Raw genomic sequence first — 72,089 nt, forward strand, 5'->3', positions numbered from 1 at the left:
TGGAGTGTGCATCACCTAGCAACCGCTGGGGAAAAAGAGCTGGTCACAGCAACTGATTTAAATTGTCTTTACATGCAAACTGCAAGCAACTCAATTAAAATCCATTAAACTATCAGGTCACAATCATTTTGTAACTTCACATCTGTAGCCTACATCAAATGACATCTCACAAGGAATTTATAAAAGGGTTCCTCACATGTGCCTTAGTATTCCTTTATGTTGTTTAACTTAAAGATTTGGACCTTCATATGTGATGCACCATCAATAACTCTCTCTGAGACGTGAAGTCGAGATATCGGCTTTTATTGACTGGAAGAAAGAACAAGAAGTAGTTGACCACCATACTACATCCTGGAGAATGAGGGCTGGGCTCAGGCCTCAATCGCCTTTATACCGGGGTCTGTGGGAGGAGCCACAGGAGCAGTCAGCAGGGGGCGTGTCCAGGCAGGTATATGTAGTTCACCACAATATGTATCACCTGAGGGAAATTTGAGGTAGAATTTCCTCCTATAAGAAGCAAATGAAGGAAAATATCACATGCAAATGCAGTTTTGTCAAAATTTTCATCATAAATATCAATGCAAGGAAATACATTTTTTTGCAATCAAAATTTAAATGTTACCAATATTATTTAGATCTATTAAAGTGCCTTACTGAGCATAATGCAGTTAATTTGCAGGAAAACATCACCCAACCTACCTACCTTACCCTGCCCTACCGTCCCTGTATGAATGTACAACTACTGGGAAATTATAATTAATGTCATTAATACAAAATGTTCAAATAATATCTTCCTTTTTTAGTCTAACAAAGGTGTTAACCTATTTATTATAAATGGACTAAAGACCACTGTGCAATATAGGACAATGGAAGCCTGTTGGAGACTTTGAAATAGTCTCATCAAAGATGTCACTTGTGGCCAAGGAACTTGAGAAGAAAATGATCACATGCTGCACCCTTTGAATACAGCAGTTACACAGAATCAAAAACATCCCACTTCAATTTGGTTCCTATTCCCAGATGATCAGGGATTAAGCAATGCACTGTGCATTTAACACTGGTTCACAATAGCCAATCTATATGCTTTGCAAAAACTGAAATAAGTAAAGGGGATTTGTGCAAAATGAAATAGGCAATTGTTGCTCAAATTTTGGCAATTTTTGTCAGGAAATACAACTTCAGCTACAGGCAGATGGAATGGATTTTCATGGTCTTATCACCATCTTTTTGCTTGTCTAAAAGGAGTTGTGCTACAAAAACACTTTAGCACTATTGAGAAGTGTAGATATAAAAGTGAATTCCTTTATTGATCGATCAATAAAATCAGCCTCCCCACCCACCATGAAGGACATCTTCAAAATGTGATACCTGAAGAGGAGGCATCCAACATTAAGGACCCTCTGCATCTAGGACGTGCCCTCTTCTCATTACTACTATCAGGGAGGATGTACAGGAGCCCAAGGATACACACTGAATATTTTAGGAACACCTTCTTCCCCTCGACTATCAGATTTATGAATGGACAATGAATCCACGAACACTTCCTGACTTTTTTAAATATATTTTTGCATGACTTATTTATTAATATATTTCTTATTTTAACCTATAGTTTAGTATTTTTATGTGGTGCACTGTGCTGCTGCCATCAAACAATTATTTTCATGACATGTGTTTGTGATCATAAATCTAATTCTGCTTCTGTTTCTATACTCATGGTGGAATGAATAAGCATAAAAGCATCTATTGGTTCACTGGTCAGAATTTATAAGAATTTTGTTTCAGGTTGATAAAAGGGTTAAATACCTATCTATTAGCTCACTGTAAGCTGATGCCATACATCCTGAAATGACTTTGTAGCCAATGGTAACTTTCCATGCCATCATTCTCTCTCTCTCTCTCTCATCCCAATCCCACTGGCATATATAGGGGTGCATGCACACAGTCTTTTACCCAAACCATAGGTTTACTTTAAAGGGGCAAAGATTTAAAAGGGACCAGAGGGGGAACTTCTTCCTGGAGAGGGTGGTGCACAGGAGGCAGGTACAATAATAATATTTAAAAGATACTTGGACGAATAAGTGGATAGGAAAGGTTTAGAGCAGGGGTTCCCAACCTGGGGTCCATGGACCCCTTAATTAATAAAAAAGATTGGAAACCCCTAGTTTAGAGGGGGTATGAGGCAAGTGCAGACAAATGGTACAGGTGGACAAGCAAGGTTGACTTCTCCGAGGAGCTTCGCTTTTTCATGGGGGAGAGGCATGTGAGCTCCTGAGATCCCAAGAGATGCTGTTGGAAGTTCAATCACCTGGCACTTAGCTCCTGGTAGGGTCACTGATGGCGGTAAGGTCAAGGGAGCTGGTCCAGACAAAAAGCAATCCAACCAAGACCTCAGCGGTGGAGATAGCAGGAGATGGTGACACATCACAACAACAGTGAAGGCAGAAGAAGGTTGCAGCTAGAAAGAGTCCCCAGTCAACTTGCACTTCATGCTGCTGGCAGTGGTGTATCTAAGGTATGGCAGGTATGGCACATGCCCTGGGTGCCACTTGAAGGGGGGCGCCACTGAGCAGTTTCTATTAAAGTCAGACAAGCCATCCTCGGATGGATAGTGAAAAAAGAATTTTCTTCAGATGTATGATCTGTCTTTGATTATCACGGGTGAGAAGCACTAAGATGGCCTTATTTCAGAGCATTGTGTAAGAAGACCATGAAACGTTTCTTCGCGAAAAAGAAGGGAAGTGGAGCTGAAAGACGGAAGAGAGGAAAGTTGGAGGCGGAGGAAGTCAAGAAGTCGAGCAAGTTCTTCATGCCCTTCTTTGAAAAGCCCGGAACAAGTAGTTCGACATGTTCTATGGAGTTGCCTGCACCTGCTACAAGTTTGTTAGAATCCGAAGGTGGATCAGGTGTAAATGTATCACAAGCCAAGGAGGAAGTCAAGTCAGATAAATCCGAGTATGACGAGATTAAGAATGAGGCTGCCACAGGGAACGGGGACATGACAGGAGGGGAAGACTACTGTGGTGGTGGTGATGTTGAGTTTATTGATGAGATTTTACCTGACGAGATTGAACCTGATGACACTGAACCTGGTGGACTGGATGGTGTCAAAGAGCCTCAAACTGTTGTACCACAAGTGATTGAACTGCATGATATTGGACTTCTGAAGTTTGACAAGGTTACTAGAAAAGCAATTCTGCCTGACGTGTTGAGAACAGAAATAATAAAGCTGGGTTCGGAGTATTTCCAGAACAGTGAGGGGCCTTTCCTACCAACAAAAAACCGCTCAATGAACAAAACTTGGTTCAAGAGGAAATTGGGAAATGGTCGTGGTGTGGAAGTGACTCGCTCATGGCTGGTCTATTCCCCTTTTAAAAAGTCTGCATTTTGTATCTGTTGTCTTCTCTATTCCTGGTCAGACCATCAAACCTCATTGAAGCAGGAAAGTGGATTCAACCAGTGGCAAGCACCTGAAAGGATTAGCGTTCATGAAAATGCCATGAATAATCAGGAATGCTTCACACAGTGGAAAGAAATGGAAAGAAATTTAGCTGGAAATAGAGGAGTTATTAACATGGTATTTCAGTCACAGATTGAGAAGGAAAAGCAGAAGTGGTGTGATATCTTGACGACAATCCTTCAAAGCATAAAATTCCTTGCGACTCAGAACCTGGTTTTGCAAGGACACTGGGAGTCACTTCAGCTAGACAATGACTCCAATGTGAGAAATTTCCTTGGCTTACTGAAACTACTGGCCATCTTTGACCCTCTCATAAAAGAACACCTTACTCATTTGGAAAGTCATCCTGGATCCACATCTTATCTTTCACCGGGTATCCAGAATGAATTCATCCACATGATGGCATCCACTGTTCACCAGAGTTTACTGAGAAGCATTCATAAAGCCAAGTACTATGGTCTCATGTTCGACTTGACTCCTGATCAGGCACACCGTGAGCAGATGTCAGAAGTAGTGAGGTATGTGGAAGTTGATTTTGAGAGGGAGGCAGTCCGTGTTAAAGAGTCCTTCCTTGGTTTTATCCAGATAAGCCAGAAGGATGCTGAGAGCTTGGTTGAAGACACCGTGAAAAAGCTAGAGAAGGACGAAATGGAGCTACAAGATTGTCGGTCACAGTGCTATGACTACGCTGCAGTGATGGCTAGACACAGAAGTGGTGATCATCAAAGAATAAGTGAGAAAAACAACCTGGCAGTGTTTGTGAATTGCGACAATCACTCACTGAACTTGGTGGGCGTACATGCAGCCAAGCAGGATACAATGATGGTCACGTTTTTTGGAACCGTCGAAGCTCTCTATGTGTTTTTCTCTCGTCCAACACAGCGCTGGGAAAAACTCAATAACACCGTGCCTTTGGTTGTTAAGTCGGAGTCTGAAACCAGGTGGAGTACAAGGACAGAAACAGTGAAGCCCATCAGCAAGTACCTTGAGGAGATACTTCAAGTTCTCCAGGACATATACACAATGAAAACGAGACCAGTGAAACAAGAAGTGACACAAGGCAGCTGTACAACTGTATGTTGAGTTACGATTTTCTGATCTTGCTAGGATTTTGGAACAAAATACTCATTCACATTGACTGTATTCAAAAGAGGCTGCAGGATCCTAGCATGAACTTCCATGATGCTGCCCTGGATTTGAAAGCCCTCCAAGATCATTTTTATGATGAAAGAGAAGTGTTGGTCAGTGAGTCACTTGAAGAAGGAGTCGGTCTCTGGCGAGAATGGAATATTGAAGTTGAAAGATGTCAGAGACAAAAGAAAAGAATGGCTGATGAGAACTCAAGAGATGCTGGGTTAACAGCTAAGGAGGAAATGGAAAGAGTCATGAAGGGAACACTCGACTGTCTTCACAGAGAAATAAAAGAAAGGTTTGCTCGTTTGCACGACACTGACATCAAGTCTGGGTTCCTTGTTGATGTCGAGGGACTGTGTTGTGGCGTTGATAGTAATGACCTAAAGAAGAAGTGCAAAAAATTGGGCGAATTGTACAGCTCTGATGTTGATGGACAGCAGCTATATGAAGAAATATTGGATTGTAGAACATTGCTATCAAGGCGGGTCAACATGAAAATATCAGGACCTGAAGAGCTTCTTGAATTTATTGTTCAGTATGGAGAAGAGAGCGTCTTCCCCAATCTTCACATTGCTATTCAGATGATGCTAACCATCGCAGTTTCCATCGCCAGCGGTGAGAGATCATGCAGCAAGTTAAAACTAGTATTTCCATATTTGAGAGCCTCCATGGGTCAAGGCAGACTCTGTGATCTTGCTTTGCTGAGTGTAGAAAGAGAAGAAACTGAACAAAACTGACTTTGATCATAACTGACTTTGACCAATTTGCATCAGTGAAAGCAAGGAAGGTGCAGTTATAATTTTCATGTAGTGCCATAATTTGTTAATTAAAAGATTAACGAGCTTTACTTGTATTTTTGAGCTGATATTATGGTAAAGTTATCTAAAAGATGGGTGTCAGATGTTTGGACAGGGGAGCAATTTCAGTGCTGCCATAGGTGCTATTTTCCGTAGATACGCCCTTGGCTGCTGGACCCTGACCCGACTTGTCAAGGACCATGTGATTGCTGCTTGTGCATCAGCCTCCCCACGTTAGACAAAGTCACATACAGGCATACTCTATTAAAGGAATCTAGGATTAATCCCGTGGGGATCAGCAAGTGGCGAATGGGACAAGATTGTTAATTCTGGATGCCTCTCAGGATATATGGATCCAGATTAGCCTGATGACCCACCAATAGAGAATCCCTCAGGAGAACATCATTCTCGACACGAATAGTTGCTCTACTACCACTATGACTTTAATCCACTACCAGCTAGTTGTTGATGGAGGGCAATTCAGCAATGGTATTGCCAACAAGAATCAATGTGAGTTGATCAGATAAGTCCTCCTCTACAAACAATCTCTTACACCTGTCTGACTTCCTTTGCAAATCAAAATATTAACTGGTCTTTTTGTATCTAGGAAGTCAAGAGGTTGTGGAAGGATTTCCTAGCCATTACTAAAGTAAACAGTGCATGAAGCCCATAAGATAAAGCAAGTCAAAAATGAATTCAAACTGGTCTATATACTTTTTATAAGGTAAACAAATATTAAGATATTGAAAGATAAACCATTTTATAAAGTTTGTTTGTCAGTCTTTGTGTGTTGCTTTTCATTGATTCTGTTGTATTGCTTTGTTCTACTGTGAATGCCTGCAAGAAAATGAATCTCAGGGTGACATTTATGTACTTTGATAATAAATTTACTTTGAACCTTTGACATCGGTGCCCATAGAGCAGCATATTTTATTAAAGTCACTTCAATCTGGTATTGTTGTTGCCTAAGTATTGCAAAGTTCAAAGTAGATTCGGAAAATTGACCCCAGTTTATTGGTTGTGCACATGCTGTGATCCTAGACTGTCATTCACTCACCTATCTCTTCAAATTTCCAACTTCTCAGCAATCCCAGCATTACTTGTAGAACAAAACATTGCTTAGTAGGGAAATATCCGACTGGGTGAGTCACAAAGCTCAGATAAAGAGGTATTAGCAGCTGCACCGAATAAAGAGCAGCCTGTGTTTAGGAGAAGCAGTATCACTCTTTTCTTATTTCTAGTGGCTTGAAATCTAAATTTCACTGTGTGCATTCACAAGATGAGATTGCTGTCTGAGATGGATCATCAGCAGTTGTCACACAATTTTGTGGGAAATACTCTGCAAGAGAAGTGTTAGATAGTCGAGTCATCTCAGCCGTAGATGAATAGTTGTCTGAACTTGGGCTGCACATAATTTGTAGTCTTTCTAAAAACTTACAGCTAAACTATCAATAATATTAATATTAATTTTAAATCTAATCTACAGGAGCCTTTCCTGCTGAATTCAATATCTTGGGGTAAGTCAATTAAGTGGACCTTGTAGCATTGATTGTTGTAAGTCGCTGAACACTGTGAACAAGATCCCAGCAATGAGAAGAAGCTTTGATCAGAGTAAAGTATCACCCAGCAATTTGTACATGTAATGATAAGGAAAAATGGAATGGCGGAGCAGACTCAATATGCCAAATGGCCTAATTCTGCTCCTGCGTCTTACGGTCTTATGATCTAAGCAGATTAATAATGACTAAACTGCTAACAATTGCCATTATAACCCATGAAAAGATACTCACAAATTTCTACAACTGTACTGTGGAGAGCATTTTAACTGGCTGCATCACTGTCTGGGGGTGGATGGGGGTGGGGGAGCTACTGCACAAGACTGAAATAAGCTACAGTGAGTTGTAAACTTAGTTAGCTGCATCATGGGCACTAGCCAGGACACCTTCAAGGAGTGGTGCCTCAAAAAGGCAGCGTCCATCAGCGACTCTTCCCCCACCCCAACCCCATCATTCTCATTGCTAACATCAGGAAGGAGGTACAGAAGCCTGAAGAATGTACTTAATGATTCAGGAACAGCTTCTTTCCCTGTGCCATCCAATTTCTAAATGGACATTGAACCCATGAACACTACCTCACTACTTCCTTTATTTTTATATTTGCATTACTTATTTTATATATATATATATATATTGCTGCTGCAAAGATGACAAATTTCATGACAGATGCTGGTCCTTAAAGAGGTAGTGGTAGAGATTGTGGAGGCATTAGTAATGATCTTTCAAGGATCATTGGATTCTGCCTTGGTTCTGGAGGACCGGAAAATTACAAGTGACCCCACTCTTTAAGAAAGGAGGGAGGCAGCAGAAAGGAAATTGTAGACCAGTTAGCCTGACCTCAGTGGTTGGGAAGATGTTGGAGTCAGTTGTTAAGGATGAGGTGATGGAGTACTTGGTGACACAGGACAAGATAGTACAAAGTCAGCATGGATTCCTTCAGGGAAAATCCTGCCTGATGAACCTGTTGGAATTATTTGAGGAGGTTACACGTAGGATAGATAAAGGGGATGCAGTGGATGTTGTATATTTGGACTTTCAGAAGGCCTTTGACAAGGTGCCACACATGAGGATGCTTACCAAGTTAAGAGCCCATGGTATTACAGGAAAGTTACTAACATGGTTAGAGCATTGGCTGATTGGCAAGAGGCAGCGAATGGGAATAAAAGGATTCTTTTCTGTTAGTTACCAGTAGACTAGTGGTATTCCATAGGTGTCAATGTTGGGACCACTTCTTTTTATGCTTTAAATCAATGATTTGGATGATGAAATAGGTGGCTTTGTTGCTAAGTTTGCAGATGATACAAAGATTGGTGGAAGTGCAAGTAGCGTTAAGGAAAAAGGAAGGATGCAGAAGGACTTAGACAGATTAGGAGAATGGGCAAGAAAGTGGCAAATGAAAAATGCATGGACATGCACTTTGATAGAAGAAATAAATGTGCAGACTATTTTCTAAATGAGGAGAACATCTAAAAACCTGAGATGCAAAGGGACTTGGGAGTCCTTGTATAGAACACCCTAAAGGTAAACTTGCAAGTTGAGTCGGTGGTGAGGAAGGCAAATGCAATGTTAGCATTCATTTCAAGAGGTCGCATTTCAGGATAAGAGCAAGGATGTGATGCTGAAGCTTTATAAGGCACTGGTGCAGCTTCACCTTGAGTATTGTGAACAGTTTTCAGCTCCTGATCTAACAAAAGATGTGCAGGCATTGGAAAGTGTTCAGAGAAATTTCGCAAGGTTGAATCTGTGAATGAAAGGGTTATCATATGAAGAATGTTTGATGGCTCTGGGTCTGTACTTGCTGGAATTTAGAAGGATGAGGGAGGATCTCATTGAAACTTTTTGAATGTTGAAAGGCCTAGACAGAGTAGATATGGAAAGGATGTTTCTCATGATGGGGGAGTATAGGACAAGAGGGTAAAACCTCAGGATAAAGGGGTGTCCATTAAAACAGAGATGCAGAGAAATTTCTTCAGCCAGAGGGTGGTGTATTTGTGGAATTTGATACCACAGGCAGCTGTGGAGGCCAGATCGTTGGGTGTATTTAAGATGGAGATTAATATGTTCTTGATTGGACATGGCAACAAAGGTTATGAGGAGAAGGCCGGGGAGTAGGGCTGAGGAGGAGAGAGAAAATGACTGATCGGCAGAACAGACCCGATGGGCCAAATGGCCTAATTCTGCTCCTATGTCTTAGGATCTTATGTTCTTATATTAAACCTGATTCTGATTCTAATTTTGATTTCTGAAAGGTTTTCTAGGATTTTTTGTGAAGCTTCTAAGCTTTCCATTTTCTAATTCTTCAAAAATCTTTCAATATTATCGGATGCCTCAAAGCTATCTGGAAGCACCTGAATGATGCTTAAAAGCTATGTGACTTTGTCTGTAAAAGATTTAAGGTCGGGCAGTGAAGTAGGGTGGGAATGCAGGTACATTCTAATCACCATTATGGCTCTGGAGCACCTAGAGCATCATTTCTCAACAACAAGGAGAGAATGAGAGATGCTTATGAATGATGCATTATTTACAAGTTACATTGATATTGCTTTCTCAAAGTTCTTATTAATTAATATTTGGACATTATACATACAGTAACTCATGATAATAGTTTTCACGATGTCAGAAAACTCTGCATGTAACTCACCCTAGATCTGTCATCTGGGATATCCTGGGATAAACTCCTGTATGACTTGTTTCCTTAATGGCTTGAGCCTTCTATTGTAGAATGGCTGTAAGTCTTCCTTTGGACAGATACATGCTGGTCCCTGCAGACACCCTGCTTGAGCAATTTCTGGGGCTATAATATCCTCAACTATAAGTTACATTATTAAACTCATGCTTTCATTGCCTACATTTGAAGCTTCAGGTGGTAGGCTAGTTAGAGTATCAGCTGGTCCAGGAAACATTTGGAACCAATCAGTTCCTAATCTTACTGACCAATTCTTGTCTACTGTCACTGAACATCTGCCAAGTGTACTGTATTACAATTGCTGGTAACTCTCAAATCTTTTCATTATCATAGTTATGGGCAATGTTGTCTACAGCACAGATGCAGTCCCCTCTGTTCACCATGTCCATGTCACCTGCTGTACCTATCTGCACTAATCTCACTTACCTGCACTAGGTCCATCATTTTTTGTCTTGAGGATACAAGTATTTATCAAGATGCTTTAATGCCATGAAAATAGCTGCCTCCAACACCTCCTCATACTCCAACCACTGACAGTATGAAAATATCTCCTTCAGATCCCCTCTAAACCTTTTACCTCTCATCTTAAACCTATGTTTTCTTGTCTTTGACACTCACTAGATGAAAACGATTTTTACTGTTTATCCTATCTGCCCCCCAACTCATAATTCTTGAGCTCTTTCAGGTTACCCTTCACCCTCTTCTACTCCAAGGAAAACAAACTCAGTGTATCCTATGGCAACACGAGTGAACCTGCAGATGCTGGAAATAAACAAAAACACAAAATGCTGGCAGAACTCAGCAGGCCAGACAGCATCTCCTGATGAAGGGTTTCAGCCCGAAACGTCGTCACTACCTCCTCCCATAGATGCTGTCTGGCCTGCTGAGTTCTGCCAGCATTTTGTGTTTCAGTGTATCCTATCCCTCCTTATTACTGTAATACTCCAGTTCAGTCAACATCCTGGTCAATCTTCTCTGCACTTCCTCCAGCATAATCATCTTCTATTAGACCACAAGTAATAGAAGCATTCGGCCCACCAAGTCTGTTCCCCATTCCATCATGGCTGATTTATGATCCCTCTCATCCCCAGTCCCCTGCATTCTCCTCATAATCTTTGACACCCTTACTAATAAATTTCCACTTTAACTATACCCAATGACTTGGCCTCGACAACTGTCTGTGGCAATGAATTCCACAGATCCACTGCCCTCTGGCTAAAGGATTCCCCCTCAGCTCTTGTCTGAAGGTTACTCTACACCAGACGTTCCCAAACTCTTTTATGCCATGGACCAAGCAAGGGGTGAATGGACCCCAGGTTGGGAAGCCCCTGCTCTACCTTTTATCTGTCACAGTGTTAAAGTTGGGTAAATGAATTTTTCATTATAGCTATTGATAACCATAATGAAAAATATTAAGAGAGAGACATTGTCAATTAAGCCTGTGACCTTAAACTCCTGTTGCTTCTCACTCTGTTCACTTTTATAACAGATGCAATACTAATTAAATTCTGCACCATCATTGATTGTAATGTTCTTGTCCTGGGACTTTATTAGAATTGATTTGTATTTAGATATTTTAGGTCAATGCTCTGTGTCCTTTCTTCTAAGTGCACTAAATTTGTTCTCATTAAAGGAATAATTCCATGGAGAATGACTATGCAAAGGCCCCACTAGCCACCATGTGAAAATGCTTCTATTTCTGGATTAGAGCCTTGTGTTGTCCTTTGACATTGGTACACCATTACATTAGCTGTTAGCAAAGAATGGAAGTCTTTGTTATTCTTAGATGCCATCTCTATTTAAAATTATAATCCTACATTCTTTGTAATAGTTTATACTGGACTTTTCATCATTAGACACACCATGAACCTATTTCTCAGTGAAAAATCAAGAAGCATCCCAAGGTTACAGTGCCTTAACAGCACAATGATATCTTCTTTTGCCCATTACATGCGGGCATTTAAAGCAACAATGGAGGTCCTCCATCTCTGGCGATATTCATAGCGACCTTTATTATGTCAGTAGCTTCCTCTTGGTTTACTGTCAGTCATGCAAGTCCCAAGTGAAGACTCAGTAACACTCAGATGTAGAAGGATTCTTCATTGCTATTAACGTAACAGTTTTGTTTGACCAGTCAGGGTTGTTAGCCCTGAGCTGAACCCCTGAACCTGGAGGACTGGTGGACCACTCTTAGTCTGGCCTCTACCCTTTGACCTGTTTAGCACGGGTGACCCTACCAAAGTCAAAGCTTAAAGCCCTGACTCTGGCCAGCATAGCTCTCTGGGTCATTGAGGTATGTAAGCCTCCAAATCACGACAAGGTACGTGGTCGTCTTGGTGTATAGTGATACCACTCACTGTTTTTTTTTCTCAACTTCTGATTTGGTTTTTCAAATATACGCTTTTCCTTCATTTGAAACAGCCACGGTTTAAGTGCAGTTTCCGATGCCTGTACTAGCTCATCAAATAGAATATCTGGGGCTCTTTGTGAAGCTACTGCTAGTGAATATATGATATACTTTGAGTTGAGTTCTGGGTGTAAAACCATTTTCTTTCATTTTCTCACTGCAGCATAAAGTGCCTGTTCACTCTCGAACTGATCTCCCACCTCAAGAGTTGAATTAAACCCCTCCATCCTCTCAATGCAATAGACGAGTATCTCACAAGCCTTTTTGTACCCTCAGGTTGCATATGAACTGCCATTTATTATAACATTACCAAAACAGTGCGTTCAGACCATCTTGTTGCATTTGACGTGCTGTTGTTTGATTTCACCATTGCTTTAAAAATGACTGCTGCTTTTTGTAGTTCTGCTCCCTCTCACTAAACTGGCTTTCCAGTGTCCAGACAAATCCCAAGAGTCATTCACTGGATTGAGATGGCTCCAACCCACAGGGCTGTATCTCCTGTATCACCGATATGCGTTTTTTTCTTTCGATCCCCATCATGCCTTCAAACAAGGAATATCCTTGTATAACAGTAATAAAAATAAAAGTATATTGGCCTTCCCTGCCAATGGATTTACTTCAGGCTCAGGTATGATCCTCATCAGCAACTGTTGAAGCTGACCTCCTAAGATATCTGGACATGTTGGTGTGTGCTCACTAGTGGAGGTTGGTATTCTCACAACAATGAAGAAACTACCTGGAAGTGACTATCTGGAGAAGAAGAATTCCAGAGTAGTATTCTTTAATAATAAATGTACCTTTGAACCTTTGAAATAGAATCAGAATCAGGTCTGGGAAGGTCATATATTTCATTGATATAGATGATGAACAACAACAGAGGTATACAATATTATGAGAGGTATAGATAGAGTAAATGCAAGCAGGATTTTGTTCACTGAGGTTGGATGGGACTACAACCAGAGGTTGTGGGTTAAGGGTGAAAGGAGAAAAGTTTAAGGGGAATGAGTGGAAACTCCACTCAGAGGGTCATGAGAGTGTGGAATGAGCTGGCAGCACAAATGGTACATGTGAGCTTGATTTCAAGTTTGGATAGGTACATGGATAGTAGGGTTGTGGATGGCTATGATCCTGGTGCAGTTCAATGTGAGTGGGCAGTTTTAATGTTTTCGGCATGGACTAGATGGGCCGAAGTGTCTGTTTCTGTGCTGCATTTATCTATCACTTTATGACTCCAATATCACTGACATATGCCATGAAATTTGTTGGTTTTGGGCAGTATATAAAAATATTTTATAATATTATATTTAAAAAATAAATATTGCAAAAGGAGAGCAGATAGTGAGGTAGTTTTCATGGGCTAGTTGATATTCTGTTCAGAAATCCGATGGTGAAGGGGAAGAAGCTGCTGCTAAAGCTTTCAGGCTCCTGTACGTCCTCTTTGATGATAGTAATAAGAAGAGAGCATGTCCTGGGTGATGAGGGTCCTTAATGATGAAAGACACGGTTTTGAGGCATCACCTTTTGAAGATGTGCTCAATGCTGGGAGCTGGCTCAGTTTGCAATCACCTGCAGCTTTTTCCTATCCTGAGCCTTACCAGACAGTAATGGAACCGGTTAGAATGCCCTCTATGGTACTTAGGTGAGCACTGGAACTGCAGAAGCATAGAAGGCCTGGTTAATGGGATAAGAATAGATGGTTATATGATGGACAGCATACACATGATGTGTTGAAGGGCCTTTGTCAGGGCTTTGCAAATCTGTGCCTCAACTAGAGTGTCAGTAAAACATTCGGAGCCTCCAAACAACTATATACATTCTATCCTGATATAATAGCATGAAGGGGAAAACAAGTAATATTTATATATACAAATGATTGTGTCATTACATTCTATGCTCCCATAAATTACTTCCATATTGTACATAAACACACCAGATTGACATTTCCGGCTAATTCTGGGGATGTAATTTAATCTGTCTGTCAATCCTTCTTCGCTGTGAATTTGGTGACTATTGGCCACACGTCATAATGTTCCTTTTATTTGTTTGTGTCTTTGTTCGTTTGTGTGTAGTTTTTCATTAATTCTATTGTATTTCTTTGTTCTACTGTGAATACATGCACAATGTGTGCGGGCAATGTTGGAATCCAAGTGTGGTTGGAAGGCAGACTCTGAGGTAGAGACAGTGGCCAAAGTTAATTCATAAGAATTCCTACAGAACATCGGTGGCTCAGCCAAGCAACACCATGAGATGTACCATTCTCAAAACTAGGTCCCCGTGATGAGTGCTAAGCAGGCATCCACTTAAAAAATACCAGTAATGCTGAATTTCCGAGCCTATCGAATAAACTTAACAAGCTTAAACAAAAAACACCAGGAGACTGCATTACAAAGAGCAAGTCACTTGAGAAAAACACAAGAAATTTGTAGTGATTAATAGCTCCCATTAAACAACAATTAACCAATTCAGGTGTTCATAAAACCTTGGAGTCCAATGCTCTCCAGCTCTCTGCACAGGCTCGAAAAGCTCATTACATGAAATTATAAATTATAGAGAAATATATGTACTTCGATAATAAACTTGCTTTGAACTTTGTACTTACATTGTCAGTCCTTTAAAGGTCAGAGAACATGGCTGCTGTAAATCCTTTCATTATTTTCCACAAGCACCTATTTCAATAATCAGAAAATAAGTGATGGATGACATCTGGAATCTTCGCCAATAAAAGTCCTGGAAAGCAAGCAGGGCCAGCTGCTACAGCTCCAGTGACCTTGCTTCCCCAGATATCCATCCAGGAGTTACCATAACCCCATCAGATTCCCAGAACAATTTGGCTGCCATTTTGTTTTTTATACAGGTAGTCAATTCGGAGCTTCCCAGCAGTACTTGTAGACTTTGCATTAAGGATAAGTGCATTGGCTGCACTTGATGGCAGAAGGTCCCTGAAATGAAACATCTCTCTCCACAGATGCCACCCAACCAGCAGGGTAATTGCAGCATCTGCAATTATTTGATTTTCATTATTCATTTAGAGGTCTGTAGACACAAGTGCTAAATGTTTTCTGATCTCATTCTCAGGGTGCAACTTCACCTTTTGGCAGATTTGGGAGGGCTGATCCTTGCCTTGAGCTCCGGGGGAATATTTGCCAGAGAAAGACCATTAGATCCTGAAAAGAAATTACTTTCATTTACTGCATTTAACTGTCTAAACCATAACAATTTATTCCAGCCTTCAAAAGCAGTAAAGCATGCCAACAGATGTTTAAAATTTTAAGTGCCGACGAAATCTAATTTACAAAAGAGGCACATAAATAACAGGCAGACGTGACAGCCATTTATTTGCACTTGACACTCTTCTAACTAACTTCTTGAATGGGCATAATAATTACATTGTTCCTCTGAAACTGAGGTAATATTTGAATTGGAATCAATGGAAAATAAAATCAAAAGAGGCATAAAATGGTCAATGGATGGGAGACGCAGTCACGGCGTTTCCCACCAGATGAACAATGCTCTGTGTATTTTTTCTCTTTTGCACTATTCTTCTCTAATGATAACAGTGTCATTCCATTACTCTTTAGTGTTTCCTTAAGGTGCCATTTACCAAACCAGTTGGTGCAAAATGCATTCTAACGGAGACTTAAACTCAGCATTACTGTCACTGTGATATAATGTTTATTACATGTTTTCTTTTAGGCATGTAAAATTCGCTTCCCTCTGAATTCAGACTTAGTCATTCACAGATGATTGGGTACGATTGACCATGGCTCAATAGCTTCATATTCCACACATTATCAACATCATTTTAATAAGAAAAATTAGTTTCTACTTCCCCTGCGTTTCTACATACACTGTATTTTCATTTTTAAAAAGCCTGAGTTGTTTAAGTTTAATATAATTTGGGCTGCATTAAAATTTGGGGGTTTCAGTTTTAATATAGAGATTGAGGCATTATTGTTTGTTAGCTATCACATAGTCTGTCAGGATATTATCATTATCCTAAAGATGGCAGAAAGCACTTTCAGTAGAGTCAAAAGACACCCAACAATATTTCTTCCTACTTCAGAAATGGAAGGATATGTAAAAATTGAAAACGACCTTAGAATGCTGTTCATTATGTTTAGTCTTCTTCAGGTGTTTGGAACATAGAACATAAGCAGTACAGCACAGGCCCAGGCCTTTTGGCCCGAAATGTTGTGCTGAACCAATTAAATTAGAAATCAAATGGCCAGCTACTCCCTTCTGCCTACACAATGTCCATATCTTTCCATTTTCCTTACATTCAAGTGCCTATCTATACATCTCTTAAAAGTCTGTAATATGATTGCCTCCACCATGTTCCTTTTGGCAGAAACAATTGCAGTCTGGTTATAATTCATTACCTTTGATATTGCATAATGTAGGAAATTTTGAGTGATCTATTCATAAGAATCAAACCTGTTCCTCAGTCACTCATTTTCCATTTTGATATTAGCCACAGATGTAAAAGGGCATGTGATGGCAATAAAGACACAGAAATCTGTAGGTCACCTATCAATTTTTGTGAGAGTTATTAGAGTAACAGTAATATGTAATGGGAATCAATACTAATTATTTTTATTGATGGATACTGGCCTTGTGCTGATATGGATATCTGATATTTTTGACCTTATTTTAACATTAATGAGGAATAGATGTGCATAGATGCCGTGAAGGTTTTGAGAACAAGTTGCCAACTGTGTCAACGGAATAAACAATGTCGAATGTAGTAATACTAACTTTTTGTTTGAAGAAGCAATGTTGGTAAAGGATTCATCTTCATTAATTGGTAACAAGTCAATTCTCTAAAACAAGGGAGGAGAAATAAATATTTCCAGATATGGAATGAACAAGTTGTGATGAAACCTAATTTTACCAATAGAATCCTATTGGCATTGGGAGCCTCTAGAAAGGAACAACATCTTAAAATTTCTGTACCAGGGAAATATAAAGCTTATAGTGCAAAGGATTCAAAAAGGGCTGAAATCTTTTAAATCCTGAATGAAACAGAACAAGTATTGAAATATCTTTCAGAATTTACGTGCTTGTTAATTGGCAAAACTGCACTTATATCAAAATACTCTTTCAACTTGAAAAGGACCTCAGAGGATAAAAAAGGAGTATTAGGCCATACAATTTTTAGTTCATTCGTTTATTAGGATGTACGTGTTGTTGGCAAGGGGAGCATTTTTTGCATGTCCTGTTTATCTTAGTGCAGTTGAAAAGGTCAGCACAACGTCATGAGCTGAAGAGTCTACACTGTGCTGTAATGTTCTGTGAGGGTGGCTGTGAGCTGCTTACTCGAACCCTTAGACTACTTCTCGCGAAACTACTCAATGCTTCAAAAAGTTCTAAGTACATTTATTATCAAAGTATGTATAGTTTATACAGCCGTAAGATTCATCTTCCTACAGGCAGCCACAAATCAAAGAAACCCAAAAGAACCCGTTAAAGTAGACCTTACAGCACACAATGCGCAGAGAAAAAAAAACACAAACCATAAAAGTGAGCACATACCATTCAGAACTGATATTCTCAAAAGTGACTCCAGACATGAAGCCAGGCAACATTGCAGCCAATTCCGGAGCAGGCCACAGCCTCAGTTCAGTATAGACATGAGCCTTGCAGAGCAGAGAGCCGAACAGGCCCACTCTGACCTTTTTCATTCTGGCCCGGCGCATAAGTCATCCAAACTTTGGGTTGTTCCTTGCTCTCGGACCCAGGCCCTGCTGCTTTGATACGCTCTTGGGCACGGGCCACACCACCTCTATGATGCTTTGGAGAGAGAGGATTTGAAATGAGCAATATATTTTTAGTAAATGTTGATTCAGGATGGAGTGTGACTTGAAGTAGTCGTGTTCCGATGCTACTGCTGCCCCTGTCTGTCGTGGTACTGGAGGATGTTGGTTAGGGAGGTGCTGCTGGAATGGTTTAAATATGTAGTTGCAGTGCATAGTTGGTAAGCAGAGCAACCACGGTATGCCAGTGGTAGAGTGAATTAATACTTTAGAGTATTAGGTAAGGTTCCAGTCGATCAGGTTGCTTTTCCCACCACGGTTCTTGAGCTTCTTGAGTGTTGTCAGAGCTGCACTCGTCCAGGGAAGCAGAGAATATTCCATCAGACTCCTGATCTGTGTCTTACTGATAGCTGAAATGTGTCAGGATGTAGGCCAGTCAGAATCAGGTTTATGATCACTGACATATGCCTTAACATTTGCTATTCGCAGCAGCGGTACAGAGCAATACGTAAAATATACCATAAATTACAAAAAGAAATATATATAAAAAGTAAATAAGTAGTGCAAAAAGAGAAGAAAAATAGTGAGGCAGTGACCATTTGGAAATCTGATGGTGAAGGGGAAGAAGTTATACCAAAAATGTTTGTTTATTTATTTGATTGAGATACAACGTGGAACAGGCCCCTCTGGCCCTTCGAGCCATGCCGCTCAGCAATCCCCCGATTTAATCCTAGCCCAATCATGGGGCGATTTACAATGACCAATTAACCTGCTAACTGGTACGCCTTTGGACTGTGGGTGGAAACCGGAGCACCCGGAGGAAACACATGCGGTCAAGAGGAGAACATACAAACTCCTTACAGGTAGTGGAGGAACATTGAATGTATACCGTTAGGCTCTGTACCTCCTTCCTGATGATAGTAATGAGAAGACGACGTGTCCTGGGTGGTGGGGGTCCTTAATGATAGGTTCCACCTTTTTGAGTTGTCGCCAACTCAAGAGTAGTCAACCTCTAACTTTTGTTCTTCTGTCCACTGTAGTTGTGTTGAGCAGCTAGTCTCTGGTGACCCCTAGGATGAATGATGGCAGGAGAGTCAATGCAGAAATTGTCAGTCAGTGTCCAGTGTACTTCATCCAACTCTCCCTTGCTGGAGGTAGCTTATTTACCACTGCGAATAGTGGTGAAGCATGTATTTAAATACCTAAAGAAACTATTTGGCAAGTAAAAAAAGCAGAGATAATGAAAGCTAACATCATGCATTGTTGATGGCAGGAACAAACACAGGAAATAACTGCTATCTTAAAGTGAAGTTGCTTGAGAGTTGCTCACAGGACTGGTGTTGACCAAATGATACTAAGCAATTTGTTTCTCATCATGAGCATTCGAAGAATTTCAAAGGCTGATGCAACAAAGATGATATTGTTCAGAACTACTGATGTTTAGCACATTAATCATAAAAGACATTATTTGTTTGCTATGTTACACTACAAGCCCATGCACATGTAATTGTAGCCAATTTTGTTATATTATGTGTAATAATGATTTGGAAGCTTCTGTAAATGGCTCAGGTTATTTATGTATTCATAATGTACCTTCTGTTGAAGGAGAATCAAATGGATCAACAGAACACATAACAAGCACTGCAAGCCTCTGCCGTGCTATATCTCCAGCTTGTAGCAAGCCTTAGTTATAGTCACAATGGAAGAATAAAGTTGAAGAGAGAAAAGACAATGAGTCACAGAGCATTCAGTGAGAGCGGTGGTAATTGGTGAAGGAATAGATCATAATGAATGAAGAGCTGTTCTTGCATACAGCACGAAATGGATTTTAAATCAAGACCACTACAATGCCAGCACCTTATTAGTGTTCTCATATTTAATATAGCTATTAAGTATGTCACCAAGGTCTCTAGCAAATTTGTACGGGTGTATGGCGGACAGCATTCTGAGTGGGTGCATCGTTGTCGGGTATGGAGGTGTCAATGCTCAGGGTGGTAAAATGGTGCAGAGAGTTATAACTGAGCCAGCTTCATCATGGGCACCAAAGTGACTCAGGAAGGTGGCATTTTTCACCATCCAGAACATGCCCTCTTCTCATTGCTACCATCAGGGAGGAGGTACAGAAGCCTGAAGACACAGACTCAATGTTTCATGAAGATTCTCTTCCCCTCTGCCATCAGATTTCTGAGTGATACCTCTCTATTTTGTTCTCTCTTTGCACTATTTAGTTACTTTTAATATTTCTTATTGTAACTTTTTTATGTATTGCACTGTACAACTACCACACAACAACAAATTTCACAGCATATGTCAGTGATAATAAATCTGATGCTGATTCTGAGTCTTCTTGAGGATTAAGTACCATATTGTTGTGGTTGTTTGTTAAACCTAATAATTCGGTTTGAAATCTATCTTGAACTTGGAAGATTCCATGGAGTAGTTGTTTGATATGTAATGTCAATCCAGCACCGACCTGATTTTCCCAATCAACCTGCATATTAAAACCCTCCATGACTATCATAACACTATCACTAAATGCCTTTTCTATCTCCTATTGTAATTTGGCAACTAGGGTGTACCTCCTGGCTACTGTACAGAGGCCTGTATATACCCCCTATCAAGGTATTTTTACCCTTGTAGTTTTTTTAAAGCTCTACCCTCAGCAACTCTGCATCTCCTGATCCTATGTCAAATCTTTCTAAGGATTTGATTTCATTTTTTACAAATTGAGCCATCCCACCCCCTCTGCCTTCCTGCCTGTCCTTTCAATACAATGATACAATGTGTAATCCTTGGATGCTAAGCTCCAGCTAGCTATAATCTTCTTTCAGCCATGACTCAGTGATGCCCACAACGTCCTACCTGCCAATCTCTAACTGTGCTACAAAATTATCTACCTTATTCTGTATACTGCATACATTTAACAAATGTTGGATAGCTGTTCCTGAACCTGGTGGTGTGGGAGAAAAGGCTCTTGAGCCTTTAGCAGCGAGAAGAGAGCATGGCCTGGATGGTGGAGGTCCTTGATGATGGATGCTGCTTTCCTATGACAGTGCTCCTTGAAAGTATGCTCAATGGTGAGGCTGGCTGATGACACAAGACTAATTAGGTGGCCTGTACTGTCCTATAGGGAACAAACTGTGCACAATAATGAAATCACAAAGGGTGGGTTTTGTGTTATTTAAATATCATGAACATAGCCCTTTTTATTACAAAAGTGGGGTGGAGGACTTCAAAGCACTTCATCACAGTGCATGCTACTGTATGATAATAATTGGCACAGGTTACGATGTTCTTCTTGGGAACTTGTATAAATGAAGCCTGCTTGAAGCAGATGGGTACCTCAGACTGCTGAAGAGAGAGTTTAAAGACATCAATGAACACTACAGGCAGTTGATTAGCACAGGTCTTCAGTAGTCGGCCAGGTTTCAATTGTGATCATAGAATTATGCAGGCATAACTAGACACAACAAGGCCTAGTTTAGGAATAGTTTCCTTGTGGAATAGTTTAGGACTTTATTCCCTAGAGTGTAGGACAATGAGAGGAGATTTGATAGTGGTATACAAAATGAAGAGGGATATAGATTGGGTAAGTGCAAGGAGGCTTTTCCATTTGAGGTTGTGTAAGACAAGACCTAGTAGTTATGGGTTGAGGGTGAATGTGTAATGTTTTAAGGAGCACATCTTTACTCAGAGGGTGATGAAGGTGTGGAATGAGCAGTCAACGGAAGTGATGGATGTGGGCTTGATTTCAATGTTTATGACAAATTTGGCTAGGTACATGGATGAGAGGGGTAAGGAGGGTTATGGTGTGAGCACAGGGTTTTGGGACCAAGCATATTAATAGCTCAGCACAGACTCCATGTGGCTGTTTCTGTGTTGTAGCGCTCTGTGACTCTGTGACTACCTACTGTAGAATGCTGCCCCATTCCTTGACTGTGTTGATATATTAGATCTTTCTTATTGTGCCTTCCATGACTTTGAGTAATATATTCTCTTTCTAAACACAAGAGGTTCTACAGATGCAGGAAACATTGAACAACAAACACAAAATGCTGCCTAACCGTCTGAGTTCCTCCAGCACTTTGTGTACATTCTCTTTCTAATTTGTCAGATATCTGCCTGCACAAACTTAGCATTAGATTTATGTTCTGTTAGGTCTCAAAATTAAATGAGGGACATTTCTTTTTACTCTGTTAGCTCCTTTTCAAAGGGGATTAAATGCCCTGGTTATGAATTAACATGGACAAATATTTTTTTTTCACATTTTCATCTACCATTACATAATTTTAGGAACGACAGAGTTATTTTCCCTTTAGAAGAGCACAAGGCAGCATTGGTTTACAATGCAAAGTGTTTCACTGCATTACCTATTATCACAACAAAGAAGTTCATCCACCTCTTTATTGTTTTGGGGTTTGAAGTACTGTGTAACCATAGTAACAGGTGGCCACTCTCCTGTTTTGAAAATTCAGCTTGTAGCATTTTAACACACAATAATCTGAATACACGGCGTGCTTTATTTGTATTGCATGTTAGTGGAGGAGCACAATAAGCAGATTAACGTCTCCAAGTATTAGACTCCTGGTCATTTAATCTTCACAATTCGCCTGAGGTGGGAAATAGGTAACAGGCATGTTGATTTTCACAATGTTTTATTTCTAATGTTGGAATATTTTGAGATTAAATCAATGCCACAAATCACAATTATGATCAAACTGCCACCTTCAGGACAGTATTTCCACAAATCAAAACAAATGCCAGTATTGAATTGGGAGCTCGAGCATTTCCTGTTGTATTCTTAATCCACTAGGGGCAGCCATCTACAGAACACCTGTTATTGTTATAACCTTTATAGTTAGAACTCCTTAACTTGGAACAAGAGGCTGAGTGGCCAATTCTTTATTCTAATTTGTATTTTTGCAAGAACTCTTTAAATTTATGCCAAGTATATTCTACAGGTACACAAGGCTTTGTCTGCATGCTTAGTCCGTTTCATGGCATGTAGATGCAACCCTTAATACTGACAAAGCAGGAGGACCAGAGGCTACATGATTGTTGCATATCTAAGAATTGTTCCTGCATATTGAAACTTACTGAATATTGAAAGGCCTATATAGAATGGTATTTCGAGAAGACGTTTTCGATAGTGTAGGACGAAGGGGCACAGCCTCAGAATAGAAGGATGTTGCTTTAGAACAGAGATTAGGAGGAATTCCTTTAGCCAGAGCGTGGTGAATCTGTGAAATTCATTGCCACAGATTTCTTTGGATGCCACATCTGAAACAGAATTTGATCGGTTCTTGATTAGTAAAAGCGTCAAAAGTTATGAGGAGAAGGTAAGAGAGTGGGGTTGAGAGGGATAATAAATCAGCCATGATGGAATGACAGAGCAGACTCGATGGGCCAAATAGCCTAATTCTGCTCCTATGTCTTATGGTCTTATGGTGACAAATAGTCACTTGATAAAAGTTGAACAAACTTGTTTCCCAGTTTATGTCAGTTACATTGCAAAAGGCTCTTCAGCATCTCCTGTGGTAGGGGTATTGGATCTACTGTTTACTCTTCACACGGCATAAACTGTAGCAGAATTGCTGTTATTGTTCTTCCCTCAGCAAGTGACCAACCACTAGAATTATTGCTCTGAAAAGAATATCCCTTGAAATTCTATTAAACCCTTCAGCTGGGTTCTTTGGCACTATAGTACTTTTCACATATTCAGAACATCCTGCTCATCATCCATAAATACAGTTAAAGACAGACCAGGAAAATGGGTTAGAGTTCTACACATACGTACACAAAGTTAAAATTATTATGTTAAATAGCTATGCTAAGACTGACTGCTGCAGCAAATTCACGGGTTGCTCCTGAGAGAGAGTAGATCTGGTTCCATTGCCCTCCTCCTATTTCTCTTACTCAATGCCTGCCAACCTATTTTCATATCCTTCTAATCTTTTGTGCTCTCATTTTTGTCAACTGCTGTTGTCCACTGATGTTGTAGTTAGCAGCAAGTTGTGAACTCAGTCAGCTCCATCATGGGCACTCGCCTCGCCAGCATCCAGGACATCAAGTAGTGACGCTTCCAAAACCCAGTGTCCCTCATTGAGGACCTCCATTACCCAAGAGATGCCCTCTTCTCATTGCTACCATCAGGGAAGAGATATACTAGCCTGAAGGCACACACTCAGTGATTCAAGAATAGCTTCCTTCCCTCCATCACCAAATTTCTGAATGGACATTGACCCATGAACACTACCTCACTACTTTTTTTTTGTCCTTTTTGGACTAATTGTTTAATTTAATCTAAGGCATAAATATTGATTTCCCTTTCCAGTAAACAAATTCCACCCCCCTTCCTCTATTCCCCACTCTGACCTTTTACGTCTTCCTACCTGACTGTTACTTCCCCCGGGTCCTCTCCTCCTTCCCTTTCTCCTATGGTCCACTCTCCTCGCCTATCAGATTCCTTCTTCTCCAGCCCTTGACCTTTCCCACCCACCTGGCTTCTCCTATCGCCTTCCAGTTTGCATCCTTCCCCTCCCTCACCTTCTTATTCTGCCACCTTTCCCCTTCCCTCTCAGTCCTGAAGAAGGGTCTCGGCTCAAAATGTCAACTGTCCATTCGTTTCCATTGATGCTGCCTGACCGGCTGAGTTCCTCCAGCATTTTGTGTGTGTTTTTTAAATTTAACTTTTTAAATATATATATAAAATATACTTCATACTGTAATTTAAAGTTTTTTATTATTGTGTATTGCACTGTACTGTGTCACATAACAACAAATTTCATGACATATTCCAGTGATATTTAACCTATTTCTGAATCAAGGAAGAGTTAATCAGCCTCTGTGTAGAATGGGGGATGCATTTTTGCACTTCAAATATGAATTAAAGAAACCTACTCAAGGATGCAAATTTAATATAGTTTTCAAATGCACTGGAAACCATTAAAATGTGTCATACTCATAAGTGTTTCCAAAGTGTTATCAAATGAAGATTTTTTTAAAATAAAAGCAATTTCCATCAGCTTTCATTTTGTAATTCAGTGAGCCTAATTTTACTGTGTTATTGGATGTTGGAGTCTGTTGGACATTTCAATTAGATGACACAAATCAGTAATTTATGGCAAAAATCTATGATGGGACTTTGCTGTTCCTCATTCAGTAGTAAAAATATCATTATAACTAATTCCTGTCTGTACTCATGAAAAAGCTGCCGTAACATGCTGTCATTGTTTTGATATCTTATATACCAGAATCCATTCTCTGTGCTATTTTTTCATGTCACTTAGGCAAACATTTCATTTCTCCGGATCCATTTGAACAGCTTTGAACTCAATATTTATAATCATTTCCGAAGGTGAAATGATTTCCATTATGGCCTCTGAAAGATTAGACTCCTAAAGTAGTTCTGGGTATTATCCCATTTCATGACCTTTCGGTATATGACCTCTGAATAGGGTTAGAAAACAGCTAATCAGTGATTTTCACCATCAAGTTTTATCTTTTTAATGGAAGTTTGACAAGCCAGCAGATTGCTGTTGATAAGTGATCAGCCCATATCTGAATGCTCTGTTTTGAAGAGATGAGACTTAAATAAACCTGCTCTTTATGTACACTCAGTGGCCACTTTTAAGGTACACATAAACACCGCTTGTTAATGCAAATACCCAATCAGCTAATCATATGGCAGCAACTCAATGCAACCCAAGCAGACGTGGTCAAATTGATGCTTAGACCAAACATTAGAATGGGGACCTCAGTGACTGTGAACATGGAATGATTACTGGCGCCAGATGGAGTGATTTGATTATCTCAGAAATGGCTGATCTTTTGAGCTTTTCATGCACTACAGTTTACAGAATGTGGCGCGAGAAACAAAAAATAAACATCCAGTGAGTGGCAATTCTGTGGGTGAAAATGCCTTGTTAATGAGAGAGGTCAGAGAGGATAATGGCCAGACTGGCTCAAGCTGACAGGAAGGTGACAGTAAATCAAAGTAACCACACATTACACCAGTGGTGTGCAGAAGAGAATCTCTGAACTCACAACACGTTGAACCTCGAAGTAAGATGAGCTGCAACCGCAGAAAACCCCAAACATGTACTCAGTGGTCACTTCATTAGATGCAGGAGGTACATAATAAAGAGGCTACTGAGTGTGTACTTTACTGTTTATGAGGCTTATTAAAATTGAAGTATTTGCGGTGAAGTTTCTATAGGGTAACATTGTGATACAGCATTAAAACAGGCCAATCTGTCCAATAAGACTACAGCTACATTAATCCTGAATTGATCCCATTTTGCTCTTCCCATAATCCCAACAACCCCTACAGCGTTCTACCACACAGCTGTGTGCTAATTAATCTATCAATTGACATGTCTTAGGGATGTGGGGTCATAGGGAGAAAATAGAACATAGAACATAGCAAACCTACAGCACAATACTGGCCCTTCGGCCCACAAAGCTGTGCCGAACATGTCCCTACCTTAGAACTACCTAGGCTTTACCCATAGCCCTCTATTTTTCTAAGCTCCATGTAGCCTTCCAGGATTCTCTTAAAAGACCCTATCGTTTCTGCCTCCACCACAGCCGCCGGCAGCCCATTCCATGCACTCACCATTCTCTACGTAAGAAACTTACCCCTGGCATCTCCTCTGTACCTACTTCCAAGCATCTTAAAACTGTACCCTCTCATGCTAGCCATTTCAGCCCTGAGTAAAAGCCTCTGACTACCAACATGATCAATGCCTCTCATTATCTTGTATACCTCTATCAGGTCACCTCTCATCCTCCATTGCTCCAATGAGAAAATGCCGAGTTCACTCAACCTATTCTCATAAGGCATGTTCCCCAATCCAGGCAACTTCTTTGTAAATCTCCTCTGCACCCTTTCTTTGGTTTCCACATCCTTCCTGCAGTGAGGCGATAAGAAATGAGCACAGTACTCCAAGTGGGGACTGACTGGCCGACCTCTGCGCATTTGCGCAGTCATGCCCCGTTCAAACCACTGAAGAAACAACCGTCACCTTTTCAACTCTGCTCGCATTTAAACTCTTCCCGCTGTTCTCACTTGTATAGCCAACAGAGAGAGAGAGAGATGATTAAACTCGGATTACTGGATGCAGCAGATCTGTTATCTGTAAAACTGTCCACCCCAGGTTGCACATTAGCACACAAGCATATTAATATAATTTTAAGAAACTCCCTGACCATAGTTTCTTTAGTAGTACTAATTCATTTATTAACATTACACATGGGCACCACAATAACATAATGGTTACCTGGAAGAAACAGGTAGTAAGGGTAAAAACACAATTGTAATGGGGGACTTCAATATGCAAGGAGATTGGGAAAGTCAGGTAGGTGCTGGATTGCAAGAGAGGGAATTTGTTGAATACCTATGAGATGGCTTTTTAGAGCAGCTTGCTCTTGAGCCTACTCAGGGAAAGGCCATCTTAGATTGATCTTATCTTCGAGCTTAATGTAAAGGAACTCTTAGAAGGCAGTGATCATAATAATGATTGCATTCATACTGTACTTTGAGAGGGAAAAGCATAACTCACATGTGTTAGATTGGCAATGGAATAAAGGGCATTACAGAGACATGAGAGAGGAGCTTTCCCGGGTGGATTGCAGGAGGATGCTGGCTGTGATGACGGCAGAGCAGAGATGGCTGAATAGTTCACACGGCTTGGCATAGATATGTCCCACAGAGGAAGAAGTTCTCAAATGGCAAGGATAAGCACGCATGGCTGCCAAAGGAAGTTAAGGTCTGCCTAAAAGCAAGGAAAGGGCATTTAAGGTAGCAAAAGTGAGTGGGAAGTTGGATGATTGGGAAGCTTTTAAAATCCAACAAAAGACAACTAAAAACGTTATAAAAAGGGAAAAGATGAACTGTGAGGGAAAACTAGCCAATAATATAAAGCAGAATACCAAAAGTCTTTTCAGTTATATAAAGAGTAAAAGAGAGGTGTGAGTTAATATTGGACCACTGGAAAATGATGCTGGTGAGGTAGTAATGAGGGGCACGAAATGGCAGATAAACTTAATGAGTACTTTGCATCAGTCTTCACTGTAGAAGACACTAGCAGTGTGCCAGAGGTCCGTGAGTGTCAAGGAGCAGGAGTGAGTGCCATTGCTATTACAAAGGCAAAACTGCTAGGCAAACTGAAAGGTGGATAAGTCACCTGGGCCAGATGGACTATCCCAGAGTCCTGAGAGAGGTAGCTGAAGGCATAATGGATGTATTGGTCATGATCTTTCAGAATCACTTGATTCTAGCATGGTCCCGGAGAACTGGAAGATTGCAAATGTCACTCCACTCTTTAAGAAGGGAGGAAGAAAAAAAAGGGAAATTATAGGCCAGTTAGCCTAACTTCAGTAGTTGGGAAAGTGCTGGAGTCCATTATTAAGGATGGGGTTTTGAGGTACTTGGAGACTAATGATAAAATAAGTCAAAGTCAGCATGGCTTCATAAAGGGAAATCTTGCTTGACAAATCTGTTTGGGTACTTCAAGAAAGTAACAAGCAGGATGGACAAAGTGAGGCAGTGGATGTCATTTATCTGGATTTTCAGGTGGCATTTGATAAGGTGCCACTCATGAGGCTGCTTCACAAGATAAAATTCTATGGCGTTACAGGAAAGACACTGACATGGATAAGGGAATGGCCGATAGGCAGGAGGCAGCAGATGGGAATTAAGGGGACTTTTTCTAGTTGACTGCCAGTGACTAGTGGTGTTCCTCAGGGGTCAGTATTGGAATTGTTTCTTTTCACATTGTTTGTCAATGATTTAGATAATTGAATTGATACCCTTGTGGCAAAGTTTGAGGATGATACGAAGATAGGTGGAGGGGTAGGTAGTGCTGAGGAAGCAATGCGATTGCAGCAGGACTTAGACAGAGTGGAAGGATGGGCAAAAAAATGGCAGATTGGATAACAGTGTTGGGAAACATATGATAATACATTTTGGTAAAAGGAACACTGGCGCGGACTAATTTCTAAATGGGGAGAAGGTTCAAACATGGTTCAAAACTTTGTGGGCCGATGGGCCTGTATTGTGCTGTAGGTTTTTTCTATAAGAGGTGCAAAAGAACAAGACTGCAAGAAGGTTAATTCACAGGTTGAGTCTGTGGTAAAGAAGGCAAATGCAATGTTGGCATTTATTTCAAGGGGAACAGAATATAAAAGCAAGGAGATAATGCTGAGCCTCTATAACACACTAGTCAGGCTGCACATGAAGTATTGTCAACAGTTTTGGGCCCCATATCTCAGAAACGATGTATTGTCATTAAAGAGAATCCAGAGGAGGTTCATGAGGATCAGTCTTGGAATGAAGGGGTTAACATATGAGAAGAGTTTAGCAGCCTTGGGCCTGTACTCACTGGGAGTTGGAAGAATGGGACGGGGATCTTTTTGAAACCTACTGAATATTGAAAGGACTAGATAGGAGAATGTGGCGAGGATGTTTCCTATAGTGGGGGGGGGGGGGGGGTATCCAGAACTAGAGGACAATCCTTTAGAACAGAGGTAAAGAAGAATTTTTTAGCCAGCTAGTAGTAAATCTGCGGAATGCTGTGCCACAGACTGCGGTGGAGGCCAAGTCTGTGGGTATATTTAAGGCGGAGGTTGATAGTTTCCTGATCGATCAGGGCATCAAAGGATATGGTGAGAAGGCAGGTGTATGGGGTTGAGTGGGATCCAGGACCAGCCATGATGGAATGGCGGAGCAGGTACGATGGACCTAATTTTGCTTATGTCTTAAGGTCTTACGGTCTTATGGTACCGTGCACAGTTACTACAGCTTGCGGTGTCAGAGTTTAGGGTTCAATTCTGCTGCTGTCTGTTAGGAGTTTGTACATTCTCCCTATGACTGCGTGGGTTTCCTTCAGGTACACCAGTTTCTTCCAACAGTCCAAAGACAGGCTGGTTAGATGGTCATTGTAAATTGTCCTGTGATTAGGCTAATGTTAAAATAGGTGGATTACTGGGTCACGCGTCTCATTTACTAGAAGGCCCTGTTCCACGTTGTATCTCTAAATAAGATAAAAATGAATAAAATAAAATATCATACATATCTTTAATAAGTAATGTCATGTCACAATTTTCAAGTTATTCCAATTTCAATGTTCAAAGTAAGTGTATATCAAAGTACAGATATGATACCATATACAACCTTGAGATTCATTTTTTTGTGGGCATACTCAATAAATCTATTTTAGAACAAAACCTTAATAGAATCAATGAAAAACCATACCAACTTGGGTATTCAATCAGCATGCAAAAGACAACAAACTGTGCAAGTACAAAAAGAAAGAAATAATAATAATAATAATAATAATAATTAAATAAATAAATAAATAAATAAATAAATAAATAAATAAATAAGCAATAAATATCGAGAACATGAGATGAAGTGTCCTTGACAGTGAGTCCACAGGTTGTGGGAACATTTCAATGATGGTGCAAATGAAGATGAATGAAGTTATTCCCTTTGGTTCCTGATGATTGAGGGTAATAACTATTCCTGAGCACATTGGTATGAGTCCTGAGGCTCCTGTTTCTTTTTCCTGATAGCAGCAGCAAGAATAGAGCATGACTTGGGTGGTGGGAGTCTCTGTTTTCCTACAACAACGCTTTGGGTGGATGTACTCAATAGTGGGGAAGGCTTTACCCGTCATGAACTTCATTTGTTAGGAGCAAAGAATGTTTTCAAACATTCGTCGACAATAGTCTTATGTTAATCTATGAATGTTGAAAGGACTAGATTGGGTGGATGTGGAGAGAATGCTTCCTACGGTGGGGTATCCAGAACTAGAGGGCAACACCTCAAAATTGAGGGGCGACCCTCTAGAACAGAGGTAAAAAGGAATTTTTTTTAGTCAGAGAGCAGTACGTATGTGGAATGCTCTACCACAGACTGCGGTGGAGGCCAAGTCCGTGGGTACATTTAAGGCGGAAATTGATCGTTTGCTGTTTGGTCAGGGCATCACAGGATATAGCGAGAAGGTTGGGGTTGAGTGGGATCCAGAATCAGCCATGATGGAATAGCAGAGCAGACTGGATGGGCTGAATGGCCTAATTCTGCTCCTACGTCTTATGGTCTTATGCTCTAATATATTTTTCAGCAAGACATCCAACCAATAATAATCAAAGGAGATTTTCAGCGTGTTTTATACAAAAGTGCTGTGTGGACCTTGATGTTATTTTTACACCAACCTGCAGTTACAATTGGTTTCTCCCTTTTAAGTATTTTTGGTAATTTTCTTTTATATTGACCTTTGTTTGAAATGGGAACTGACAGTCTCCGATAAATGATAATGCAAGCACTTCATTGTTCAATGATGGTTGACAGGTTGTCGTGCTCTAAAATGTTCCATTTTTCCTCGTTCTCATTATTAGTAATGTGCAATAAGCTTAGTGCTGTAGTTTGCCTTAATAGATATTTTTAATTAAACCAATCTGATGAAGTATGATTTTGAGAAATGGTCTGTTTTAACAACAGATCTTTGAAGGAAGCACGTCCTGCAAGGGTGCATAAGACAAATCTTTGGAATTTGGTCCACATATCTGACCATTTGTTAATGGCTTCAGAGGCACTTCAAAAATAATACATCTTGCTCATCACCAGGCAAAGGGAGTTTGTGCTCAGTCACATGCCCCTGGAAGTTTATAGCAATGTAAAATAACAGTCATCACTGCCACTAGAATAGACAACTAATGACCACTCACATAAAACTGTCTGAAATTATCTGTTAGCCTTTACTTAAGGCTGCCATTAATGACATTTAGAATAAACCAATCTTTTGTCAGGTCAAACACTTATCAACTTCATTTTTTTGGAGACTGGCATAACAATGATTTGAGTTGACATTTTAGTGGAGGGTCACAGTCATCAACAGCTTCAGGCAGAGGAGGCAAAAGGATATCATGTTGATCTTAGCGCTGTGATCCTCTCTATCATTTTTTGATTGCCTTCGAATAGTGATTGATAGGTTTCTGGATATTTCTGGCAACAGGACAAGGAATTGGTACTGAGGTAAAAGGACAAAATTGGTCTTGATGAATGATGGAGCAGGATTGAAGGCCCAAATGGCCTTTTCTTGCTGTTATTTTGTTTAGAAAGTTACGTTCTCAAACATGTTTATTAGTATATTTAAAGCTTATCTAGAAAACTTGTCTGTGGATCATAACTTTATCTGAAATTGCGGTTCAGTGGTGAAGAGAATGTTATACTGATGATGGATAAAAATTAAATTGGTAAATTGGTTTCCTAAGTTGTGGAAAAAAATCTTTGTTTTACATTCCCTCCATACAATTCAATTCATCACATCAATGCATTGAGTCAGTGCAAGGAAAAGCAACAAAGTAATGCAGAATAAAGTGGTACAGTTATAGAGAAAGTACAGTGCAGGCACACTATAAGGTGCTAGGCCAGGATGAGGTAAGTTGTATGTTCGAAAGTTCGTCTTATCACACTGGGAGACATTCATTAGTCTTATAACAGTGGGGTAGAAGCTGTCCTTGTGTCTGCTGGAACTTGCTTTCAAGCCTTAGTGGCTTCTCCCAATGGGGAAGGGGAACAAGAGAAATGTCCAGGGTGGGTGAAGTCTTTGATAATCTTCCTGCCTTACTGAGGTAGCAAGAAGCGTAGACAGAGTCCATTGAGAAGTGGATTAAGATTTTACTTGTCAGAGAATGTGGACAATGTACTAGGAACACCATTACCCTTAGCAGCATGGTAGCACAGCCATTAGCACAACACTTTACAGTGTCAGTGCTCGGTGATCAGGGATCAATTCCCGCTGCTGTCTGTAAGGAGTTTACAGGTTCTCCCCATGACCATTGCCACGTGGGTTTTCTCTCTCATTCCAAAGACGCCCGGGTTAGGGTTAATAAGTTGTGGTGGGCACCAGAAGCAGGGAGACACTTGCAGGCTACCCCCAGCTCATCATCAGACTGTTTTAGTTATTGCTGCAAGCAATACGTTTCACCGTATGTTTTGATTTACATTTAATATGATGAAGATAATCTTTAATCTTTCCGCTTAATCTTTTTCTGGTGCTCATGAGTCAGTCGGCCATTTGCAAGCAAACGTGATTCATTCCTTCTTACACATGCACATCCAGAGAAACTCTGAACAACTTTCTCTGCTGTGGCCTGGGGATACAGAAACAGAGCACACTGCCCAGCTGCTACCCTGATTGAAAGTAGCTTACTCAAATCAAGAGATTAAGGTCTCACATTTCTTCCGTTTTGCTTTATTGCCTAGTCTCCTGACCTCCTGAGCCATTGCTTCCTAATGAACACAAGTCTGCGTGATCTGCAAACACTCCAGCCATTTTGTCTCAAAGTGTCGCTAATTGTGCCACGATGGTAGGAAATTACTTTTTCTCAGGCCTATATTGCTGTTCTGTCACAGCAAGACGATAAAAATCTGATAATAACAGCCCTTCAAAACAAAATGTTTAGAAGGTCACATGTCACCATAATTGTGTAGAATGATAAAGAAATCAGATTCCCATCCCTGCAATATTAATGTGAATATTTCTCCCCAACCACCCCAGGACAAGGAGTTGAAGACAACAGGATCAACACAAAAGATCAATAGTTTAATCAGCTACTGATGAGTCATGTGCCATGAATACACTCCGAGATGGGCTGCAGTGGATGTAAGGGGAAAATAAATCTGTAAGTAATTGCATTTATCAATGAGTACGGGAGAGCAAAAATAAGCCATGCGGAGTGCTTCTCCTTTTTCAAAACACACTATTTAGCAGCCTTTCTAAAGCCTTGTTGCGAATGCAATGAAAGCTAATTTGTTTTTATGCTTCAAAGAAATTTTTAATGAAGTTAATCCAAAAGCAAGTTTCTTTTTCTCCGGTGTTTATTGGTCGGGTGGGCCAGCTGTCTTCATGTTTACTAAAAAGGCTGCATGAAAGAGGCCTAATTATTTCTGGGTATGTAACATTTATAAATGAGGCTGCACCTAGACGTGATTGATGTGCAGCGGCACACTAACGAGCAGGTCACTCTGGAGCTAAGTAGGCTGCTGAGACAATGTCAAAGTGTAAATGAAATCCTGAAAGCTGTGATGTAGGCTTGTGCATGTGTAAATAACGTATTAATTATTGACAGTGGTGGGAATAATAATTCCCATTTCCTCATCCGCTCGTCACATCTTTATTTTTCCCCAAAAAGTATTCTCTAATTCTGCGCAGTTTATGAAGCCATTATCCATTTGCAGGATGAATGAGTTTTCTACTCGCTTAAAAGAAAATGTTAATTTCTGGCTCTGGATTATCTTTGTATTTATATGCAAATGACAATAAAAGCCAAATACCTGAAGAACTGTTCTGCTATCATCTCAGTTAAATGATGTTGGTGAATGCAAAGAAAGAAAATACAACTAGCTAGTGGGCAGATAGCGGAATTAAACTGTTTCAAAAGACAGATGATTTGAAAAGTCCATCTTAATTTCCATTAGCAGATGAATGAGAAGAAAATGAAAGAGTTTGTAAAATGTTAGGTACTTCCATTACCATTGCTTATTACTCCACCTTCAACACTAGTGACTAAGATTGAAACATAAATTGACCATAATACATTGGAGCAGAATTAGGCCATTCAGCCCATCAAGTCTACTCTGCCATTCAATCATATAGACTTATTTTTTACTTCTCACCCCCATTCTCTTGATTTTGCTCCTTACTAATGTCTTCTCTTGACACTTTTACTAATCAACAACCTCCACTTAAATGTACCCAGTGAGCTGTCCTCCACAGCTTTTGTGGCAGTGATTTCCACAGACTCACCACCCTCTGGTTAAAGATATTCTTTCTCACCTCTGTCCTAGACGGATATTTTTCTATTCTGAGGAGCTCCCACTATTGGAAATATCCTCTTCACATCCACTCTTCTATGCCGTTCAAAATTCAGTAGGTTTTAATGAGATTCCCCCCATTATTCATCCGCATTTCAGCGAGTGCAGGCCCAGAGCTATCAAATGCTTCTCACATCTTAACCTTTTAATTCTTGGGATCATTCTCATGAATCTTCTCAGGACCATCTCCAATAACAGCACATCCTTTCTTCGATTTGGAGCTGAAAAGTGCTCGTAATACTCCAAATGTGGTCTGACCAATGCCTTATAAAGCCACTGCATTACATTCTTGCTTTTGTATTCCAGCTGTCTTGAAATGAATGTTAACATTGCATTTGCCTTTCTTACCTGCAACTCAATCTGCAAATTAACCTTTATGGAGACTAGTGCTAAGACTCCCAAGTCCCTTTGCACCTCTGATTTATGAATTTGTTTGATAATTTGATGATTTGTTTGAAAATATTCTACACCTTTATTTCCTCTACTAAAGTGCAATGTGCATAGAATTCATTTTAGTGTTAATTGTTCAGAAAAAAATTGAATCACCCTTCCTCAGCTCCCCCCCCCCCACAATTTTTGGGGCTTAATCTGGCTCCCCCTTCCCATGCACGGTAATATCACAAACAGCCCCATTGCCACTGACTGAGAATTGATGTGGTTTCGCTCAGAAATTCAAAGTCAAAGTAAATTTATTATCAAAATTTGTATATACCACTACATACAGTGCTGATAAAAAGTAATCACCCCCCTTGGAATATTCATGTTTTATTGTTTTACAACATTGAATCACAGTGGATTCAATTTAGCTTCTTTTGACACTGATCAACAGAAAACAACTCTTTCATGTCAAAGTGAAAACAGATCTCTACAAAGTGATCTACCGGTAAATATAAAACACAAAATCATTGATTGAATAAGTATTCACCCCCTTTAACATCAAACAAGAGAAAAGCAGCACACACAAAATGCTGGAAGAACTCAGCAGGCCAGGCAGCATCTATGGAAAAAAGTACGGTTGATGTTTTGGGCCGAGACCCTTAGGCAGGACACAGCAAATCATCACTGGTGCAGCGATTTGGTTTGAGAAGTCACATAATTAGTTAAATGGAGATCACCTGTGTGCAGTCAAGGTGTTTCAATTGATTATAGTAAAACTACACCTGTATCTGGAAGGTCCAACTGCTGGTGAGTCTGTATCCCAGGAAAATCTACACCATGAAATCAAAAGAAGACTCCAAGCAACTCTGTGGAAAGGTTATTGAAAAGAACAAGTCACAAGATGGATACAAGAAAATTTCCAAGTCACTGAATATCCCTTGGTGTACTGTTAAGTCAATCATTAAGAAATGGAAAGAATATGGCACAGCTGTAAATCTGCCTAGAGCAGGCCGTCCTCAAAAACTGAGTGACCGTGCAAGAAGGGGACGAGTGAAGGATGCCACCAAGAGACCTATGACAACTCTGGAGGACAGTGGCTGAGGTGGGAGAGACTGCATATTCAACATGGATGCTTCACCAGTCACAGCTTTGTGGGAGAGGGGCAAAGAGGAAGCCACTGTTGAAAAAATATCTCACATGAATTCTCAGCTTGAGTTTGCCAGAAGGCATATGGGAGACCCTGAAGTCAGCTGCAGGAAGATTCTATGGTCTGACGTAACCAAAATTAAGGTTTTTGGCCATTAAACTAAACACTATGTTTGGCATAAGCCAAACAGCGCACATCATCAAAAACACGCCATCCCTACTGTGAAGCATGGTGGTGGCTGTATCATGCTGTGGGGATGTTTCACTGCAGCAGGCCCTGGAAGGCTTGTGAAAGTACAGGGTAAAACAAACATGGCAAAATACAGGGAAATCCTGGAGGAAACCTGGCAAACTGTGACTTGGGAGAAGATTTCTTTTCCAGCAAAACAATGACCCCAATCATAAAGCCAAAGCTACACAGGAATGGCTTAAAAACAACAAAATTAATGTCCTGGAGTGGCCAAGTCAGAATCCAGACCCCAATCCAATTGAGAATTCGTGACTGAACTTGACAAGGGCTGTTCACTCACAATCCCCGTGCAATCTGACAGAGCTTGAGTAGTTTTGTAAAGAAGAATGGAGAAAAATTGCAGTGTCCAGATGTGTACAGCTGATAAAGACCTATCAACACAGACTCAAGGCTGTAATTGCTACCAAAGGTGCATCTACTAAGTACAGACTTGAAGGGGGTGAGTAATTATGCAATCGATTATTTTGTGTTTAATAATTGTAATACATTTAGACCAATTTGTAGAAATTTGTTTAACTTTTACATGAAAGGAGTATTTTTCTGTTGATCAGCGTCAAAAAAGCCAAGTAAAATCCACTGTGATTCAATGTTGGAAAACAATATGATAAGAAAATTTCTGGGGGGGGGGGTATACTTTTTATAGGCACTGTACAACATGAGATTCATTTTCTTGTAGGTACTTACAGGAAAATAAATAAATACATTAGAATTTATGAAAAAAGTATACATGAACAAAGACTGACAAACAACCAACGTGCAAAAGACCAATTGCGCAAATGAACTTGCATGAGGTTCGAATATGTACAGGTTGTGGTTCACAAGAAGTCACATGTGAATTCAAATGGAGGGTTGCTATTTCATTTCCATGTTGAACCTTTTTCATGAATACGTGTCATCAAGTTTGGAACTCTATGTCTGGCATTTCTGGCTGCTGCTTGACAGATTTTTCTCACCAGATTCTGGAGCTAACTCCTCGTGCAGTCAAGTGCATTTCCCTAGCACTTTCCTTTAGGAATCCACTCAAATAATTTGCGCTGCGCTAGACTTTGTGCAGGAACAGCATACTTCCAAATAAAGAGGAATGGCTTTGAGCAATATATCAGCTAAGTTGCAATATTTAATCAATTGAAATTGTATAAATTGGTTTACTTGATTTTAAATATGTTTAACTTTTAGTTTTTAATTTACAGTTGCCTTTATTTTTCTTATTCATGTTGATTTTAATGGATATTGAATGTTTCTGAATATTAGATTTTCAAAAATATTTAGTTCTTCACAGGTTGCTGGCATGGCAGGTTTGTCCAATGAGGAGAGTTCAGCAGTCTCAGCTTGTATCCTCTAGAGCTAATAAGAATGAAAGCTGATCTTGTTTAAATGCATAGGATTCTTAAGAGGCTTGGCAGGATTATGGTGAAATTGATCATTCAGGACAGAGATGTAAGGTCAGTTTTTTTTCCAGAAGGTAGCAAGGCTGTAGAATTCTCTACCTAAGAGGACTGAGGGGACTGACATTCATGAAAAAGATTGATAAATCTTTGGATTTTAAGGGAACCACTCTCTGTGAGGGAGTTAAGATAAAAAGTGGTGTTTCCCTGTTATGTGGAATTATGTTAGCCCATGGCAAAAGTAGCTGAAGTAGTTGTCATGCTAATTAATGCACTTGTAACTGTGTAGAGTTATAAATGCTTTGAAGAGGTTACAGATATATTGACCCACACGCTGTTTAACAATGCAGATTGGAAATAGCCAGATGTACTAATACAGAAAGAAGCCAGTAGTCATTTCAACAACATGCTTTTGGTCATGGAGATACCAGAATAACTTACTTTCCAAAGCCCAGTCTGCATTATCACATCTCTTTTATCTTTCTGCTACATGGATGGTACAATGATTTGGTGGAATTTTACTATAACTTTGATTGTCGACACCATTGTAATCCTTCCCTACACTTCCAGGAGCTCTATGTCACATTTTGTGTTTGTGGAGTAAACCACATATAGGTAGCAGGTCATAAAACATCTTGTAATCAACAACTAAGTAATAAACTAGAGACTCATCATACGGGCCCTTAAGGTATAGGAGTAGAATTGGGACGTTTGGCCCATGGAGTCTGCTCCGCCAATTCCATCATGGCCATTGCTATCCCTCTCAACCCCAATCTCCTGCCTTCTCCCTGTAATCTATGACACCCTTATTAATCAAGAACCTATCAACCTCTGCTTTAAATATATCCAATGATTTGGCCTCCACAGCCATCTGTGGCAATGAATTCCACAGATTCACCACCCTCTGATTAAAGAAATTCCTCCTCAACTCTGTTCTAAATAGACACCCCTCTATTCTTCGTCTGTGCCCTCTGGTCCTAGACTCACCCACTACAGGAAACATCCTCCCCATATCCATATCTAGTAGCTGGAAAAACATAATGTACAGTACTATGCAAGAGCCTTGGGTGCTCTAGCTATATATATATGCCTAAGACTTTTGAACAGTACTGTAGCTGTCCGAATGCCAATGTCCTGTGTTGTAATTGCGTTGTGCCGACCGCTAAGCCTCTGTGGCACCTCTATTTTTCTGACATTCCCAACAAATCTACCACCCACCTACTCTGGAGGCAATTTACAGTGTCAAAAAAGACAGATCTCGGGTTGTCTATTATAAGAAATCCATGTGATCACGAGACATACAAACTTCACACAGACAGCACCAGAGGTTGGGACTGAACCCAGATTCCTGGAACCATGAAGCCACTGGGACACCCACAAATCAAGAGGACTGGCCTTGCCAGCTACACCCATGGGCGTAGACAAATCAAAAAAAGTACCACTCACTTCCCTTGACTCAATGTACTATCCATAATCTGCTCCACTACAAATGTGTCAATCTCAAGTACAAAATTATTAATTATACCAACATTTACTGGCTTTTGTAGAACGAGGTTCAAGAAAACTGCCTTGTTCCTGAATGATTTTAAACTCCTACAGTATTATGGTGCAGCACTCATTCAGGCTAGTGAAGTGTGTTCCATCATAATCCTGAGTAGGAAGAAATGTTTCATAAGTTCCTTTTCGAAATACTTGGCTTTGGTTGTCAAGTTTATCCTTTTGTCTTGTATCCTTCCTCAGCAGAATATCCTTCTCAACATCTACCCTATTGATTATTCCTGTAAGCTTCAATTAAATCACGTTGTTGCCTTTAATACTGTATTTCATGGAAGAGCGTCTGTTTTCTGTTAACACACTTCATAATACAATCACTGGGTCCTTGATAATATTCAGATGAATTGTGCTCTGAGCTTGCAGAATCAATATATCCTAACTAAAGAACAGGGCCCAGATACATCACAGTGCTGGAGTTATCTTCTCATTAGCAATTTGTTTTAGTAATATGCCCTTCTCCATTTATATTTTAGCCCCCAAATTGTGAAGGGTAATATTCCATTATTATTCTGAATTATTTTTGTACCTGACTATACATTTTTGTGGAACTCAGCAGGTCGGGCAGCCTCTGTGGAGGGAAAATAACAAATGACTTTTAGGGTTGAAGCCCTTCACCTGAACATAAATAGAGAAAAATTAGTGTGAGTAGAAAGAGGGAGCTCACCAAATGGATTCACAAAGCCCTGATCATGGGTGACATGGTTAACACAACAAGTTACACTACCAGCGCCCCGGGTTCAATTCCCACTGCTATCTGTAAGGAGTTTGTACGTTCTCTTTGTGATTGTGTGGGTTTTCTCCAGGTGCTCAGGTTTCCTCCCACAGTTTAAAGATATACTGGTTGGTAGATTAATTGGTCATTGTAAATTGTCCTGTGTTTCGGTCAGTGTTAAATCGGGGGGGGGGGGGGGGGGGTTGCTGGGTAGCATGACTCAAAGGGCCTATTCCGCGCTGTATCTCAATAAATAAGCAAATAAACTAAAAAATTCATAGAGGTTCTCTTGCATTACCTGGAGACAGCCAAAGCCTGCAGGAGGACTGTGGCAGGTCTCTAAGATGTTTGGAACAACCTACTAGTCAATTTTCTTATAAAACTGCATAACCGTGTAGCTAAGAGAATTGATTCAGTTTTAAAAGCAAAAGGTGTTCAGACCAAATATTGATTTGATTTAGTTTTTGAAGGCTTACTGGTCATTTTAGTGAACATTTTGAAACTTTTACTCAGAAACTTATCATTTCATTATTTTTTAAAGTATTTTCACTTTACAGAATTTTCTTTGCATGTGTCTTAAGTCTCTTGCTTAGTACTGTATATAGCTGGATTACAATAGTTAATCACTCCTGTTTGTAACAAAAATAAGGAAAGAGGGCTCAAGCTTAGATTACAATGCCATAGATTCATAGTACACTACAGCACAGAAATAGGCCCTTTGGCCCATCTAATCTGCCTAGTTCCATTGAGCTGCGCCTGGACCATAGCCCTCTGTACCCCTCTCATCCATGAACCTACCAAATTTCTCTTAAATGTTAAAATTGACCCCTAAGCACCACCTCTGCAAGCAACTCGTTCCACATTCACCACTGTCTCAGTGAAGAAATTCCCCCTCATGTTCCCCTTGATCCATGACATCTAGTTGTAGTCTCACCCAACCTCAGTGGAAAAAGTCTGCTTGTACTTATCCTATCGATAACCCATGTAATTTTGTATACCTCAGTCAAATTCTAGGGAATTAAGGCCTAACCTATTCAACCTTACTCTATGACTCAGATTCTTAAAATCTGGCAACATCCTTGTAAATTTTCTCTTCACTCTTTCAATCATATTTGCATCTTTCCTGTAGGTACGTGACCAAATCTGGAATGGACCAATTTAGGCCTCAGCAATGTCTTGTACAACTTCAACACAACATCTCATCAGTACTTTGATCTATGAAGGCCAATGTCTAACAAGTTTTCTTTACGGCCCTACCTACCTGTGACACCATTTTCAAGGTATTCCCAGATCCCTCTGTTTTATCACGCTCCACAGTGCCCTAGTGCTCACTCTGTAAGACCTACCCTGGCTGGTTGTCACAAAGTGCAACACTTCACACTTGTCTGCATTAAACTCTATCTGCCCATTTTCCCAGTTGTTCCAGCTCCCACTGCAAGCTTTGGTAGTCTTCCTCGCTATCTGCTATATCCTCAGTTTTGGTGTCTTCTTCAAACCTGCAGATCCAGCTTACCACATTATCATCCAGTTTGTTGATATAGATGACAATCAATAATTTTGTCCCAGCACCAATCCCTATGTCACACCACTAGTCATTAGGCCTCCAGTCAGAGAGGCAATTATCTCCAACAACTCTCTGGCTTCTTCTGCAAAACCAATGTCTAATCCTGCTTGCTACCTTATCTTGAATGCCAATCAATTGAACCTTCTTGACCAACCTCTCATGAGGGACCTTGTCAAATGCCTTGTTAAAGTCCATCTAGTGAACATCTACTGACTTGCCTTCATCCACTTTCCAGTTAACTTCCTCAGAAAAATCCAATTGGTTATATATGATTTACCATGCACAGCCATTTTGACTATCCCACATCAATCCCTGTCTATCCAGATACTCATATATTAAGTCCCTTAGAAAACTTTTTAATAACTTTCCCACTACTGATGGCCTAAAATTTCCTGACTTATTCTTAGAGTCTTTCTTAAACAACATTAGCTATCCTCCAATCCTCTGGCACTTCATTCTTGGCTAAGGTTATTTTAAATAAGTCCCCTGTAATTTTTGCGCTAGTCTCCCACAGGATCCGAGGAAACATCCTGTCAGGCCACTTTAATTTGTCTCCTCCTCTGTAATCTATATGGGGGCCAACAACCTCGCTGCTGCATTGCCTCACATCTATAAACTCTTTGTCCATCTCCTGATACAAAAAGTCCATTTAAAATCGATCCCATCTCTTTTGGATCCACACCTAGATTACCATTCTGATTTTTGAGAAGACCAATTTTGTTCCTTGCTATCCTTTTGTTGTTAATATATCTGTAGAAGCTATTACAGGATTCTCCTTCACCTTGTCTGTTAGAGCAATCTCTTTTCTTCATTTAGCCCCACACTCAAAACGCGGGAGGAACTCAGCAGGCCAGACAACATCTCTGGAAAAGAGTACAGTCGACGTTTCGGTCCAAGGCCCTTTGGCAAAACTGGAGAAAAATGCTGAGGAGTAGATTTAAAAGGTGGGGGAGGGAAGAGAGAAACACAAGGTGATAGGTGAATTCTAAAGAGGGAGGGATGAAGGAAGGAGCTGGGAAGTTGATTGGTGAAAGATATACAAGGCTGGAGAAGGGGAGTCTGATAGAAGAGGACAGAAGGCCATGGAAGAAAGAAAAGGGGATGGGGAATGGTGAAGGGGGAGGGAATTACTGGATGTTTGAGAAATCAATGTTCATGCCATCATGTTGAATGTAAGGTGTTGTTTCTCCAACCTAAGTGTGGCCTCATCACAACAGTGGAGGAGACCATGGATAGACATATTGGAATAAGAATGGAAAGTGGAATTAAAATGAGTGGCGACTGGGAGATCCTGCTTTTTCTGGCAGATGGAATGTAGGTGCTTGGCTGAGCGGTCTCCCAGTTATGTTTGGTCTCACTGATATACAGGAGGCCACTCCAAGAGCACCGGACACAGTATATGACCCCAACAGACTCACAGGTGAAGTGTTGCCTCACCTGGAAGGACTGTTTGGGGTCCTGAATGGTAGTGAGGGAGGGGGTATAGGGCAAGTGTGGCACTTGTTCCGCTTGAAAGCATAAGTGCCAGGAGGGAGATCAGTGGGGAGGGACAAATGGACAAGAGAGTTGCATAGGGAGTGATCCCTGCGGAAAGCAGAAAGTGGGGTGAGGGAAAGATATGCTTGGTGGAATTCCACAATCCGCTCTTGTCAAATCCTTTATGATACCATCAGAACTGGCCTTTTCCTAATTCAGAATCTCAACCCGAGGATCAAATCTATCCTTTTCCATAATTACCTTTAAATTAATGGCATTATGATCACTAGGAGACCAAGGAGATGGTGGTGGACTTTAGGAGATCTAGGCCTCATATGGAGCCAGTGATCATTAATGGAGAATGTGTGGAGCAAGTTAAGACCTACAAGTATCTGGGAGTACAGTTAGACGAGAAGCTAGACTGGACTGCCAACACAGATGCCTTGTGCAGGAAGGCACAGAGTCGACTGTACTTCCTTAGAAGGTTGGCGTCATTCAATGTCTGTAGTGAGATGCTGAAGATGTTCTATAGGTCAGTTGTGGAGAGCGCCCTCTTCTTCGTGGTGGCGTGTTGGGGAGGAAGCATTAAGAAGAGGGACGCCTCACGTCTTAATAAGCTGGTAAGGAAGGCGGGCTCTGTCGTGGGCAAAGTACTGGAGAGTTTAACATCGGTAGCTGAGCGAAGGGCGCTGAGTAGGCTACGGTCAATTATGGAAAACTCTGAACATCCTCTACATAGCACCATCCAGAGACAGAGAAGCAGTTTCAGCAACAGGTTACTATCGATGCAATGCTCCTCAGACAGGATGAAGAGGTCAATACTCCCCAATGCCATTAGGCTTTACAATTCAACCGCCAGGACTTAAGAACTTTTTAAAAGCTATTATTAATGCTTTTTGAGATAGTGATTTAGATGCATATCATATTTTTTACTGAGTTAAGTATTGTATGTAATTAGTTTTGCTACAACAAGTGTATGGGACATTGGAAAAAAAGTTGAATTTCCCCATGGGGATGAATAAAGTATCTATCTATCTATCTATCTATCTAGATGGAAAGTGTTATTCTACACAAACTTCTGCACCTAACTTGTCTCATTCCCTAATAGGAAATCTAGTATCACACTCTCTTTAATCAGGACTTCTATGTGTTGATTGAGGAAACTTCACTGAATATATTTGTAATCTCTTCCCCATCCAGTCCTTATAGAGTATGGGAATCCCACTCAATATGTGGAAATGTTAAAATCACCTACTTTCACATCCTTCTGTTCCTTCCAATAGTCTGTGATCTCCAAAAAAAATTGCTCCTCTAAATACCACAGACTGTTGGGTGGTCTATAAAATAATCCCATTAACGTGTTCATATCTTTCTTCTTCCTCCGTTCTACCCATAAAGCCTTCCTAGAGGAGCTCTCCAGTCTGTCCTAACTAAAAACTGCCCTGACTAGTAACACCATCCCTCCCACTCTATCACTTCTAAAACAAAGGAACCCTGGAACATTGAACTGCCAGTTCTGCCCCTCCTGCAACCATCTCACTAATGGTTACAATGTCATAATTTCACATGTTGATCCATGTCCTAAGCTTATCTGCCTGTCCTACGATACTCCTTACATTGAATTATATGCAGCACAGAACATTATTCCCACCATGCTCAACCTTTTGGTTCCTGACTTTGTCTGTAGGCTTAACACATCTTTTTCCACAACCACTCCACTACTGTTCTGGCACTCTGGTTCCCATTCCCCTGCAATTCTAGTTTAAACCCCCTCACCGTGCAGCATTCACAAACCTTCCCCCTAGGACATTAGTTCCTTTCCATTTCAGATGCAAATTGTCCCTTCTGTACAGGTCTCACCTTCCCTGCAAGAGAGCCCAATGATCCAAAAACCTGAAGCCCTCCCTACTGCACCATCTCCTTAGCCATTGTTGAAATATTTCTATTTCCAGCCTCACTAGCTTGTGGCATGGGTAGCAATCCTGAGATGAGAACCCTGGAGGTCCTGCCCTTTCACTTGCCACCTAACTCACTGAACTCACTTTGCAGGACCACATCACCCCTCCTACCCATGTCATTGGTAACCACATGCACCACGATCTCTGGCTACTCACAACCCGCCCCCCCCCCCCACCCCACTTCAGAATGATGTGGACTCTATACTAGATATCTCTGAACCTGGTACAGGGGAGGTAACAAACCATCTGGGAATTTCATTATAGTCTACAAAACCTCCTTTCTGTTCCCCTAACTAATGAATCCCCTATCACTTGAAGGTGGAGCTTAGGAGGGTTAATGGAGCCTAACGGCAACTCCTTTGCTTGCATCTTAGGAAACAGCTCCATTTCCACCTCCAATGTCTTTATTTTTCCTCTTAAGGGTTCTTTTGAAGACCCTGACCTGGAGTTACACACAGGCTTCAATAGACAATAGGTGCAGAAGTAGACCATTCGGCCCTTCGATTCCTTGCGGGAATGGGATCCATTCTTGGGGTTCCACGACTGGCCGTTCGTTATTCGACATGCCAAGGGTTCAGCCTGAGAGTTCTACTCATGTTTGGAAGCCTAAGATCTCGGGGCTCTGGAGACGGGCGGATCGAGGGTCGGTGTCACGGCAGGAGACTCTTCTGTCATTGGGGAGGTGGGAAAATCTTTCGCTGTGGGCCTGAAGACCTGAGGTCTTTGCGATCTTCGGACACAAAGCTCGAAAAAAAGTGACAAAATGGACTTTTACCTTCGTAAACCAGTGGGTTGTTGTTATGCCTTCCACTCGCCGTGAAAATGAGGGGACACCTCCCTCACCCTTAACAAGGAGAGAGAGAACCTCTGGGTTGTCAAATGGTGGACGAAATATGAAGCATTTGGGGTAACTTTGGTCTGTGTCCTTGCTATTGCTTAGCACACACTTGGGCTCAGTAATGGCTCATTTTTTGCAGGTGGGGGAGGGGGATCGTTGCTTGCTGCAGCTTACACGAGGAGGGTGGGAGCTGGGGGGACTTTGGGGTTCTTGTGTTTAACTGTCGTTCATTCTTTGGGGCACTTCTCTGTTTTCGTGGATGTTTGTGAAAAAAGCATTTCAGGATGTATATTGTATATATTTCTCTGACATTAAATTGGACCTTTGAACTACAGATCCCCTCTTCTCTTCCCTTCCCTCTGAGCCACAGAGCCAGACTCAGTGCCAGAGACCTAACCACTGTGCCTTGTCCACTGCGAGGTCATTCCATCCAAACAGTATCCAATGCAGTATACCCGTTGCTGAGGGAAATGGCCACAGGCTACCTATCTCCTCTTTTCCCCCTCCTGAAGGTCACCCAGTTACCTGCGTTCTACGCTTTTGGTGTAACCACCTCCCTGTCTTGTCTATCAACCGCTCAGCCTCCTGAATAAGCTGGAGTTCATGCAGTTCCAGCTCCAACTCCATAACACCGTCTGTTAGAAGCTGCAGCTGGATGCACTCCTGGCAGCTGTTGTCATCAAGGACACGGTAGGCCTTCCTGCTTTCCCACATCCTGTAAGAGGAGCATTCCAGTATCCTGTCCAGCATCTCCACTTTTCTTTTGTAACTTTTTTTTAATTGAAGTTCATCATCAAACAAACATTTCCATAAGATGTATTTCAGACATTGTACATATATATCATATAATCATATATATCACAAATCTCCACAAAGTATTTATCTGAGGTATACACTTATAGAAAAGAGTGGAAAGAACATCCCCACTTTTCTAAATGTGCAAAAAGAAAGAAAGAATAAATTATGAAAAAGTATCTACTTACGACCTACTCCTCTCCTTGTTAAAGCCTTTAATGAAACAAAGCCTCAACTCCCCACTCCGCAACAGTTGCTCCCACAATGGCAAGTCTGCTTAAATCTAACTTCTTTTCATTGTCCTTGCCAAGTGCCTAATTATGTGCCAACTGCCCCCTCTTGCTTCTTTAAACTCTCTCTCCCTCTACACATTCCTGCGTCTCCTTGGGAACTGTGGCATGCAAAATGTGCCGAGCGCCCCTTTTGCTTCCTTTAAGCTCTCTTTCCTCTCCAAAATCCGATGTCTCCACGGGACTGTGGCCCACAAAATGAAGGTCAGTATAGCACTAAATTCAAAGTTGCAGGAAAAAGCAGTGGACCTGAGGATTGGGAACAGTTTAGATTTCAGAAAAGGAAAACAAAACTTTAATTTACAGAAGGAGAATGCAGTTTGAGATTGAGCTTGCAGAGAACATGACAACTAAAAGCTTCTATGAATCTGTGAAGAGAAACATGTTAGCAAAGACAAATGCAAATGCCCTGCAGTTTGAATTGGGAAGAGTTATAGCTAGGAACAAAGAAGAGACAGACCTTGAATAAAAGTAGTTTTGTTCCGTCTTCACAAAGAAGGACACGTAATCTCTCAGATATGTTGGGAAGCCATGGGTCAAGAGAGGGTGGAGAACTGAATATAGTTAATATTCATGAAGAAGCTAGAGAAATTAATGGTCCTAAATGCTGAAAAATCCTCTGGGCCCAATAATTTATTTCACTGTGTACTAAAGAGAGAGACAAACATCTTCCAACATTCTTTAGTGTCTGGAACAGATCCTTAAAAACTGGTGAGTGATGAACGTAACCTCATGATCAACTGGTTCCCTAGTATGATAAAAATGGATTCTTGACCTCACAACTTGACCTTGCATTTACTGGCTACATGCACTGCACTTTGTATAATTGCTCACTTACTGCGAATTACACTGCTGGCATTTAGGGCAGCAATGAAGGTCCTTCGACTCTGGCAGTGTTCAGGCCTTCCTTCATCGTGTCAGTAGCTTCCTCTGGGTTTTCAATACTGTCAACCAGGTAGGAATATTGGCGCAATCAGATGTAGGAGGATGCTTCATTGCTGTTTCTGTAACAATTTTGTTTTACCATTCAGGGTTGTTAACCCTGAGCTGAACCCCTGAACCTGGAGGAACGGTGAACCACTCTTAGTCTGGCCTCTACCCTTTGACCTGTTTAGTATGGGTGACCCTACCAAAAGCCAAAGCACGAGGCCCTGACTCCAGCCAACGTAGCTCTCCTGGTCATTGAGGCACACAAGCCTCCAAACCATGATATGGTTGTGGTCATCTTGGAGGTATACTTTGCATTGTAACACTTTATTCTGCATTACGTTACGTTGAGTACTACCTCAATAAAATATTTTATTGTATAGATGATATGCAAGATAAGTCTTTCACGTGTGATGATAATAAAGTCACATGAAAAGAGCTTATAATAAACTGATAACTTGCCAAGTTTAATGTTGGTCAGAATCCAGCGTTGTTAGCACAAACTGCACTAGGCAACATGCACTGCAATCTTCCCCTTGGCAGAGAGCAATAATTACAACATTCTCTCCCTTGTATTCATCAAATGGTGCAGTGCAGAAGGCACTCTATCGAGTTGTTATTCAAGGACACGTTAGCGCTGTTAAAAGGAATGAGGTTTTTTTAATCTTTCCATAATACTGAAGATATTGGTGTAAAATGGACAAAGGAGTGACCTTGCCCTGTGTGGTGAACTACATATACCTGTCTGGACACCCCCCCTGCTGACTGCTCCTGTGGCTCCTCCCACTGACCCCGGTATAAAGGCAATTGAGGCCTGAGCCTGGCCTCTCTGTCTCCAGGATGTAGTATGGTGGTCAACCACTGCTTGTTCCTTCTTCCAGTCAATAAAAGCCGATATCTCGCCTTCACGTCTCAGCGAGTTATTGATGGTGCATCACCCTGTTCTTGCACACTCAAGAAGAGGTCATTGGCAGAGCAATAACCAGCAAGGATTTCTAGATACAGATATTCAGTTGCAAAATATAGAGTTGGAGATCAATTAATCTGGCCAAGTATATTAATGCTGCATTGGCTTAATCAGAGTAGCTAAATTGCATTTGCTGTAGCTCACTGGTGATTTATTTCCCCTCCTGTGTTAGCTATCATTCATATTTAGGAGTCTGGTGGGGGCAGGAGATGCCCGAAAGTTGCAAGTGTAGTTGCTACTAGTGCTGTTGGCTAGAGCTCAGAGAACCTTGAGAAATACTAGTATGCGCTATATAATTATGTAATTGTACTCCACTTACCCTGCAGTCCGGCAATCCAATATTAGAAAAAAGATTTATAAATGCTGCTAGGCTAGGTGCAACCAGAAACAAAATAAAATTGAATCCTAGCAGGCTCTCTACAGTGACGAGAATTTGTAATCCCCTGGTTATTACCATGAAATGGAGTTTCTGGGCAGGAGACACTATCAGATTAGATTGATGGAGATGGAAGTAGAAATACCTGTTTAGAAGCACATTTGATCCAATATTATATGGTGTTTAAGGAGGACTTATGAAACTGATTGTGCGACATTAATTTGACATCCACAGTACATGGATGAGAAATTGTCCATTTTGAAAACCTTAGCTCTGGGCATATGGAATGCTCCTTTCATTTTATTCCACTGCATTCTTCCTGCTCGGACAAAATGCAGCACGATTTAAGGCTTTGATTTCTTTTTATGAAAAGAATGACCATACTAAGTTTTGCCCCTCAAATAGTCATATTGATTGTTAAACGTTTCAGTGAAAAGGAAAATCTTTAAAGGAAGAAAATGCTTATAATACATTTGAACTCATGTTCATAAGCAAAAAGGAAATTAATGACATTTTTATGAATATTGGATCTATGGGTTTATTAACCCAATCTGAAGTGTTGACCTTGACATTTAGTAAAACAGTGCCTGCAAATTAAAAAAAGACATGCCATATGGTGGGTATAGGCACAGAGGTAAACTGTGTTGTCAGAGTGCCATGTGCCTCATTCTTACAGGTGTAGGAGGAAATGGCTAGAGCTCTCTTCTTCTATAGTATTTGTGATATTTGCCAAAAACAATCAAACCCATTTTAGCCCTGCTGGGCTCTCTTTGCATTGCAGGACTTAGAACAGTACAGCATATTACAGGCCCTTCAACCAATCTTTTAGCCTTCTCTAAGATCAATCTATCTCTCTCCTACATAGCCCCAATTTTTTTCTATCATCTATGTGCCCATTTAAGAATTTCTTAAATGTCCCTAACATATCTGCCTCTATCCCCAGCTCTGGCAAGGCATACCACATACGCACCATTCTGTGTTTAAAGAAAAGAACAAACTACTTCTGACAGCCCCCACCCCCACATGCTTTCCTCCAATTTCCTTACAAGTATGCCCCCTCACATTAGTCATTCTGCCCTGGGTAAACTATTCACTCATTACATGCCTCTTATCATCTTGTACAGCTCAATTAAGTCATTCTTTGCACCAAAAAGAAAAGCCCTAGTTTGCTCAACCCATCCTCATAAGTCATGCTCTCTCATCCAGGCAGCATCCTGATCAATCTCCTCTGCACCTTCTCTAAAACTTCCATATCATTCCTGAAACAAGGTGACCGGAACTGAACACTATGTTCTAGGTGTGGTCTAACCAGGGTTGTATAGAGCTGCAACATTACCTCGTGGTTCTTGAAGTAATGAAAGCCAATGTAGCATTTCCTGCTTAACAACCTGATTAACTGGACCAGCTGCTGGCAGACAGTGTTGTGCATTTCTCTTAGAAGAGTCACTAAAGAAAGAAAAAGTGCCAAAATCAGGTAGCCCTGAATATTTAGATTTAAATATTTATTGAGTGCATTTATCTTTTCATCCAGATTAAAAATAATTTCAAGGTTAAAAGGCTTTCTTTTATCCCCTGTCAACCTTCAAACAAATGGTACTTGGAATCACAGAATGACAGAAGTAAGCTTCTAGGTATTTTGGACAAAATAGGCTTTATTGAGCACCATCTTGGAGTATAGACTTTTCTCATCTAAATTAGTGAAACAGATAAAGATTTAGTTAACCCTTTTTCTATTGGCATTATTGTTGGCTTCTATTATCTTTACATGTGAATACAATTGGTTGATTCCTCTCCCACGATTAGCTCCAGCAAGCAAAGAGTCATATTATAATGCAATTGCTATTCTATTCAAGGAGGACTTTTGGTCCATTGAGTCTAAGCTGGCTCCTAATGGAATTACCCCATCCCATCAAACCACATTTTCCCCACAGTCTCGCAAATTATTCTTTCATCTTCAATAAGATTCTGTAACTAGCCATATCTTCTTCCATTCCGGCTCATTATTCTAAAGGGAGCAATTCCTCTGCAGCTTCTGGGTTCATTTTTCCAAATCCACCAACCACTGACCATTTCCCATGCAATGTCACATCTGCCATTTTATTTCTTCCCTTTCCACAATCAGGATCTAAACAGGCTCTCGGGGGAAGCTCTTCTTCAGATGTAATGCATCATATTCAATTTTTATGATGTGATCTCATCCCCAGTGGAAAATTCAAGCACAGGTTGGGAGACCTCCATTCAAACAACAGGGTCCTAAACCAGAATGGGTAACTCCCCTCACCTCAACTCTGAACTCACAACCTGCGGACTCGTTTTCATGTTCTCAATATTATTTATGTACTTACAGTATTTTTACACAGCTTGTCTTTTGAACATCGGTTATTTATCAGTCTTTGTGTGTAGCTTTTCATTGATTCTATTCTATTCCTTTTTTTTCGTTAAGCCTGCAAGAAAATGAATCTCAAGGTGGTGCGCAGTGACATATACGTACTTTGATAACAAATTTACTTTGAACTTTGAACCTGGCATGTCCATTTGACTGCCATTGTAATTTTCCATCTTACTTTAGCTCTGCCTTTGGGCTCCCACACTACTTCAATGAAACCCTATGTAGCTTCATGTAACAGCAATTCATCATCTGGCTAGACATATTACAGTTCTTGAGAAGGGACAGTGAATCCAACAATTTCAGATAGCTAGCCTTTCCTCTGGGTCAGAAGTGGACAGTTCATCGACCTGTAACATTAAGTCTTTTTTTTTAATCTTTCCACAGATGCTGCCTGACCTGTTGAGTATTTTCTACATATTTCTGATTTCCATCCACTTTTGTGTTCTGCAGCTCACAGTTCCAGCAGTTTTTCTTCTCCACTGCCTCAGTAATTTCCCCAATTTCAACTTCTTGGGACATATCATAAGCATTGAGCCCCAAATTTGAAGTGGTGTTACAGTACTTATGTTGCCTAGACAACCCTAGTAGTGTCCATGCAGCAGAGACATTCCCATTCTGAACATGTAACTATACCTGTTGTCTTATTTTTTCCTGATCTGAAATATAACTTTGCATCTCTCTCCACAGAGTTGCCCTGACCTATTCCAGAATTTTCCATTTTTATTTTGGATATCTAGCATCTGTGCATGTTTGCTTTTCACTTCACTTGTGCAGCATTTTCTCAGAACTCAGATAGCTCATAGAGCAATTAAAATTTTATTTTCTTGAGGCTGTTCATGTTAAGCCCCTTGTCACTATTTATTGGAAGGATGGCAGAGTGCTGGAAGGGGTTACAGAGGAGATTCACCTGGGATGGAGTGTTTCAGTTATGGGGAAAGATTGGAGTGTCAATATTCCATGGGGTGGAGGAGGTTAGGGGACCAGTCAAGACTGGGGTAAAACTCTGAGAGGTGTAGGATAAACTGCAGGAATCTTTCCCCCTTATCAGAGATGAATGAAACTAGAGGGCACAGATATTTGGTAAGGAGACAGAGATTTAGAAGGTTTTCACCCTGAAAATTTTAATACCTGGGATGTACTGCCACAGAAAACAGTGGAAGCAGAGTGGTGAACTGCATTTAGTAAGTGTCTAGATCAGGGGTTTCTACCTTTTTATGCAATGGACACCTACCATTAAATGAGAGGTCTGTGGACCCCAGGTAGAGAGCCCTGGTCTAGAGGAACACCTCAATTACCTAGGCTTCGAAAGCTGTAGCCAAGTGCTGGAATATGGATTGAGCGAGCTAGTGGGAATAGATATGATAGGATGAATGGCCTGCTTCCATTATGCATGACTCTGTGAGTCTACGACCATTTTGCTACATGAAAGATGGTGTGCAATTAGAGGCATTGTTTTAATTATTTCCCAATACATGTGACAGTTCTATGTACCTGTAAGTCAAACATTTACTAAAAAAATTAATTTTCATAATCTGAATGATGTTAAACTACACTTATGATAAAGTTTATTGAATGAGTGCAAGCTACTTCTATAAAAGTTGCTAATCGGTTACTTAAACAATAATTTTTAAGTTATTGGTATAAGTAATAAAAAATAAGGTAGTACAGTGGCATTCAGAATATATTACAATATTTCTGTGTCAGATATAGTGTTTTTAAGGATTATAGCCTGATTTGCTAATAAGCAAAGTTGTCTCAGTATTTAGTATTCACTGCTCATAGCCAGCAAGTCTAGGATGCTTTGTAAAGGGACAATTAAATGGCTAGGATAACAAAGATAAACATTAATTATTATCCTTGTATATCCTGGTAATTGTAGGCTATGAAATTGTGTGTCCTCAATCAGCAGTGACTGGTTGGAAGAGATCTTTAGAATGCAAACTTCTAATATTTTATCAAAGTCTAGACTTTCACTGGAAACCAAAAAAAAAGAACTGTGGATTTTGGAAATCTGAAATAAGAGCAGAAAGTCCTGGTTTACAGAGGAGGAAATAAAGACAGTACTTTGAATCAATTTTCCTTCACCATAATAGTTTGAATTGAGCAGCTATTAAGCTGTGGAGCCATAGGACAGGGGAGGAGGGAACAAAACTCCAGGTCTGACCCCCATCACAGACTGTTCCTTGATTTATATAAAACATTAACTCTATTTTTACCTACTCTCATACTGGCTGATCAGCCAAGCTTATTGCATATGTGCATATTTTAAAAGAAATAATTGTTTGACAATTTAACGTACAGTTTATTCTCTTATTTTGTAAGCTTTGATTTTATTAACTGTTCATCTTGGTATAGAATGCGAGATTATCAGTTAAGATAAGTGGTACAGTCGGCCCTCCGTATCAGCGGGTTCCGCATCTGTGGATTCAACCAACCGCGGATTGGGATTGAAGAAAACCCCGGAAGTTCTCTCTCCAGCACTCGTTGTTCGAGCATGTACAGACTTTTTTTTCTTGTCATTATCCCCTAAACAATACAGTATAACAACTATGTACATAGTATTTACATTGTATTAGGTATTATAAGTAATCTAGAGATGATTTAAAGTTTACGGGAGGACGTGCTAGGTTATATGCAAATACTACGCCATTTTATATACAAGACTTGAGCATCTACGGAATTTGGTATCCGCAGGAGTCCCAGAACCAAACCCCTGCGGATACAGAGGCCCGACTATATCTGGTTGTTAAGATTTTAAGCATATATATGTATAAATAATGAAAATTTTCATCCTCTGTGAATGTGTCCCATGCACACTGTTCATTTTCTAGCCGCCGCTGTTTTTTTTAAAAAAAACAGTGTTTATCCAGTTATCTCAAGCATTAATATGTGATTATTGAAACTCTGCTTTCAACCCAAATGTGTCTGTTCCAGATTAACATACAGAAGCATTCTGGCATTATATTTATACTTGATCAGCTTTATTGAATGCTTTGAAAATGTACAGTAATGGCCTAGAATGTCTGATCTAACATGAAATTTCCTGTATATGCTCTATGAATGCCAATTTTATTAAAAGCCTGATTATTGGTTTCAATGTATTACTTTGTTCACTTCAATATGTTCTGTTGGGTGCTGCCACCACCTGCAACCTGCCCCACATTGTCCCTGATGATCTCCTCAGCTTCTTCATTGGCACCCATCAAAGTATCTCTTTGGCACCACCATTCCAACTTCCATCTGCCTGCTTTGTTACCCTACAGTTCTGCTCACCACTTGAGCATTTTCTCAATTCTAATCCTAATCCCTGCTCATTTTCCCCCTCTGGCAAACTCTCTCACAGAATCGTTCCCCTCTGGTCTACTCAAATTATCTCTCAGCTTACCCTGCTTCCAACACAACCTTCACCACTCCCACCAATCTTTCCCACTGATCTTCTCGTCTTCTTCCCTTCCAGTTCTCAATTTACAAAACTTATTACCTAAGAAACTTGCATTGAGCTTTTTGCAATGACAGAACCACGCAAAGTGTTCACATACAAGGCTTATACAACTATGAACAGTGTGTTTGTCTCCCTGCATGGTAAAATATCACATTTTCAGAAACTTGATGCATATTGATATGCATTGAAGAATTTCTGTCCTGATATATTTGAAGAGTCCTTGATATGTTAATGTTCATGATTAAGGTTAAAAACTTTTGAAGTCCTAGTACATTACGGGCTGAAGGGCTCAAGGTATACTGTGTATCTTCTATGCTCTCTGTTTTATGTTGTGTGTTCTATTAAAAGCCATGGAATAGAAGAACAGTGAGTAATGGTCAAAGGATCTAAAGTCACAGATGTTAATACTTCAGAAGGAGGCCATTAAGTTTGCCAATTCCATACCTGCTAAGAATGGATTTTTGGTTAATCCCACTTCCCAGTTTTTGTATATAGCCTTGTAGGTAATGGCTCTTCAACTGGTCATCTGGTCAGTGAACCACGGCTTAAAATGGAGAAGTAACATTGCACAAGATTCATTGCAATTGGAATTGGAATTGGTTTATCATTTTCACATATACCAAAGTACAGTAAAAAGGCTCGTCCTACCTACTTCTCATAGAGATCAATTCATTACACAGTTCACTGAGGTAAGATAAAACAATAGCAGAATTCATAATAAAGTGTAACGACTACAGAGAAAGTGCAGGTGCACATGCTGCAAAGAATGATGAGCTAAATGAATAGCATACACAACACTAGGTTCAGTTCAAGAGGAAAGAAAGTAAAATCATACTTGTGTTAAACATGTATAAAACATTAGTTAGATTAACACATGCAAAATGCTAGAAGAGCACAGCAGGCCAGGCAGCATCTGTGCAAAAGAGTAAACAGTTGATGGTTCGGGTTAAGTCCCTTCTTGGTTAGATTACACTTACTGAACAGTTCTGTTCTCCATTTTATAAAACGTACACAGAAGAATTAAAAATAATTTTAAAATCAAACTACTGCAATAAGAACACAAGGAAAAAATAAAGCAAGAGTAGTCCATCTGGAAGCACCCTTCTTGCAACCTCCTTTGCAACCTTCTGTGACATTTCTCTCTGACCTACCTCATTATTCACTCTCCAGCACTTCCTTCATGACCTTCAGCCTCTACAATGAAGAAAACTCTACCACCAATAACAGAATTCACTCAGGTCCAAACACAACTGTCCTGGCATGCATTTGACCCAATGCAAGCTAGAACATTTACATTTGGGCCTGATCAGTGGACCAAGCAATTGTTGTATGGGCTAGAGTTCAAATGACCGTGTTCTGTCTATGTTTCTTGTAAAGTCCCTATGAACAGTCCCAGACTGAATAAGTTTTATTTTTATTGAACACCATTTAAAATTCACAGGACACTCCTTTCCTCTTGTCTACAAATGTTTGTACTTATATTCCAGATTTGAACCACAGGCTGCATAATAAAAGATATTGTTAATGTCATTCTCAGTCCTCATCCCCTTTATTTTATACCTATGCGCTTCCAGTTCTTGACCTTTCCATACAACCCCCTCCAATAGGCGCAGTCTCCCACTATTCACTCTGACATGAAACCTGCCATCATTTTATCAGCGTTGACAATTTCTTTCCTCCCATGGATGCTGCTTAATGCAACGAGTCTCTCTTTCAGATTGCTTATTGCTCCCAATTCCAGATGCTTCTGTCTCAGTCATTCATCTCAACTCTTTCAACTTCCATCAGAGGACATTTGCTCTTTGTCAATTGATTGCAACAATACAATATAGTATGGAGCAGCAATACAGTGCAAAATGAATTTTTAAGAGTACTTCCTTGATTAAAATGTCTTTTTTTCACTCCTGTACCTCTCCATATATAAAGAGTGGAGAGTGAGATTTGTAGGATGGTCTGCCATTTATTAAGTTGAGTTATGTCAACAATTGGTTCTGCTTCCCCTGAGAATTAAAATCCATTGTTGTTACATTTCTAAGTTCATACTGGTGCCTGGTACAGATTTGCCATCACAGGAAGGATTTTGTTTCTAATGTCAATTCAAGTCAAGTTTATTGTCATTTAACTATAAACATGTATACTATCAAATGAGACATGTTTCTCTAGACTAAGATGAGAACTTCATTCACTCAGTGGGAGCAAACCTTTGGAATTATCTACCCCTGTGGATCTAAGTTGCTGTGTTCATTTAAAAAAACAGAGATCGATTAACATATTAGCTTTATTTGTCACATGTACATCAACACATTCAAACGTACAGTGAAATGCGTCATTTGTGTCAAAGCTGTGCCGGAGACAGCCCATAAGTATCCACGCACTTCCAACACCAACGTGGCATGCACACAACTCTTGCATCTTTGGTATGTGGAAGGAAACTGGAGCATCTAGAGGAAACCCATGTGGTCACAGGGAGAACATACAATCTCCTTACAGTCGGGGCGAAATCCTTCATCTTACAGCTGGCATTCTAAAGCATAACGCAAGCTGCTACACTACCATGCTGCACTATCAATCAATGGGCATTAAGGGGATCATGAGATGTGAGAAAGGGCGGGAAGAGTAGTAGATTACCATGGTGTTGATAAATGGTGGAGCTGCTTCAAAAGGCTTGATGGCCTATTTCTGCTTCTATTTTGTGTGGTTTTATACTTTCAGCATTTACCTGTGGTTTGATTTGCTAGTAGCTTCAGGTCCCCATCCTTTGATTCTTTACCCTTCCACCATTAGGAACAAAACAGTTTTTATTCACTTTGTACAGACCCTGTGTGACTTTAATAAATCGCCAGTGGGATCTGTACAAAAGGGAGATGAGCCTCAGTTTCTCCAGTCTGTCCATGGGAATATGCACTAAGGTCTTTTCAGAGGCTTTTGGATAGGTACATGGAAGTCAGAAAAATAGAGGGCTATGGGTAACCCTAAGTAATTTCTAAAATAAGTACATGTTTGGCACAGCATTCTGGGCCGAAAGGCCTGTATTGTGCTGTAGGTTTTCTATGTTTATGTGTTAAGTTACATGGTCAGTGTATCCTTGATCTCTGTGGGCCACACAAAGGACACCAGATAGCACTGCTCAAGCTAAAATGACTAATTGATTTTTTGATAACTTCCAAAATTATATAGCAGCAAGAATAAATCATTGATATATTGTACTGAAGGCAGAAGATTGTTTACTGCTGCCTAAAATGACATTATTTAACTTGCATCAATAAAAGAAAATAGGCTTCCATCTCTGATACAATGAATTTGTGATTCATGACCCAGTTTTTCCTCAAAGTACTTCAGCTGGGTTTATGAAGCAGATGTCAGCTTCCAGGTTTCATCAGGTTCCACCTTATTGCTGTGAATGGAACTACTATTCATTAGCTGATGTCAGTCAGATTTCACATGTAGCCTCAACAACTCCATTTTGGACTGGCCTGAGAGTGACGATGACAACTCCTACTCTGGTTTTAAGGCAACGGATTGAGGTCATCGTGCAAACTTGCCGAAGGATAAAGCAGATAATGCCTGTCCCAGTGGTATGTTCCTTCCATTGCTTCAGTAGAACTTTCTGGTGCCTCAGTGCATAGCTTTGAAGTCGTCAGCACCATCTTGAATTATCTTTCTCCATATTGATGCTCATGGGTCAGAGGTTTCCAGGGACCAAGGGGACTGCTGAACTTCCTGAAGGCTTTGAGAACATCCTTGAACCTTGACCTCTGTTTGTCTAGTAACCTCTTTCCATGGTGTGACTCAGAACAGAGCATCTGTCTCTTATCTGATGTTGAGCATGCAAATGATGTGGTTTGCCTAATGTAACTGCATGAGAGTAGCTCGGACCTCATTTCTGGAATGTTGGATTCAGAGAGGACACTGACATTGGTTTAAGTAATATAGATCATAGAACACTTCAGCACAGTGCAGGCCCTTTGGACCATGATGTTGTGCCAAGCTATTAAACTACTCGAAGATCAGTTTAACCCTTCTTTCCAACATAGCCCTCCATTTTTCTATCATCAACCTAAGATCTTAAAATGCCTCTAATGTATCATCATCTTCTTCCATCACACCCCTGGCAGGGAATTCCACACGTGCACTACACTCTGCTTAAAGAATTCATCTCTGACATCACCCCTATACTTTCCTCCAATCACCTTAAAATCATGTCCACTCGATCTGTGCCTCTTATCGTCTTGTACACGCCTATCAAGTCTTCTCTCGTCTTCCTTCAATTCACGGAGAAAAGCCCGAGCACGCTCAGCCTATCTTCATTAGACATGATCTCTAGTCCATGCAGCATCATTTATTTAAACAACACACACAAAATACTGGTGGAACACTTTATGCAACATTGTGTTCCACCAGCATTTTGTGTGTATTGTTCGAATTCCCAGCATCTGCAGATTTCCTCGTGTATGTTTTATTTCCTCTGCTTTAAATTGCTTTTGTGAATTTGGAGGATCTTGCACCTCTACAGAGCCAAAATAGCAATGGGTCACAGATGAGCAGTTTATCAGACCTGCTTCCTTGCAGGCATGCTCGGAGGATGCTAATAGGAAACTGTTCATTTAATATATTGATGCACCATCAATAACTCACTCAGAGACGTAAAGGCAAGATATCGGCTTTTATTGACTGGAAGAATGAACAAGCAGTGGTTGACCACCATACTACATCCTGGAGACAGAGAGGCCGGGCTCAGACCTCCATCGCCTTTATACAGGGGTCTGTGGGAGGAGCCACAGGAGCAGTCAGCAGGGGGCAGGTATATGTAGTTCACCACATATATAATCAGGAAAGGACATTGTCAGTCCTTGCCTTCAGCTTAGATTTAATAAAAAGTCAGGTTTTCGCTATTAATCCCAACTGATCTGAATTAACATACTCTGCAAAGATCTCCAGTTTTGTACAAGTGGAAAGGTGCGACAGGTACAGAAAGGCTTGACTCATGCTGGCTCAAAGCTGCAGGATCCAAAGGAAAGTGCCAACAATCAGATGTTCCACATCCAGATTTGAAAATCTGCCCACGTAGGATTCAATTCAGATTTCCATGCCAAGCTGAAAGTCAGATGCCGATAATTCCACCAGGCCCACGGCTTCCTACAGCTTGACGGAAACATTCTGTGACTTTATGCCGAGAGGCTGATGTGAATTTAACATTGTGAAAAAAGTAAATGCTTCACTTACTTTACTTCAATATAATCTTTTTAAAGATTTGTATTTTAGTGTGTTTTAATTAATACATTTCTCTTTCATTTTCTAATATAATTGTGTTGATATTATTCAATACTATTTGAATAGTATTTAAATGCCTCCACTAGTTTCAAATTGACACAGCTGTCTGGCTACTGTATGTGTAAGGCCTATTAGAGTGCACTCAAGTTTGACTCTCTGCCTGCTTCAAATCCGTAGGTGCCGGAATGAGATAGGGCACAGTGATCATCTCTTCTGGAGGAAATACGTGTGGGCGTGGCGTCAGCAGGCATTAAATCTAGGCAATGGGACAGGTTCTTGGTGATCCAGCCCTTGTAGCAGATCAAGGTTTGGCCATGTCAGCCATTCATTCACTGTCAACAGTCATGTCTCCTCATGCAAGTAATATTAGGTTAACACTAACTGAATTCAGAACCAAAGAGCATTAGAAAGAAAACAGGAACTTCACAAATGAAAGTATTGAGTAGAGGAGATGGACGTTGTATTGTAATTGTATAAGACATTGGTGAGCCCTAATTTGGAGTATTGTGTGCAGTTTTGCTCACCTACTTACAGGAAGGATGTAAGTAAGATTGAAAGAGTACAGAGAAAATTTACAGGGATGTTGCTGGGTCTGGAGGACCTGAGTTATAAAGAAAGATTGAATAGGTTAGGACTTTATTTTTTGGAATGTGGAATACTGAGGGGCATTTGATAGAGGTGTACAAAATTATGAGGGGTATACATGAGATAAATGCAAGTAGGCTTTTCCTACTGAGGTTAGACCATAAGACAAAGGAGCAGAAGTCGGCCATTCAGCCCATCAAGTCTGCTCCGTCATTTCATCATGAGCTGATCCAATCTCCCCTTTAGTCCCATTCCCCCGCTTTCTCACCATAACCTTTGATGCCCTGACTACTCAGATACCTATCAATCTCTGCCTTAAATACACCCAATGACTTGGCCTCCACTGCCGCCCGTGGCAACAAATTCCACAGATTCACCACCCTCTGGCTAAAATTTTTTTTTTGCATCTCTGTTCTGAATGGGCGCCCTGCAATCCTCAAGTCATGTCCTCTCGTACTAGACTCCCCCACCACGGGAAACAACTTTGCACATTCACTCTGTCCATGCCTTTCAACATTCAAAATGTTTCTATAAGGTCCCCCCTCATTCTTCAGAACTCCAAGGAGTACAGTCCAAGAGCGGTCAAACGTTCCTCATATGTTAACCCTCTCATTCCTGGAATCATTCTAGTGAATCTTCTCTGAACCCTCTCCAACGTCAGCATATCCTTTCTTAAATAAGGAGCCCAAAACTGCACACAGTGTTCCAAGTGATGTCTTACCAGTGCCTTATAGAGTCTCAACATCACATCCCTGCTCCTATACTCTAATCCTCTAGAAATGAATGCTAACATTGCATTCATCTTCTTCACCACCGACGCACCCTGGAGGTTGGGTGGGATTACAAGTAGAGGACATAGGTTAAGGGTGAAAGGTGAAAAGTTTAAGGGGAACGAGGAGACACTTCTTCACTTAGAGGGTGGTGAGCATGTGGAATGAGCTGCCAGCCCAAGTGGAGTATGTAAACCTGATTTTAATGTTTAAGAGAAGTTTGGAAAGGTACATGGATAGTAGGCGTATGGAGGGCTATGGTTCCGGTGCAGGTTGATGGGAGTAGACTGTTTAAATGGTTCAGCAGGGGGTAGATAGGCTGAAGGGCCTGTTTCTGTGCTGTACTTTTCTATGACTCTAAGTCCTTCCAACCCATAGTCATATTAGAAGAATGAAACCAATTTATTCATTTTATGGATATGACTGTCAGTAGACTGGCATCTACTGAAATAAAAGTAGAAAATGCTGGAAATGCTCTGCAGGCCAGGCAGAATCTGTGCAGAGATAACCAATTGACAGTTCAGGTTGGAGACCCTTCATCTGAACTGATAAGACTATTAGTAATAATACCTATATCGATTTAACCTTGAGATTAACCATAAGGAGAGGTTGGGCAAAATTGTATTGTTTTCTCTGAAGCATTGGTGCTGATAGAAATCTATAAAGTAATGAAAGGCTTGGATAGGATTTATACTTGGAGTCTACTTCCCAGGATGGGGGCATGCTAGTGCAGCAGTTAGCATAATATTACTGCAGCACCACCTGTAGGATCAGGGTTCGATTCCTGCTGCTGTAAGGAGTTCATAAATTCTCCACATGATAGTGCGATCTTCCTCCCAGTGCTCCAGTTTCTTCCCACATTTCAAAGACCTATGGTTAGGTTTAGTGAGTTGTGGGTGTGCTGTGTTGGCACCGGAAGAGTGGCAATACTTGCAGGCTGCCCAGCACATCCTCACTGATTTGATTTGACACAAATACCGCATTTCATTGCAACGCACACAAAACGCTGGAGGAACTCAGTAGGCCAGGCAGCATCTATGGAAAAGAGTAAACAGTCAATGTTTCAGGCCAAGGCACTTCTTCACTTCTGACTGTTTACTCTTTTCCATAGACGCTGCCTGACCTGCTGAACTCCTCCAGCATTTTGTGTGTGTTGCTTTGGATCTCCAGCATCTGCAGAATTTCTTGGGTTAACACATTTCATTTTATGTTTCGATACACATGTGTCAAATAAAGCTAATCATTAATCTCTTTAAAACCTCTGACTATTAGAGAGCAAAACTTTAAAGTGAGAGGGGGAGATGTTAAGGAAGGGTAAGTCTTTAACAGAGAGAATGTCAAATTCTTGAAATGTATTGCCAGGGGAGGTGGAGAAGCAGATGTGATACTGATGCCTAAGAAGCATTTGGTCAGGAACACTGACAGGCAGGGAATGGAGGGACATGGACCACGTGCAAGCAGATGAGATTGGTTAGATAGGTCGGCACAGCGTTGTGAACTGAAGGGCTTATTTCTGTTTCATACTTCTCTATGTTCCATGCTGTATCAGAATCCAAGTGATTAGGTTTAATATCGCCAGCATATGTCATGAAATTTGTTGCTTTGTGGCAGCAGTGCAGTGCACTACATTAGAAAAACCTATAAATTACAATAAGAAATATATATAAGTAATTAGTGCAAAAAGAAAACAAAAATTAGTGCTGTAATGTTCACGGGTGAATTCATTGTCTGCTCAGAAGTCGGATGGGAGGGGAAAGAAGCTGGAGGGTGGAAAGAAGCATTGAACGGTGGGCAATTCAGATTTAAGATGCTATTTCAATATGATGTCCAGGCTCCTTAAATGGAACAACCAACCCGAAGCAAAGTTTCAAGGTAACATACTTTTAATTATTAAACACAATGGAGTTCTGATTCTGCACAGTCAAGGACAGAACATACACAAACACAGAAGTGCAAAATCAGTTTCACTTGGACAGCCTTGTTAAATGTGAGTTAATTTCTACAAGGTAGAAGGGGTTTGGGGTGGGAGGAGTGTGTGTGTGTGTGTGTGTGTGTGTGTGTGTGTGTGTGTGTGTGTGTGTGTGTGTGTGTGTGTGTGTGTGTGTGTGTGTGTGTGTGTGTGTGTGTGTGTGTGTGTGTGTGTGTGTCTGTGTGTGTGTGTCTGTGTGTCTGTGTCTTTTTGGTATCCCTTTACAGAGTTTCTTAGAACATTTGGGCAAATCAGTCTTGAGTTGCCATTTTTAGTTGGATGCTGGCAAAAAAATTGTTAAATTTCCCCAAAATGCAGGCTCCCTTACGTTGTCTCACAAGTCAAAATTAGGTTTAATATCACCAGCATATGTTGTGAAATTTGTTGTTATATGGCAGCAGTGCATTGCAATATATAATAATAAAAACTGTAAATCATGGTAGGAAGTAAGTATATACTAAAATAAGTTAAATTAAGTAGAGAAAAAAGAAAATAAAAGTGAGGTAGTGTTCATGGGCTCAATGTCCATTTAGCAATCTGATGGCAGCTGGGAAGAAGTTGTTCCTGATAGTAGCCAGGAGAAAAGGGTAAGCATTCATGTTCTTAAAAAAAAAAGTCAATAATCACCTTAAATTTTAGCATGGTCTTTTTGTTCCTTCCTCAAGGTATTTTCAAAATGATAATTGTTAATACTCCCAATTTAGACTGAATATTTGTAAAGACTTTTCAAAAAGTACACGTTGTAAGCAAAAGCACCTCTGCAACATGTAATAGTAGAAGACAGAATTTCCCTTAACTTCTCTTTGCTCTATTGTAAATAACTTTGATACTCTTCATCATAAATCAACCAACGTGACAAGATTTCTGTGAGGAGATAGAGTCTAGTGGGCAGGGTGTCATGGCAACAACTTTGTCCTCCGTGTCAGCGAAACAAGGTATGTCCCCTTTGACCCCCATTAATTTTTATAGATGCACCATAGAAAGCATCCTGTGCAGATGCATCCCAGATTGCCAAGGCAACCGCTCCACAAGGAAGTGGAGAGAGTTGTGGACACAGACCAGCACAACATGGAAACTAGCTCCTGCTGATTGGACTCTGTCCATACCTCTTGCTGCTTTGGTAAAGTGACCAACACAGTCAAGGACCCCACCCACCCCAGTCATTCTCTCCCCTCCCCACCCCCTCATTGGACAGAGTGGACAGAAGATACAAAAGCCTCAAAGCATGTACCACTGGGCTTAAGGACAAAACCATCCCACTATTATGAGACTATTGAACAGTCCCCTAGTACAATAAGATGGACTCTTGAATGGACAATCTACCGTGTTATGGATTTGCAATTTATTGTCTGCCCAATCTGTACTTTTGCTGTAACTTGTAACACTTTCTTCTGCACTCTGTTACTTTTTTCTTTTGCACTACCTCAAAGCACTGATGTGATAAAATTACCTATAAAGAGGTAATTACCTATACAGAGACAATTTTTTCACTGTACATCAGTGCATGTGACAACAATGAACCAATTTGTCAATTTACCAATTCACCAAAATTAAACTGTGTCTTAAGTAACATGTTCCAACTGGGACCATTCTGAATTAAATAGTTCAATTCACATCCTTTGGTATAAAACAATTATTAACTGTGAGCAAATAAAAACCATTTTTTCTGTAAAAAATCAAGTTTATTAAAGACTAAATAAAGCTTCTTATTGTTTAAGATTGAAACTAGTATTTAGAATACACATTCTTTATATCAGTGCACAAGTCAAAACAGAATGTGCCAAAATCTTTCATTTCAAACATAATTCAATATTTTCCATTACAAATTGCTTATGTTATTTTCAGAGCCATAACAGTTTGAAAATGATTTTGCGCTGTATTCCATTAATCTTTTATTTTATTTCCAAGTATTTAGAACTTTTTAATCTCACATACATTTTACCTTTCTGACAAGGAAAATTGGTTAAAGGAACAGAAAACACAAGCAGCATCTAGATGAATTTTAATAAGAAAGGCAACAGTTTAAGATTAAATTCTGGTCATTCTCAAGCAATTGGGGCTGCATCCTGAACTCAGGTACTGTCGATGTGGAGTTTGCACGTTGTATTTGTTACTGTGCGGTTTTCCCTTGTGAGCTCTGCGTGCTTCCATAAGTAGAGTGGCACAGTTGTACAGTAGTGTGGATTGGTAGTATAGTGGTTAGCGGCAACCTGGGTTCAATTCCCGCCACTGTCTGTAACGAGTTTGTACGTTCCCTTTCTGACTATGTGAGTTTCCTCTGGGTGCAGTGGTTTCTTCCCACAGTTCAAAAACATACTGGTTGGTAGGTTAGTTGTCCCGTGAGTAGGCTAGGTTTAAATTGGGGGATTGCTGGCTGGCGCAGCTTGAAGGGCTGGAAGAGCCTGTTCTGCACTGTATCTTAATAAATAAATAAATAAGTCAAACTTTAAAAATAAGTTCTCTTTTTTGATCCCTCTTCCCATTTTTCCAATTAGATGCCAAGAGAACATTTTATATTCCCTTCTGTGTTTTCTGTAGAGCTTCTCTCATGCTTTGAAATTCCTTGTGTAAAAACTTGAATTCCACAAGGGCCTGATGGAGATTGGATTAAAGTTCCCAAAAACATCCTATAAGTAGACTAATTGGGAATTGGGAAGAATACAGAGCATTTGAGGGGAAGTACCCCAAATGTAGATGGGTAGGTGACAGGAGAATCTGTGGGGAATTGATTCAGCAGGTAGATGAGAATGATTAGTTTAAAGGGGAATAGATGAGAAAAGAGTTAACATATGAAGAACATTTAATTGCCCTGGGCCTGTACTCACTGGAGTTTAAAAGTATGAGGGCTGATTTCATTGAAACCTATTGAATATTGCAAGGCCTAGATAGAGTGGATGTGGAGAGAATATTTTCAAAACTGGGGGAGACTAGCACATCCTCAGAATAGAAGGATGTACATTGAGAAAAGCTAAACACACTTTGAGGCAAGTGGTCCTGGGTTCGATCCGGAGGGAGATGGAGAACAGGCAGAGTGATGGGCAGAGAGAGAGAAAAAAAACCAAACAACTAAATATGTCAGGGATGGGGTAAGAAGGGGAGGAGGGGCATTAACGGAAGTTTGCTTTTTAGTTTGTTTTTTTTTCTCTCTCTCTGCCCATCACTCTTTGCCTGTTCTCCATGTACCTCTGGTGATCCCCTCCCCCTTTCTTTCTCCCTAGGCCTCCCGTCCCATGATCCTTTCCCTTCTCCAGCTCTGTATCCCTTTTGCCAATCACCTTTCCAGCTCTTAGCTTCATTCCACCCCCTCCGGTCTTCTCCTATCATTTCGCATTTCCCCCTCCCCCTCCTACCTTCAAATCTCTTAGCATCTTTCCTTTCAGTTAGTCCTGACGAAGGGTCTCGGCCCAAAATGTCTACAGTGCTTCTCCCTATAGATGCTGCCTGGCCTGCTGTGTTCCACCAGTGTTTTGTGTGTGAATGCCTATGAGATGGTTTTTCAGAGCAATTTATCGTTGCGCCTATTAGGGGATCAGCTATACTGGATTGGATGTAATGAACTGGAGGTGATTAGGGAGCTTAAGGTAAAGGAACCCTTCAGAGCTAGTGATCAAAATATGATTGTGTTCAGCTTGAAATTTGATAGGGAGAAAATAAAGTCTGATGTAGCAGTATTTCAGTGGAGTAAAGGATATTACAGTAGTATGAGAGGAGTTGGTCAAAGTAAATTGGAAGGAGATTCTAGCAGGGATGTCAGCAGAACAACAAAATGGCTTGAGTTTCTTCGGAAAGGTACAGGATAGGTGTATTCCAAAGACAAAGAAATACACAAATGGCAAGAGTACAACCGTGGCTGACAAGGGAACTCAAAGGTAATGTAAAAGCAAAAGAGAGGGCATACAACAAAGCAAAACTTAGTGGGAAGATAGAGGATTGGGAAGCTTTTAAAACCCTACAGAAAGCAAGTAAAAGAATCATTAGGAGAGAAAAGATGAAACATGAAAGCAAGCTAGCAAATAATATCAAGGTGGATAGAGAAAGCTTTTTCAAGTATATAAAAAATAAAAGAGAGTTGAGACTGGATATAAGACCACTAGAAAACGAGGATGGAGAAATAATAATGAGGGACAAAGAGATGGCAGATGAACTAAATGAGTATTTTGCATCAGTCTTCACTGTGGAAGACACTAGCAGTGTGCCAGGTGTGGAAGGGTGTGAGAGAAGAGAAGTGAGTTCAGAGTGCAAGGGAGAAGGTGCTCAAAAGCTGAAAGACCTAAAGGTGCATAAGTCACCTGGACCAGATGAACTGCATACTAAGGTTCTATAAGTGGTAATTGTAAGGATTATGGAGGCATTAGTAATGATCTTTCAAGAATGATTGGACTTTGGCATGGTTCAGGAGTACTGGAAAACTGCATCTGTCACTCCACTCTTTAAGAAAGGAGGAAGGCAACAGAAAGGAAATTATAGACCAGTTAGCCTGATCTCAGTGGTTGGGAAGATGCTGGAGTCAATTGTTAAGGATGAGGTTATGAAGTACTTGGTAACACAGAACAAGATAGGACAAAGTCAGCATGGTTTCCTTAAGGGAAACTCTTACCTGATGAACCTGTTGGAATTCTTTGAGTTGATTGCAAATAGGACAGATATAGGGATGCAGTGGATGTTGTATATTTGGACTTTCAGAAGGCCTTTGACAGGGTGTCACACATGAGGCTGCTTACCAAGGTAAGAGCCCAAGGTTTTACAGGAAAATCATTAACATGGTTAGAACATTGGCTGTTTGGTAGGAGGCAGCAAGTAGGAATAAAAGGATCCTTGTCTGGTTGGCTGCCAGTGACTAGTGGTGCTCCGCACGGGTCGGTGTTGAGACCACTTCTTTTTGTGCTGTACTGTATATCAAAGATTTAGATAATGAAATAGATGGCTTTGTTGCCAAGTTTTCAGATGATTCAAAGGTTAGTGGATGGGCAGGTACTGTTATGGAAACAGGAAATCTGCAGAAGGACTTTGACAGATTAAGAAATGGGCAAGAAAGTGGCAACCGAAATACAATATTGGAAAATACACTGTCATGCACTTTTGTAAAAGAAGTAAATGTGCAGTCTATTTTCTAAATGGGGCGAAAATCCAAAAATCTGAGATGCAAATTTACTTAGTAGTCCTTGTGCAGAACACCCTGAATGTTAACTTGCAGGTTGAGGAAGGCAAATGCAATGTTAGCACTCGTTTCAAAAGGTCTAGAATATATGAGCAGGGCTGTGATGCTGAGGCTTTTTAAGGTATTGCCGAGGCCTCACTTTGAACATTATGAACAGTTTTCAGCTCCTTATTTATGAAATAATGTGGTGGCTTTGGAGAGGATTCAGAGGAGTTTCACATGGAAGATTCTGGGTATGAAAGGGTTATCACATGAAAAATGCTGGATGGCTCTGGGCCTGTATTCTCTGGAATTTAGAAGGATGAGGGGTGGATCCTTTTGAATGTTGAAAGGCCCAGACAGAGTAGATGTGGAAAGGATAGTTCCCATGGTGAAGGTGTCTCAGACAAGAGGTCACAGCCTCACGATAGACAGGCATCCATTTAAAACACAGACGCAGAGAAATTTCTTTAGCCAGAAGGTAGTGAATTTGTGGAATTTGTTATTACAGGCAGCTGTGGGGGCCAGGTCGTTGGGTGTATTTAAGGCAGAGGTTGATAGTTTCTTGATTAGCCGTCATATGGGAGAATTAGGAAGTAATAGTCGGGGAAGTAGTCACCCCTAGCTTGCAGGAGACAGGTAACCGAGCCTCTGTCAGCAGAACAAGGGGAAATGCACAGGCAGTTCAGAGTACACCTATGGCCATTTCCCTCAATATTAAGTATATAACTTTAGATACTACTGAGAGAGACAACCTACCAGGGGGAGCCATAGTGACCGGGTCTCTGGCACAGGTGCTGTGGCTCAGAAGAATAGAGAGATGAAGAGGACTGTAGTGTTAGTCGGAGATTCTTTAGTCAGAGGAACAGAAACAAAGTTCTGTGGGCGCGATAGAGACACCCAGATGCTATGTTGCCTCCCCGGTGCCAGGATCACAGATGTCTCAGGCCGTGCCCATGACATTTTCAAGGGCAAGGCTCAGCAGCCAGATGTCTTGGTACATACTGGCACCAATGACATAGGTCATTGACATAGGTAGACAAGGTAAGGAGGTCTTGAAGAGAGATTATATGAAGCTAGGTAGAAAGATGGGAAGCTGGACCTCTAGGGTAATAATCTCTGGATTGCTGCCTGTGCCATGTGCCAGTGAGGGTAAAAATAGGATGGTTTGACAGGTGACTGCCTGGCTGAGGAACTAGTGCAGGGGGCAGGGGTTCAGATTTATGAATCATTGGGATTTCTTCTGGGGAAGATATGACCTGTACATAAGGGACAAGCTGGACCTCCATTTGAGGGGATCCAATGTCCTTGGGGGCCAGTTTGCTAGTGTTGTTTAAACTAAGTTGGCAGGGGATGGGAAATGCTGAAGATGAGGTAGTTGGTTCACAAACAGAAGCAATGCATAGTGAGACTTCTAGCAAGGAGAGGCTGATGACGTGGCAAAATTGCAGTCGATAGAATGGGTCGCAACATAAAGGGTGGAAAAAATCAAAAATGGTGAATACAGGACTAAAGATGTTATATTTGAATGTGCACAGTATACGGAATAAGAGAGATGAACTTGTTGCACAGTTACAGATTAGCATGTATGATGTAGGCATCACAGAATCGTGGCTGAAAGAAGATTATAGCTGGGAGCTTAATACACATTGTATGAAAAGGACAGGCAGGCAGGAAGGCAAAGGGGTTCACATGGTTCTGTTGGTCAAAAAAAAAAGAAATGAAGTCATTAGAAAGAGATGACATAGGGTCAGAATGGTGAAAGGCCTTGTTAGAGTGGATGTGAAGTGGGCGATTCCTACCACGTGAGAGACCAGGGGACACAGCCTCAGAATAGAGGGGCATCCATTTAGAACATAGATGAGGAGGAATTTCTCAGCCAGAGAGTGGTGGATCTGAAGAATTCTTCACCACAGACAGCTGTGAAGGCCAACTCATTGGGTATACTTAAAGCAGAAATTGATCGGTTCTTGATTGGTTCTGGCAGGAAGGGATATGGAGATGGGGCTGAGTGGAAAATTGGATCAGCCATGGTGCAGTAGACTGATTGGGCCAAATAACCTAATTCTGCTCCTATATCTTATGGTCTTACGTCTAATATGATTGCACCACTGGGAAGGCCTTCAGAAAGAAATTGTTTGTTCCGAAGTCTGGTAGTGTCAGGGAAGAAGCTGTTCTTGTGTTTGGTTGTCTAGGCTTTCAGACTCCTGCATCTTCTCCCTGAAGGTAAAAAATAGAGAAGTGAATGCCCATGGTGACAGATACCCTTGACGATACTATTCACCTTCTTGAAGCATGCACCATGAACTTGGACTGGATGGAAGGAAGTGAAAATTCTGTGATGGACTAGACTCTTTACAGGTTTCATCAGTCCAGAACTGAACAGTTGCCACACCAGGTTGAGATATAGTCTCTGTAGCATATTTGAAGAAGTTTGAGAAAGTCCTCACAGACAAACCAAATCTTTTCAGATGCCTATAAAAATACAAATGTTGTTGCCGGATGAATTAAACAGATACTTTGCAACTGTCTTCACTACAGATATACAAGTATTAGAGGTAAATTACAAAATAGAAGGGAGGGAAGAACGCAGGAAAATTACAGCCAAGGTACTGAATTGTGGGTTGACAAATTTCCAGGCCATGTTGAACTTCATCTATACCAACTAAAATCTCCATGGTATTTAAAATTACCATGGCATTGTGTGAAGGAACTAAACTTTGACCAACCTACTGGAGTTCCTTTTAAAAGTAAAATATGCTGTTGAGAAAAGCAAACTAATGGATGTATGATGGTTAGATTTCCAGAAAGCATCTAATAAGGTGTCATTTCAATTACTGCTGCAGAAAAGGTTCATGGTGTAGGAAGTAACACTGGTGTGGCCCGAAGGTTAGTTGGTTAACTAGAACAGAAAGAAGGTGAGAGTTAATGAGCGGGATGCCACAAGGACCTAACCTCCTCTTCTTTTTAAGTCTATCATCCCTAGCAGCTCACCAGAGTCCACAGTTCTGGGCCTAAGGTTAATCAGCCCTGTGTCTTCTGCTTTCACCACACAAATTCATACATCTTCGAGGCGAAGACCGTTCTTCTCCCAGGGATGAGGTCTCTGGAGCTGCTGTTGGTGTTTCTGTAGCTCTGGGTTTTTATGGGATGTGGTTGCTAGCCTCATGCCCAGTCCTCCTCCTTTCACAGCCAGGCTTGGGACCGTCCATGGTGGGGGTACAGGGGTTCATGCCGG

The 72,089-nt window shown here is 40.7% G+C and overlaps 1 long non-coding RNA gene across 1 annotated transcript; it reads right to left on the bottom strand.

The window, feature by feature from the left end:
- Positions 1 to 287: 287 nt before the first annotated feature.
- Positions 288 to 47,024, bottom strand: LOC140736553 (uncharacterized). The gene is made up of 3 exons (XR_012100967.1): positions 46,917 to 47,024; positions 14,637 to 14,703; positions 288 to 507 (listed from the first exon to the last, which is right to left on the bottom strand). It is a non-coding gene; the product is annotated as an uncharacterized lncRNA (long non-coding RNA).
- Between the last annotated feature and the right edge of the window lie 25,065 nt (positions 47,025 to 72,089).

Source organism: Hemitrygon akajei, chromosome 12 (assembly GCF_048418815.1).
Source record: "Hemitrygon akajei chromosome 12, sHemAka1.3, whole genome shotgun sequence".
In the NCBI taxonomy this organism is placed as follows: Eukaryota; Metazoa; Chordata; class Chondrichthyes; order Myliobatiformes; family Dasyatidae; genus Hemitrygon; species Hemitrygon akajei.